We start from the raw sequence: 72,089 nt of genomic DNA, 5'->3' as shown, positions 1-72,089 counted from the left end.
TTGGGATCCGCACTGATGTGAAATAACATGCAATTGCTCTGTAAAACTGTAAAACTAAATCACATATGAATAACTTAAAACTTACAACCGGGGTAGTCAATGCAAATGTAAAAACTGTGGTGTACTCTTGCCTCCATAAAAAAAAACTACAGATAAAATACGTGAAAAAAAGGCAATAAGGAATATCAATTTCAAATTGCCATACTGTCTGGTGAAAAGTTTAGTCAAATACCTAAAGAAAGGCTTAAAGAGTTCACATAGCCTACAAAGTCATTTTGTTTATCAAAAGAGTCAGAGTGGTGAGAGGTAAAAGACCATTGACTTTTGGTTGCCCTTGAGGCCTGATACACATAAAATAATTTTCCTTAACATCACCAGTAAATCTGTTTTAATTTTGACCAGAACCACTTTAAAAGAACCGTTAAAGCGGATTAATCAAGCCGGTCCTGTTTAATGTCTCCCGTTAATTAGTTTGTCAGCAGTGTTTTAATATTGCCTAATGACTTCATATTTCACCAATGACATTCAAGGGGTGTTAAAAGAGGAGAAATGGTCCATTCAGGCCTCAGTTCTTTCACTTAAGGCGCCCTCAGTGAATAAGACAAGGTCAGGGAGGCCTAGCCTTTAGGGAGAGATAGATTATCAGGGGAAGGGGGAAGGAGAAATCCCATAGAGGAAGCTTTCTCCTCTCTAAAACAGCATGACGGGCACAATGTGATACAGTTAGAACAATACACTGCTCAAGGGATTCATGATACAGCTTAAGGCAGCAACACTGTATAGGATGGCAGAATAACTTCACAGTACACAAAAATACTAAGACCAGGGATTCATGCTTCCTTGCTTTGACAGTTTTCATTTACTCTCCCATAATCTGTTGTAGCAACAATTATAAAACAAAAATCAGGCTGATTATTATACTTTAAACACAATGGAAGTTGGGTCCTTTTGATCACAATCAGCACTTTCTAAAGGTTTTTGAGCAAGAGCAAAGAAATCAGCAATTGTAAAGTTGTGGCTCACAGTATTGAGGACACGGCGTTTCTTCTGTGATGAAAATCCTATGTTAAACAAAATGCTCAATGGAGGCTAATAGATCCCCAACAAGTCCATGCACTGCTTCTAAAATGCTTTGTTTGGCAAATCAATTTTCCCATAACCCGGTGAGGAGAAAAGTGATGCGGATTGATCGCACCCCCTCGACTTTGTTTCCAGAATATTGTTTGATGGCTGGATAGATTAATTGGTATGACATTTCAAAGCCCTCTCTTGGCTGTCAGCATCTAAGCCTCAGCGTAGCAATCGAACCACGGTCTAATTGTCTCCTATGTAATACCTCAATTCCTAAATTAGAATGCTCTATGAACTATTCCTTTTATAAAAGCTAATATAATCACTGTGCTCAATCAGAAATGGGTTAGCAGAAGAGTGATGCAGGGCTGATAAGGCAGGTTGCATAAAAGGACATCACCCGAACTGCTGCGCCAGCACTCTCTTCACTTTAGATGTGGAATATACAAATCAGATAAAGGCAGTCAACAGGCATCCATTGTGGTTCAAATGTGAATCAGTGCTAGGAGGCGTGTTTACATCACTAAAACTGGTGAGAATGTAAAGGAAAAAATTCCACTCAAGTCAGTACTTCATAACGGCTGGTTGTGTATACATGTGCTCCTGGACTCTGACTCTGACTTGACACCACAATGTCAAACCTTAGCAGTGCATCCAAACAGAATAGTAAATCAAATGTTTCAAATTAATCCTTTTTGGTACTGCATCTTTTTTTACAACTTTGGTGTCAAATTTTTACGTTGAGCCACACAATACCTCAATTAAAGTGCAAAAACGTTTATGAGGTTTGAGATTAGCTTTCTCTGCTATTTGAAAACATAAAGTAAAAAACACACGACTGACAATTTAGACATTTTGGTTTCTTTGAACTGAAGTAACAGAACGCTTATTTTCTTATTGCTGTTATTTTAATGGTGTTCTGACCATCATAACACCACATTTCTACCATTTTTTCTCTGAATAACCCATCTAGAAGTATAAATTTAAGAAGGCCACAAAAGACTGATTCTGGATTGATATAAAAATAATATCACCAGATCAATGGACCAGAGGGAAAAGCTAATTAATAAAATAAACTAATGATAATGTGTTTCTTTACTTTTTGTCAGTGCTTTCAAACACTGACCCAAAATGGTTACAAAAGTAGATTGTATTCAATTTTTATCCATTTAACAAATATTCAGAAGTGCTTATAACCTTATTTTGACTGTTTCAAATACAATGCAGGGATATTGGATTTTGAGCCTGTTAATCAAGTGGAGCACTTATTTAAATTCTTGAATTAAACCTGATTATTTTTGTTGCAAAAAAAACCCAACTGACATTTGGTTTTCTGTGGCTAAAAATTTTGATATGCCATTATTTTTCTCTGCATAAAGCAATACAACATTTTTTCCCCCAAATAAGTCAGAGTAATGGTGCAGCTTTCGCCCTCCATATTTCATCAACGTTTGTTTACCATTCAAAATGACTAATTGCCCTCTCTTGATTTCCACATTGTGGGCTGGTCTCCTCACAGAGAAAGCTGCTCAGAAGCCATCCTCCCTTCATTTGCTGCGCCTCCCTATCACCCCAACACACCCACTTGCCTTTGAAAACTGTAATTGAATGGGTTTGTATGTCGTCAAATTGATTAATCATATTAATTTGGACTTGTTAGTAGGATGGTTGAGAGCGATGACAATTAGATTAATGAAATTAGTTAATTCTTCTTCTCATGCCATACTCACATTTTTAAAAAATGAATAAAAAAAAGGGGCCTGTTATGACAAAATCAGCAATCAAGATTTCGCTGCTAATTGAATGTCTTCCTTTATTAATGATAGGTTTATAAAAAGACCTTGAGGACGGACTATTAATTGATTAATCAAAATTCTTCAAATTATGCAGAGTATACAAAGGAGTCGGAAAATTTGATTATGAAGAACACACTGCCCAAAATTTGTATTCACTTTATATAAATGACAAGTCTTGCGCTGGAAAAATATTATGATAATCTCAAGAAAATGCATATTTTTAATACTTAATTGCATTTCTATATATATTTAATTAATTTTGCATTTTGTATATTGCAATGCACAGCAAAAACGGCAGTGATGTCAATTAGTGAACCCTGCAGAAAACAAAGACATTAAAGGGACTGTTCATTGTGTTGCAATACTGAGACTCACCAAAGTTTCCAGTGAAGAAGTCCTGATTACAGATCAGTTCTGTGTCGAGTAGCATGTCCCAGCAGAACCTCAACCACACATTCATCATGCCTCTTACTGCAGTGAAACAACAAAGGCCCACATAAAAATATGTAAATACAGGTAAACGGAATGTGAGATCCTTCAAAACGATAGAGCTTTGAATTTCATTATGCAACAAGCTGTCTGTTTATTATTAACGATCCCCATGAAAAAGGAGTGATTGTTTGAAATGATAAAGATGAAGTGCTATAGTTTATGCCACCATGAATCTGATTGGAACGTCCCCACTATTAGAAAGGCCGATAAGAGCATTTATGACTATTTGCTTTGTGTCATAAAAGGAAGTGGGCTGTAAGATTAATATGAGCAGCTGCCTGGCTCCAGGTCCAGTAGATTGGTTTGCTCCCTATAGCTTACAGGTGTGGTAATAGGTTGGTTTATGCTCTCAAATGTGCTCTGTCACACAAGTAAGATAAGTAGAATAATGACTAGCACGTTCTGCATTCACAAAGTGTTATATTCGATATGCATGCTGTGTAAATGTGGGTGAATAATGCTTTTGTTTTCTCTATAAATTTACCTAGAGGACAAGATGCTATCTGGTAATGTGCCCTATAGAAACGTGCTAAAAACGGTGGGTTTCCACATTTAAAAAAACATATAAATCTTGTTCATACTGATGCTGCAGGAATGAATTACACCAAGACTTCACCTATTCAGTGGATGTATTGGGTCAGCATTTTTATGTAGCTGAGTTTATTCCTTCTGGGAATTGTTGCAAGTGAAACACACCCATAAAAAGGAAACAACATAGATTCTACTGTGAAAAGTCTATCTTGGGGATTCTTGCTGAATATATTAAAAAATGTTTGATACAGCTTCGGTATAGAAATAAATTAAAGATGACTGATTAATTCTTTAAATTTTTGTGATTCAGTCGAGGAAATTCTTGATTAAGTGGAAAAAGAACAAACTCCATAAATGTTTACAAATGTTAAACTTTAAAAAAGGGTCAAGATTTCTTACATACTGTATCTTATCTAGTATCTATCAACTGCCTTACGTCCCTTATTCTTTTATAAACCTTTTGGATTTTCTGTTCCAAGATGAAACCTGGTAAGTTTTTCAGTTTTTCTGTCATTAGTAAAATCTCCCCAGTCTTTTTGTGAAGCCTGAGTCTGTTTTTTAATTGACAGATGTATTGAAACAACTTCATCTCTTAGATGACGTCCATTCAAGTTTTTCTTAAGCAGTGCATTGATAATTGTGTTTAATGCCTAAGGTTATTTTTAATTTATGCTTTCTGCCTGAGGTTTAAAAGAACATTCCAGTTTCAAATTGGAATGAAAGCTCTAACCAAATCTAAATCTGGTTCAAAATAATATAGACCTGTATCAATTTGAATAATCTTCAAGGATGGAGTTGGAAAATAAATCTAGCTCATTCTGAAGCCATTGTATTCTTGAGTCTAATATGATGAAAGGAAAAAATGTCTTACAAAACACGTCTTACAGTGTTTTGAGTCTTTTTTTACACAAGGCATAAGAGACTAAATAAATAAATATTCTTTGGCTGTAGCTTTAATTAGATCTGGAGTTCCTCAAGGGTCCTTTCTGAACTCCGTTATTTCTTTATTTACATGTATGCAGATGCCCTTAGCAATAAAAGTAAAAAAATAAAAAAACAACTACAAAACTTTTGCTTTTGTTAAATTGGTGAATTAAAAGTATTTTAAACTGATTTTAAACAAATCTGATCTGAATCTGTGACTTTCTCCCCTTTTTGGCTTTCATAAAGAGTTTTGTGTGTCTTTTAACAGTTTTTACAAAGTTTTACAAAAACATGTTAGACAAGTTTCAGACTAAAAATACAGTGAAATAATTATTTAGATTAAGTGGTAATTTTAGCATAATCAACAGAAATATACACTTCTTTCTTTATATGGTGTATTTGTGCAATTATTGAACAGTTTTTGTTTGCAAAAATGGAGGCCCAAAGTCGTCATCTTCATTAACACTACAAAGAAAATGTTGAGTATTTGTCACAGTTTTGTGGCCCCATATTTATGTCCTCCTGAGTAGTCACTGATTTTAGACTTGATCAAATGCTACTGTTGAGGAACAGTACTGCTGCAGCTGCAGCTGGAGGCTGGCCGTGGTCAAGCCATCCTCATCTGCAGGATCCATCGTCTCTATTTACACAGTCCATCCTTTTTAAACTGCGTTATTGATCTTGACCTAGGTCACGCAGGTTTGGCATCAATGCGAGGGACAGGGATTGAGGTTTTGCAAATTGGAGAGAAAGGGCAGAGAAACTAAACCCAGAGGAAGAGGAAGCAGCTTAGAGTCATGTCTTTCGTACTCAGCATTTCTCTTAGATTCATCAGTTTTACATCAGCATGAAATCTCATATTTGAGATTTAAAACAAAAAACTCTTCTTCCTGGACTTTGAGATTTTATTCATTATTATTTTTCTTAGAATTAAAATGTTACCTTTTACATCTAACAAGTCAAACTTCCATGTTTTGCTTGAGTAACCTGTTGCTCTAGCTATTTCATTCTTCACATGCTGTGTTATTATAAGTACGTCAGCCAAACCAGTAAACCATCTAAGTGTTTCATAAACGAATACTTAAATACTGTAGGTGTCTAATGAAAAAAAAGTAAAAAAATTGATGCAAAGTTAGCACATGAAATCCAAACATTTTTAATACATCCTTCTTGAAGAAATGAGTAAGAGTTATACCACATGAGCCACTCACAAATCTTCTTGTTGCTCTGTGTTTCACACATTGTTGCCATGACCTCCCCTCACTCTCTTGTCTTTGAGCTGTAATTCAAACTTCCCACTGAAGCAGCAGCAGCATCTCTAGAGCTTCCGGAAAACAAAACATGTCCTTTCTGGCTTAAATGAGATTGAGGGGGGCTTTAAGATTGGGCTTAATTGTTGTCTTTTCCACTGTTTAATTATAAAAGCACCAAAGCGGTGCCATTGTGGCTCTCTAATTCCTCTGTGTTACGCTAATTATGTGGCGCTAATGGAGGTTTTTCTGTTGCAGCTTCGCACTCATTAACTTAGCGGTGACACTGCCCTTAATTGGGTAAGAGGCCATTGAGACAAACTTCTGAGATTAAAATTTTCACTTGTTTATGTAAAGACTAGTGGAAAAGAATATTAAAACCTTTTTTTCAGTTTTTTTTTCTTCACACAATCCATAGTATGCCTTTCTCAATGGTACATTTTCACAATAGTACTTTTGTCTATAAACGAGAAGTCTCACCAGCAACTTCAAGAAGCCAGGTACCTGAAGATCTGTGCGAGACCATAATAAGGACCCGGTGTCCAATTGGTGTCGTTCGAATAGCATGTTCTCTTGTGATTCCCATTTTAAAGACTAGCAAAAAGAATTTGTCCTATCTCCAGTGGTCCTTGGGTGAAAGACAGGCTACAGTCTGGATTAGTTGCCAGCCCATCACAGAGAACTCAAAATAGATCTAAAAACAGAACTAGATTTATTGGCTACAGACATGGACACAGACCGGATTGGAAAAGAACATCTGATACCAGCTTTGTAGTTAAGTTGCAAAGAAGTAGAGAGGTGCATCACTTGAATCAATGCTTAAAATATACAAAACCAATTAAAACGGAAATCTACTGTACTTTCTTGAATTTGTTTACATTTTATTTTGCAAAAACTCATTTTTTAAAGTCTGTGCTTCAGACGATGGGAGGAACAGAGCTCTGTGAGATATTCAGTGTTTGGGATTGCTTTAAACTTTACACCTACATGCCACAATTTTCTATTTTTTTGTCTGTGAAGAAAATTCAAAAGCACATATCCTTTTCATTCCACTTCACATTTAATTATTATTTTGTGTCAGTATGTTACGAAACAAATCCTAATAAAATCAAACTTCAGTTTGATATTGTGTGAAAAGCAAAACTTCAATGGGTACACAGATATTTCTTCAAGGCACTGTAAGTATATTTAAGTATTCTGGCAGCAGAAAAAACAAAGGCTCAAACAAACTAGACTTATGTTTTTACAGTTCCTGCATTGAATGTGTATTGTGAAGAAAATCAAAATAATTAATATTTTGGAAAATCCAGCAGCCTTTTTTCAGGTTTAACAATATTAACGTTAAATCAACCTCCACTTAGCATAAGCAAAGAGAGAAAACAGACCACCACTGTTTTCCAATCTCCAGTATTCCCGCTCCCATATACCCACACATGCCCTCAATTACCCTATGAGCACCGCATGTGCAACATCATTAATAAGATCCACTAATAATGGTGGCGAGCTCCATTGGCCGTGAGTGAGATTTGACTAATTACTGTAATTGTATTGGAGTCATGCTCATTAAATATGAAAATTGTGTTCTGTGAAATGAAAGCAGCTTCATGATCACTCTTGTACAGGCGAGAAATAAATTAGAGAACAGTTTCTCGCTGTGCAATTAACCACAGCTACCTGCTACGCCCACCAATCTGCTAACTCAGTGTTTGTGTGTGTGTGTGTCATGTTTTCGGATACATTTTCCGTGGATATTTGCCCTTACTTGTTGATTGTATTTGCTCACGCCGTATGCATAATCTGCTCACCCATAAAATGTGAAAATACTTTTTGTAGAGCACATAATTGCAGTTGAAATGATTTCCCCTAGCTTGCTTCTACTTCACAATCAGCACAACAAATTATTTACAATATAATTATTTTGTATCACATCGGAAAACATGGAAGTGCTTTCAATTCGGTTTGCTCAAGTATGCAATTAGTAAACCCACAATTTCTTCCTTTTGCATAATAAGATGAATAACTTTTGTTCATTTTTCTCTTTATCATCCCAGGGGATTTTTTGAGTAGCTGAAGGGACTGCAGAGTGCGGATGACAGTATCCAGGAGGAGATAAGTCCCGTTACATGACTGAGCTCCTATGGCCTTGGCTTGCTTCTGTTCACTAAAGAAAAAAAAAAAGAAAAAAATCTTGCAATGCAAATGTGGTGTTTAGCTTTGGCGCGCAATAACAAAACTGTGTCACAGTCGAGATGCTTCAGTGAAAAAGCCCTGATTTTGTCTGAGGAGATATAAAGGTGAGTAGAGGCAGGTAAACAAAGCATAATGTGGAGGTCAAATGCTAATGAGCGCTCCATTTGTGCTGTCTGCTCACTCCGAAGGCAGAGGAAGACTATCGGAGGTGCCCAGATGCAATAAATCATACAAATAAATAATATATTTTAAGTTTAAGGGAAGACTTTGTTGTGTTTATTGGTCTTCTGAAATGAATTCATGACTAAGTGCTGATTTCTCCTCATGTGGCCTTATTAAAATGTCCCATTTTCAACTCATTTACATATTTTGCATGTAAAAGTTGCAGACTTAACCTTTGAAATCTCAATCCTCTAGGATAGTTTTAAATAGCAAAGCAACACGCAAGTTTGACAATTATTATAATGAACTGAATAATTAGATAAATAAATGAATATGGAATCCGAAAACGAAATAAAAAAAAAAACACAAAGTGAAGTAAGAATGCAAGGACACAAGGAAAGAAAGATGAAATAAATTACAGATAGGAAGAAATGACAACGAACTAAAGTCAGAAAGTAAGGAATAACACATAAAACAAAAGAATGAAAGACAGAAAGTAGGAAGAAAATAAGGAAAAAAGGGAGGAAAGGCTGGGAGAAATGACAAAAATGAAGAAAGACAGAATGAAGACACAAAGAATGGAAGAAATTAAGAAGGAATCAATTAGAAAACAAGGAGGAAAAGAAGGCCAAAATGATGGGATGGAAGTAAGACACAATGAAAAAGACTAAGAACATGAAATGTAAATTCAAACATTTTCCCCATACATTTCTTTTTCTGTACATGTTCAACATGGGAAAAAAGTGAATTCATATTCCATACAATTGTATGCTATTACAGACTCCATATGAACCCTGCAAGGAGGAAAGTCCGCTTTCTTCTCAGTCCTATAACATCGTACCATAACTCACCATCTGCTCAATGGTCAATAGACCATTCAGAACCTTGTTAAGTACTGTAACTTGCTGTAGCAGAGATACAGGCTGTGTGATTTGAACAGATGCGATGCCTTTGGGGGATTTGCAGCTGTTCAAGGGTCTTAGATACCCACAGCTGCCCCCTCTATGTCTGAGACCCCAGCGACAGAAGAGAATGACTGATGAGGTGAGGAAAAATAGGGAAAAAAAAGGTTGAACATACTGCTATCTGATCATCTACGCTTCCCCTCAGTTATTATTGCCACCCATAGATGGTGCTCAACTCCTTTAAGAAAAAACAGCAGCCATTCGCAGAGACGTTCATCAGCAAGTGCCACAGGCTGCGCAGCAGTGGTGTTAGGGATGAGCTGTGGAAAAAGGAACGCTTACCTGTCCTTGAGCCGGACTAGAGCAGGAAAAAAAAAGAGTAGATTCAGCATGTATGCACCCTGCAGCCAGGAGCCATAAATCATGACCTTCTTCAATTTACACAGTGAACATATTGATGGTTTCCTATCTCCTTCAGTCACTTTCACCTGGTTACATCGTCTAAGACAACACCACTCCGAATAAACATGACTGACACTTTAAGGCCTATTCTCAGGGGACTCACACCTCGGCCGATGAATAATCCTCGTATGAGCCAAAGGATGAAATGTGAGTATACAGAAAGAGTGTCTGAAGCCGGTTGGCCCGGCACAAGGTTGCATTTAGGAGTGTGATAATAGATTTACTGTGTGTGGCATCAGGAATGGGTGATTAACAGACCAGAGCTTGCCAACGAGCCTGACAGTAAGCTGCATTTTAAAGAGAATGAAACAGGGTTTTATGAGATGGAAAGTCAGTAGGAGGACAGTGGGCCATGCCCTAATTCCCCTCTGTGTGACAGAAGAAAAGAGGAAAAAAAAACCCCGGATAATCTTGTCACACAAGTTAAAGAGACATTTTATCAAGAGCTTTTGATTTAGTATTTTTTTACTACTTTGTTCCTTGCAGTTTTGGGCTTTTTGTGCCAGATGTTTTTTTGAGGGGTAGGGATGATGAAATCATGCTATCTACTGCAGTATCCACTTTGGAAACTAATGATTTTAGTCCATTTTCAAGATCCTGTGACATCGAAAAGATGAAATCTTCCATTGGAGATTGCTCAGAAATAGTTTGGCTTGAAAAGGGGTCCTGATCTGTCATATTTCAAAAAAAGTCTTATTGTTGTAATTAAGGCAACGCGCATAAAACGACATCAGCAATTTTAGTGGAGTACTTTATTCTCTAATTTTATTTGCTAAGCAATCACCACAATTGGCATTATCAATATGGAGTCCCTTTCTACCACGATTGTCTTTAAAAGATAAAAAATTGCCAAAGTTTTTGTTTATGTCAATTTTCTGTTGAGTGTTTTTTTTTTTTTCAATCCGAACATCATGACTGATTTTGTTTAGGGGAATGCTTTGTGGCAGGCTGATTAAACACAGACTTACTCACCCAGCCCCCCCACTCACCCCTTATATTGGCTGGAGTTGAAAGGCCAGTAAATGAAATGACTTCCACAGGATTGCACCACAAAGGACGGGAGTGTGTCAGATGTGCATTCAGCCAGCGTTGTAGCCAACGGAAGGTCAATCGGGACACGGAGTAGACAGCCGCCCAACCGTCGGTCTGGGGCAGGAGGATGCCGTTACACCCTGAGGCACCATCTTGTCAACCGCGCAGGCGAACACAGATGCCTGTTTATTTATGTGAAAATAATTGGTCACCTTTCAGATTGTTTGAAATGACAACAAAGTGTGAAATCAACAAATTTGTTCACACTGGTGGGTATTTTCTTTAAAATCGACCGACTGCCTTATTAAGAGCCATTTTCTCATCTGAAAGCTACTTTCTTAGAGGTATGTGTCTTACGGTAATTTATTACACCTGCTGTGGTTAATTTAAAATGTTTATTGTAAAACTACACTCTTTTCACTTCAATATCATGGTTCCAACAGCACTAGATATTTAGAAGTCCTGTAAACACAGCAGAAAACACTCACCTATGACAGATTATGTTCACTTCTAACATGTTCGGGCACATGGATATTACAATTTGTAATTTATAGAAAAGAATAAATTAGGATCATCCCAGATTGCGCAGCAATTGAGCACATGATGACATTAATCAGCATTTCTGGGAAAGTTTCAAATACTTAAATCTCAGAAATTCAGTTGGTGTGGTCCTGAGTGTTGAAGTGAAAAACTATGGTAAGAACTCGGAGAGTGTCAACACCGCAGCAGTTTATGAGTCTGCAGTAATCAATTTAAAAAGGTCCCAAAAGAATTTCAAATTGCCCTTAAGATTATAGTAAACACTTTAAGGACAATTTAAATAATTCCCAACATGCCCAGGTCCAAGTATCCACACATGTACACTGAGAGAGAACTCAAAATGTAAAAAAAGGACAAAACAACTAACATATCACACACCTAAATTAGCTTTTTGCTACAGTTGATATGCTAGGTCGTGTAAGGACAATTTTCATTCAGTGGGAGCTGTGCAAAAAAGAAATCATTGCTCTATAAGAAAAAACAGACAGAAGACTAATAGAGATAGCGTAGACAAGGACCATGACTTCTGGAGTATCATTCTTTTAACAGATGAGTCTAAAGCTTTGCTATTTGGAAACCAGAACAGAGAAGATGAGCAGAGCTAGAAATGTCAGAGTTTGGGAAGGTTTTCCTCCAGCAGGACCTGGGTAGCTAACCCTCATATATCCACCATTAATGCTTGGATTAATCCGAGTGTGCTTGAGGGAAATGTGAGACCCTTTGCAAAAAAAAGACAAAACAACCCCCCCCCCAAAAAAAAACCAAACATGATAGCTGATAGTAATTATTTCTGTGCCATTTCTCTTGATTACGTATAACTTGATTTCTGGACCGATTTGAGTAGACTACTTTGTGATTACAGACATATCTCTGATCCATTTCTTTCCTTGTGTTATTTTCAGTGGCTTTGTTGCTTATAAAAAATGTAAGCAATTGACCAGTTTGATTAAAAAAAAAAAACATGTTCATCTTTAATAGATAAAAGAGTGTGCCTGGAGGATCCTCATTTTTAAAATGAAATTCTTCCTGCACAGGTGAATTGATGTTTTTCCTTATTCTTTAAATGAAAAGATCACATACCATGATTTCATAAATTGTGTTTTTTATTGTCACTGTACATTCAGTGCATTGTTAAATCTGGCTGTCCTACTCCCCCACAAAAGCATTTATTTACACATGGATACAGTAGGCATAAATACAACTAACAAAACACATGAAAATGCCACAGAGTCCTGTCCAGTGAATCCCAGCTGTGTTTGGCTTCTTTCCATTTTTTTTTTCATTTTCTTTTCTTCACAGAACAGTGCACATAGTTAGCCTGTCCCCCCTTCAAGCATGAAGAAAGTTTGTAATTACAATGAACCAAAGCTCCCTTTTAACTTGATTCATATATCACAAATGCAAACATATTGCTTTTGAAGAGGGAGAGAAACCTCTTGGGTAATCACTAGTCTGTGGTGCGCACACCTAGCAGGTTCCTCTTTACACTGTGGAACAGATCGGCCGGGGAGGTTCTTCCATGTTTTATGTAAATCTCGTCATCTCAGAGTGCATGGAGATGAGGTAAGTCCGCAAATGGAGCAACGAATAAGTAGCTTTCCTCCGAGGAATGTGCGCCTCCTCCCCCACCACCAATTGCGGTAACTTCATCTACATTTTTTTTAATACCCAGCCGGTGATGTCACTTTATTTCTGTGCCACTGACTCCCAGGAGAATCCCATGGCCCGCTTCCAAGCCCAGTGTAATTTTCAAAATATGAATTGAGGTATAGGGTCTAGACGACTTTAGTCGCTGTTCGTCCTGCTTTGCTGATAACCAAAACACACAGAGAAACCGAGAGACAAAAATACAGAAAAACAATCTCATCTTAAAACAAACACAATGAACTCGTTCATTATTCACTTGAAACAGACTTGTATAATACACTGGGCTGTAAATATGTTCCTAGTCCCCATGAGAATACATTAAAGTGGCAAACCTAACACGTGATCATAGTCACATCAATGCACAGCAGATACAGTATAATACAGTGAATTGCACGATGCAGGTATACAGTATGTTCAAGTTGTAAACAAAGCACAACTACAAGTCAGTCGGATGCTCCAAACATAAGGAACACAGGTGGCCGTACTGCCTTGCATAGCCCAGTGATCGCTGCTGCTCTGTTAGGAAACTATTACAGATACTCATGAAATCGCCTTTTGTAGAGACTTAGATGAAAAAGCCTCTCCACCATCAGCTAAAATAAAACGCCTCTCGTCCCCAGAGTAGAGCCAAAGCAGAAATTTAATTGCTCCATTTCTTTTGAGAATTTCAGCTTAGGACACAATTAGAATTAATTGGATATTGTAGAACCGTTTTAGATGTCTGAACATAAATTAGGCATTTTAAAATTTTTTTTTATTACATTAACTTGTGAGTGGGGAGAATTTAAAATGACCTTTTTTCTGTCAGTTAAGTCACAACAGGTTTAAAGGTTCTCCTTACAACAAAAACAACAGGAACTGGGGGTGTAATTTATGCTGCTAGCATTAAAAAGAAAAATAACTATATTCTCATGTCCTAATTACACTTCAGTCTTTCTCTTATGTTAAAAAAGATGTGTGCCTTCTTCTGCGACAGACTGGCGACCTGTCCTGGGTGAACCCCGCCTCTCGCCCGGAACGTTAGCTGGACATAGGCACCAGCAACCCTCGCAACCCCACTAGGAACAAGGGTGTTCGAAAATGGATGGATGGATGCGCCTTCTTCACTATCACGAACTTAGAGTAAATGAACACAACAGAACTGAACTATACCCATGATTATTATGTTGTGAATAACATATTTATGTAAAAACAGCTCATCATTTCATAAACGCAGTTGTGTGAGTGTTTCTGCTTTGGTTTGATACTAATCAGAGGTAATAAATCCCTTGTTTCACTTGGGGATGGATAAGCTGGTTAACAATTGGGGAGATGCACCATGGAAACTATTCTCATCAACGCACGGTTAAAATAATCTATGCATTATACTCTAGTTAATTAATATCATCTCTCTGGTAGAGCCTCAGAGTTTCTAGTTGCGTATGCTTCCATCGCTTTTGGGCGAAGCTAATGGCACTTGACTTTTTAAAGACACCACAGCCTTCGTGTGGAATTTATATTTTCTCACTAAATCCCTAAAAGCTGCTGAGTAACCTGTCCTCTTATTATTGACACATATTTATTAAATGTTCCTTCTTACCTGCTTAGATGAACAAAACTGTAAGAAATATGTCACCAACTGAGGCAATATTATGATATGCTTGGTAATGTCTTTAAATAATTTAGAGTCAACTCATGTCAGTTTGCCCCTTCACCAGTTCATATTCCCATTTTTAACAACTTTTTACCATTTCCTTTCACCCTACTTACACTCCCTACCTGTAATCTTATCATTTCGCTCCATGTATGTAACCAATGCATATAATTTCATTTCTCTTTGTAGTTAAGTAGTTGAATGTTACGTAGATGAATTTGGGACATAAAGAAAGTTGAAATAAAAATAGACATATCGTAAATCACAAAGAACAGTTAAATGTAATTTATTTATTTTATGTTGACTTAAAATTAATTTATTTTTTATTCATTTTAATCTCTTCCAATTCAATCTAACTTTATCTAATGATTAAAGTCTCATAACTATGATCCCCATCTTAATTTATTGGAGTCACTCCAAATTTGTTTATAGTTTATGCAAAATTACTTTGAATCCTTTATTTTCTACGTTTATCCAAAGCATCCACTATTCAGTAGGTAGAAGGTATTTTATTTTCATATCCAAACAAGTCATATATGAAAACACCAAAACTGTAAAACTGGTGAAGAAGCAAAATGAACAGTATCCTTTGGTAACTAGTTTGCATCTGGCAGATCCTGCGCTCTTAAAACCTATGATTAATTGTGGATTATACTCATGTTTCAATTTAAGTGTTGCTTCTGAATGTTTAGCACCGCCATTAAAAAAACAAATATGCTAAATGTCAGTGAGCTGTAATGACGCACACTACATCGTTACAGATGCAATAAGGTACCCTATCTTGTGTTATCCAAAATGATGAAAAATATTCAAACTTAGATGTGACTTAAAAAATTACAAGAAACTGTAAGTCTCTTCAAAGTTTAAGCTGAGCTTCAACATTTTACCCTGTGATCCACATTTGGAGAGAAAATAAGTCTCATATAGTAACAATAATCCAAAAATTACTTTGGTTGTTAAATATCCCTTCAACCAAAAAGTAGGATATCAAGTATTAGTACTGCTGATAATCTATTCTTATTTAGTTATGAATCTGCAAGAATTTCATGAGCAGTCTGATTTCCGTTGGGATTCAAGGAAGACATTATAAGCTAAATAAAACCCCCAACACCACTGGTTGGGTTAAAATTGAGAAAAAAACAACAACAAAAAAAACCAAACCCAAACAAAACAATCAGTAAAAACCCCAGAAAAGTCAAAAACTCTAGCCGCTGAATGTTTTACTTGGATGCTAATTCCAGGATTTACTAAACAAAATGTGACTTTCCTTGAATTCGCCATATTACCCAAGCTAAAAAACGATTCAGATTAATAGGAGTTCGAGTGAGAATGCACTTTAACCTCAATGAATCAAAAGTATTGAAGTAAAACAATTACTTGCACAGAAGACCAACTGTGATAAGTTTGCCATCTTGATGTTTGGTAGCTTCTCTGATAGCTTCTGCAAAATATTAGCCTCGTCAGATGACGGCTAAAGAGCTTCAAGGCAAAATCAATATCAGTGACACCAAGTTTCTGAGTTAAACAAATACAGATGGAACTAAAAATACAAAACTTCTATAAATAAATGGTGTCAATTACAATTAAAAGCCTTAAAAACTAGCATAGCATCAAACAAGCACCTAAAGTCCTCACAAAGTTGGTATTTATAGCATGACCCTCCTGTTGTATCGGTTGATAATTACATAATTTTAGGGAAAAAAAAACAACAACACTTTCATCAGTACAAGATATAGCTTATCATTGTTGAGTTGGTTTCACAGCATGTTTAGTTTCCAGTGTCAGCACAAAAAGAATGGGGAAGAAGTGCAGTTTCCTAAAAATCACTAAACAATAGCCAGCTTGTGTTAGTACTCATTTTGTCACATTAATCATAAGTGCAAACATTTCAGCTGCGAATGAAAAGTTCACTCGTTCTGTCACTAATTTTGTGGTGTTAACTAGTGATTATGAGAATACAGTGTGTATTGTGGAATTTGTAATCTATTTTTAATCTCTCATATCCACAAACTTGTGTGCACTGATCAATGCACTGATCTAAATTCGGAAAATCCTTCAAAATTTCTGAATTTTAACGCATTTTACAGGGAATTTTATATTCCCTGTAAATTAGAATGCTAATATTGGCATTTTGAAGAGTAATAAGCATGATCTGTCAACTCAGGGTGCAGTGCACTAACGTCAATTTAGTGAAGAATTTAGTGTTAAACTGTACATACGCCTGTTGCATGTTACAAATTTCCACAACAATACAAAGAGGATGAAATTCCAGTTTGAACATTTAAAACTTGTTGGTAAATGTTGGACTGTCTCTGAAGTGGATAGTAATTTGAACGAGTGAACAATTCAGACACACATTTAGTTAGAAATGATAGCTGACTGACCTCTGTCATTTGACCAACCAATCAGATTAAAATATCAAGACAATGAAGCAAGTATGAGGTAATTACGTGGAAATTACCATCTTTGATGATAACTTCAGAAAGGATCTTAAACAATTCTCCCTTCCACCCAGTGAGGCTTCCCAAAATTTACAATACTTGTAAATGAAGACCAGTTAGAGTCAATTGCTGGAACAAGTGAGATAAGAAAAGAGGAGAAACTGGAACACAAAATATGGCTACGTTGCTGTACAGTTCTTTATACTGTCACTTTTTTATTTTGAGGTTAAAACAAAATAAGAAACAAATTCACAGAAGACTCAAGTGATATAGAGCAATGGGTCTCTGGTTATAACAAGACCGCAGTTGCCTGATTTCTGTACACCTCTATATACATTATTGTCATCCCACTTGTGTCAAATTTATAGTCACCCTTTTTAAAACTATTCCAAGTCTCTTTTTTTTCCTTTTTCAATTTTTGCTATTATTTTAATAAGTAAAATGACTTCAGAGCCCAAGTGTCATCCTTTGGCTGTTAATTGGCACTCCACCTTTATTTCTCTTGGGCCGTTGCTCGTCTCTGACTGAATGATGCAGCTGTTCCAGGTGTCAAGCCTTGGCCTCCAACATCTCGAGGAATAGTTTGTGCATGGGAACTTTGCCCTGCATTTTAATGCTGTAGAAGTGCTGAACAGCCTTTGTGGCGGTTTGACGGAGCAGAGGCAGGGTCATCAGCAGCTTGCCTGCACGTCGGGGGTCCTCTGGGTGCTGGGATCCCTCGTAGTCCTGCAGAGCCTCATGCAGAGAGTCTTGGAGCCTTTGGACAGCTTCGATGCTCTCTATGTGCATGGAGTCTGGAGCAAGAGGAGGGGCATGGAGAGAAAAGATGAAGAAAGAGGTATATGTGATGTGGAGAAGAGACTAAACTTCATTAGAACATTTAGAGCAGCAGAATATTTGGGGGGTTTAATTTGTTGAAATATGCAACATTAAAGTTTTATTACAGTTCTGTAACCAGAAAAACCTTAAACGTAATTTTATAATATAGTACTCAGGTTTTGTCATATTTTAAAGCTGTTGTGTACACAAACACACCAACTTTAACCTTTCACACATATTAAATTACTTGATCACACTGTGCTGGACTCAGATTTTGCAATGACTTCAAATCTGGTCAAAATAACATCTTCTCTATAAATTGCATCATATAATCTTCCAGATATAAATTATTTTAAGACCTTACTATGCTGCTTAGATTAAAAGCTATTTGAATGTCTAAAAATATTTCAAAGTCTCCTTCAAATTATTGTTTGATTATCCTTTAACTGAAGAGACAGGATTCAGCTTAGGCAGTTAATTTGCATTTGATATTCTTTTGGTTTCAAATCCAAAGTGCGGAATAATCAAATCATACAACAAACCAGGGCAACTCCCCGCCAAAAACAGTAATCTCTTTGCAGCCTTGGGAGAGAGAGTTAGGTGCCAGTAGGAGGCAGAAACACTTGTTGTTTCAGGGGAAGTAAACGGCCTCTTCCTACCCAAAGTTATTCACTTTTCCTATAGTGCTAACTCTTGTGCTCTCTCGTATTCTGGTTCTGTCAAAGGAAATCCCAACATTCTTTGGGATTCTCCATTCTCCTCAGAAAAATACTTCTAGGTGTAAAAGCAAAGTTACTTTTAAAAATCCTCTTTATACACAGAGATAACAGTAGACTTTTGCAATACAATTTAGGCTTTTAATTAACTTAGACAATAATTTGAGAGTGTATTTCCTATTCCAATTTCTTTCCTCTTTACTCTGTAACAGTCTTTAAAATTACTTAGTGTCTGTCGAACCTTGTTTCCTTTTGTGTTTCTTTTTACTTAACCAATCATTAGGAAATAAACCTTGTGTGAATATTAATAATATGTAGCTCTAAGCTGAATAAAATTTCAATAAATATACAAAACCTATTCCTTTCTTCTTCAAAATATATGACAAATCTGCTCCCTAATTAGGAAAGAGATTGAGACTGATCAGATTTTGATACATTAATATAAATTAGCGTAGCCCCTCATTGCTACAAAGCTATTTAAAAATTCATTCAGTAACAATAAAGTATATTTTTGTGTGTGCAATGCGACACAAATATGCAGCTGCACTTACCTGTTTTGCAGCTGGTTTTACATTCCACAGCTTGTAAATGCAGACATGCAATTTTGGAGAGAGCTTTTCTCTTGTTAGTAGTTAATGATGCTCCTTAAATAAATGCCTGTGCGTGGCCGAGGCTCAGGGGAGAGAGACGTGCACCGCAGGTCGGAATAAATATACAGTGGTAAAGGAGAAAGATTCATTTCTTTTTGGTAGCACGGAGTACGGTGTACATCCCCCCATTTTGCTAATGAATTCAGATGGCTGCATTACAAGGATATCGTTCATCTGAATGATGGTGGCAGATGGCCTTCATTTCCATAAGAAAGAGCAGTTGGCCCCCTTATATATAGGCTCTAAGATAAAACCAGTTGAGACTTTTTTTAAAATTCTTCTCTATGTATAACTTTAGACGATGGAATAAAAAAAAAGCATAGTCGTCCTTAAAAAGGACGAGGTGACGCAGGGTTTTAGTAGACAAGCGTAGTATGTCGCTCTAGTCTGCTTGCCTATCCATAAACAGAAAAAGTACTTTTCCTCAGTGTTATATCATCCCAAAAGCATGTCTGCTAGATGAAGAGTGAGGGAATTGGATCAGCTATGTGTCATGAATTTAGGGAGTGAAGTTAAGACCGTGTATAAACATGTAAATGAGGAAGAAAAAAGGGAAAGTACAAGGCTAATTATGTTCCTAACTGACTGATTAAGTCTCTTTTACCAGTCGCCTTCTGTGTAAATTGCATTTCTATCTTGGGAAATTAACTAGGCTATGTGGACCGCACATGTGTTCCAGCAGTCTTTGTTTGAAACCTTCATGTTAACACTGATCTGATCCTGATTTGGCAGCATGGTAAGATGTGTGTGTGTGAAGCTACTGAAAATGTGTTCAAATGTGTTTATATGTGGAGTTATTTAAGGCGGTACAGGCCGGCATGCAAAACTAACTTTGAAGAAACAATTTCCGTGTAATCTGTCAGCAGCCTGGCATCAATCTCGTCGATACTTTGCTAATTACAAAATCAATGGCCATGAATTTCCACAGCTGTCACACCCTCCGGACCAGTGAAGCCGAAGCTCCGCGGGACTTTGTTCAAACGAGCCAAAGTTGCCCTATTGCCCTCGCTGAGCCTCCCGCTCAACCCCAGGCCTTTCCTCTCCCACACTTCTCCCTTACATTTCCAATCCCTGCCTTTCCACCCCCTCTTTTGCTCCTGTGGAGTGTTTGCAATCAGATGAGCAAAGCTCTGGGCTCAGCATCTTTTTTCATTTTTCAGTCAGGCAGGAGAAAAGACTCCTAACAGTCATTGATTAGTGGGGGACAGGCCCAGCCTCATGAAAAGCAAACTGTCGATACGGGCGCAGCATCTTCACATTGGAACAAACGAGGCCCGTCGCTCCCCGACGCTCATTCCACTTCACTTAACACATTTTATTGACAGCCCCTGTTTTTCTAATGAAATGCTAAATATATCTCCCTCGGCAGAGCCGCGCTGGCAGCCACTGCGATGGAGATGGAGGGAATGAGAGCACAGCGACAGTCACGCACACATGTATCTGCGCACAAATTAACATGAAGCTCCACATGCACACTTGCGATAAATGAAAAAAAAACTCTGACCTTTACTCTTATCATGGAGCCGTTATCCTGAAACTGATGGCTTCACAAGATATACATCAGCACTTGACATTTTTTCTGCTGCTGAAATTCTTTGTTTACTTAAATGCTAACTTTTTTAATTTATTTTAGATCTGGTGTGTGGATTTGGGACCTCTAATGTAAAGATGAACAAAGAATTGTATGAACTCAAATAGTTTAAGTTCCAGAGTTTCTACAATTTTATTTTATTTGAATTTAATTCTTTTCCAGGCTTAGATTTTGTGGCCAATTCTTGTCATGGACAAACCCTTGTAAAATGAATAATACCCATTGAACGTTTCAACAATTTTTAAATGTTGTAGTCACAAATTTGAATGTATATGTCTTAATGCTAAAATAAGCTTATGTGGCAAAAAATCTTCTTTGAAGTCATTTCATTTTCAGCTTAGAGCAAAGTCTAGCACCCCTGACATGAAGAGATTCAGCAAGAGAAACAAAAGATTTAGCAAACTATTATGAAACAGTTTAAAATACAGATGAAAAAAAAACATACCAAAAAAAAAAAATACAAATAACTCCATAAAAGTTGTTTTTAAAATTAAAAAAAAACTTTTTTAGGTCTACTTTTCAACCAGTGGCAAACAATTAGCATTGGTACCAATAGATGAGCAGAGTGCAACTTTTTTGTTTGATTGTTTACTATTTTATTTTGTCTGTCTTATAAAATGCACTTATATGTTTTTTCTTTGGTTGTTTTGCAGTGTTGTGTGATTTCATACTCCTTAAAAAACCTAATCACATTTCTCTATAATTAATTTTGCAAAAATAATTCCCTTTAGGGCTAGAAAGATTGAATCTTACCAGAGTTGGCGAGCGCGATAGCTTTGAGCGTGACAAACTCCTCCTTCTCCATGCGCAGTTTCTTGTAGCGTCGCACCAGCGGCAGGATGGCGACGTGAAGATCCAGCAGGCCTGAGATCCTCGCCTGCTCCTCATCTACCACATAGTCCTCTGCATATACAATCTCGTCCTCGCAGGGCAGCGAACGAAACACAATGCTCAGCACCAGGATCTCCATCCAGGCGCTCTGCAGAAGACTCATTTGATCTGCCAGGGACAGTGTAGAAAAACCTATTGGAAAAAAAAAAAGATTTGTAACACTGTTAGGTTTTCTTTCCAGGATTGTTAACTTCAGGTTTCAGCCAAACTTGAGACCTCTGTATGTTTTATGGACTATGCGCAATCACTGTACAATCCCCAGAGGAGAACGACTTGAAACAGGCCGATTGCTATATGTGTTGGCTTAAGGCTGGAATATAAATCTGTCAAATGTAAAGGCCTTTGAAACATGAGCCAGAGCTATTCAGCCATCATCAGCCAGACCTTTAGTGCATAAGGACAGGAGAGCCGATAAGTCAGAGCAAACTCTCTTGCAAAGAACTGTAAAGCAGAGAGAGCGTTATAGTTTCCAATAATGGCCAAATCATTGGTCCAAAAGGGAAGGAGTTTTGTGGTTTGTGTCACCACCGTTACATACAGGGGGATCTTAATCACCAAAAAGTACATTTGCTTCAATAATTCCAGTCAAAAAGTGACAATTATAAAAGTAATTATTCTTGTGTACACTGAATCAAAACCTTAAATGATGTTTCTCAGAAAGTTTGAATAACATAAAACAAGTAATAATAATAAAAAAAGTTATTACAAAAATGTTCAGCCAGTAGCTTTGCTGAGGTGATAAAGTCTTCCTTGAAAAACAGATTTTATATCAAGGGAATTCCTGGTAAAATAATGGTTAAAAAATACTAGTAAAGGAAATGTTAAAAAGAGTGTGACAATGAAAATATTCAGGGATATTAATAATTATTATGGAGGAAATGTAAATATGCCAACATGGAATAGAAAAGTTTTCCCACTACATTTATTGGTGTTAGTTGCCATAACAACACAATACGTGAGATGCACTAAATTGCAGAAACACAAAATGCATTCAAGTGAATTTGTTTAACTTGAATTAACTGTCTTAGAAACAAATTTAGTCATTAACTACATAATTCCTACAGTTTATAACAATCAAAATATTATTAGGGCCGTTTGTCCTCGCAGTAAATCCTAATAACACAATCCTTTGTTCACTAAGTGTTTGACCTTCTGAACTCAAAGCGACGAGGTCGACCCGTCAACTCTCTGCTCCAGCTTTCACGCTCACCTCGTCACAAGGGCGGGCAGACAGACAGACAGACAGACGGACAGACAGCTGAAAAGGCTCCCGGAGTCACAATGCCATTCACCATACTTGATAGAAAATAGGGAAGTGATTACAGGCCATTGAAGCAACAACGCTGCTTACCTAAATCTGAACTGGTATGGATCAGAGTCCGTCAGGTTGACTAAAAAGAGGCCCTCCCAACGGCTCTTATCAAGCAAATAGAGGGACGATGGAAAGAGACAGAATGAGGTGGAGAGAAAAGAGTGCTGGGGGTGCCATTGATTAGTAGATTGTAATCAGTCCACCAAATGCGAAAGGGCCATCGATCCAAGCCTCAGATCTGACAAACAGACAGCTGATGGAGGACATCCGGTACATGTTTTAACGGGGGGAAGGGAGAACTACAGTGCCTTGCAAAAGTATCTGGACTGTTTAACTACTTTACATTTTGCCATGTTACAACCACAAACTTTGAGGTATTTCATTATAATTTCTTGTGCTAAATATAGAATTGTGTAAACATGAAAAGGAAGGAAAATTGTACATTAATTTCACATTTTTTCCTAAAAGAAAAGGTTCACCTTGATCCCTGAAGATATAGCTTTGTGGAACTACATTTTGCTGCAGTTACAGCTTCAAGTTATCTGGGGGAGACGGATTCTTCTTTGTTAACTTGACGCAGAACATCTCTGGATATCAAGTTTCCAAACCCAGGCCTTTGACTAGGCCACTCAAACACATTATACATTATTTATCTAAAACATTCCACTGTATCTGTGGACGGACGTCTGGCTTTTGCCCTGACCCTTCGCCTCAGCCTCAAGCTTTATCCAGCTTTTAACATTCCTGGACTGCCCTGTATTTACCTCCATCTATCTTTTCTTTAAATCTGAGCAGCTTCTTCGAGCCTGCTGAGGAAAAACATCCCCCCAGACGGATGCTGCCACCACCATGCTTTTTGATGGACATGTAGTGCTTTCAGGGTGAGGTAAAGTGCTTTACATGTAGGCCAAAAAACTTTAGATTTGCACTTAACTGATCAGAGCATCCTCTTCCACGCATCTGCTGTGTCCTCTACATGGTTTCACAGAAAGCCGACTATACTACTGTAATTAGTACTCTCTTTTCATGTTTTGTTAGTTTAGGTGCTCGGGCATCTCTTGGTAGGATTGTAGATGAAACTTACATGTCTCAGTTAATGGATTTTATTCAACAATCTCAGAGTAAAATGGAGCTGAACAAAGATCCATGTGAAAACAAAAGAGAATTTATGTTTTTCTTTTACAAGTAAAGATTTTTTTGTATAAATATGTATGTATTAATTTAGAGTCGATGATTTGCTTTGAAAAATTAATGCCACCAATTTCTAGTTTATTTAAGTGAGGTAGGGTAAAACTTAACATATAAAAAATGTTAAAAAAAAGCAACTTATATTACTTTGAGAAAGTAATGACTTAAAAATACATATGTGAATCTTTCAGTGTCTAGCGATTCGATTTGATTCTGATTTTTAGGGTCACAATATAATATTATCGTATTCAGAAACAATTTTAGAGTCAAAATCAATTTTTGATTCAGAAGCAATTTTTTCTATTTATACTGCTTAAAGATCCTATTTAAGTTATGTGACTGAAAAAAGGAAAAGACAGTGTCAACAAATTTAAAAGAATTCTATAAGGCTCTGTATTAGATTGCATCAGTTTATATTTAAACATCAAATTTTGTAACTTATATTACCAGTTTTAGGATAGCTTAGTTGCCTAGCTTTTTCTTAATTAAAAAAAAACATATCAAAGAATAATTCACAATATAAATTTACAAAAAATTAAGCAGAGTAAAATCAATTTTTGAGTATTTTGAATCGATCCAGTTTCCAGGACTAGGATTTTTTTTTCTGCACCTCTACTTAAAAGTGGTCAACAATCTCTGCCATCTTCCAAGTCCTTCTGAAGAGAGCTGACTCTCTTTTCAGCAATCTTTTCATTTTCTCCATCATTTCTCTCCATTCATTGTATCCAGTCAATTTACCAAAGCCACGGAAAGACTTCCTGACTCCATCTGGGTCACCCTGGAGCTTCAGGTGTGGGCAGAGTTAAGTGTTGCTGTGGTGGGTGAATCCCCTGATGAAATATCAATATTCCAAGCTACTGATTTACTGCCGTTTGACTAAACATGACACAATATTGAGCAAACAGGGAAATGTCAATGTTCCTGCATGTGTCTGCACTCTCGCTGTGTGATGGCAGAGGCAAGATGGAAGTTTTTTTTTTAAATATTTGACAACGCAGTTGAGGGAGGGGAAAGGCTTGGTTTTATACATTTTTGGGTTAATTGTTGTCAGTTTCTTTATAAAAAAAAACCCCTCTGCATTGACAAAAATATGCTCAGTGTAGACTCAGAAAAAAGACAGTGAATTTATTAGGGAAAAGAAAAATGTAAAGGCCATGTTTACGCTGGAGTTACCAGATACTTCCTAAAGATTATGCATTCTGGGGCTCTAAATGCACCTCAAAATGAAATATTTCTCAACCACAGAGAGAACGATGGTTTGGCCTGCTTCAGGCTGGGATTGGGAGACCTAGACAGGCTGCGCTGCAGACACTTTCTGCTGCGCAATGCTCCAGAAAAAACTAAGGCGGTATCCTGGTTCAGTCAGCAAACATTTCTCAGGATCCACAAAATTTCGTACAACCATGCAAGACATTTATTTAATATCTTGAAATAGTCGAAAATATTGCTTTCATGTCCACCAAAAATATTTTGATATGTTCTCACTGAATAGGTCTGATTCTCAAACTTATGAGTTTTGTTTTTTAAGTGTTAGGGAACAATACTGACGGACACATTCAGAACTGTGATCACAAACGCAATGACTTCTGAGAATCTGAGCACACATTTTGTTAAAATGAACTTATACATTTGAAGAAGTGTGTTTTCCTTGTGCAACAAAAGCTGCAGCCTACAGAAAAAATACTTGGCATCAAAGCCGAGTAGCAGATTTACAGTTCAAAACGAAAAGGAAACTTCAAAAAGCCCACAGATCTCTCCCTGAGTAATGAGAGCAGACCTGACTCAGCTCTTATCCCTCTCTTTGTGGGAAATGTGTTAGTCGAGCAAAAAATAGTTTCAGGATTTCCAGACTTTTTTAAAGTCAGAATTTCAGACTCTCTTCGACTCTAATTTATCTACTTCACCTTTAATCTAATTTTCAAGTATTAACATAAAATTTTATGGTTATGGTGTTTAACTTCACAGTGATTGGTTTTAATTTTGGAACCAGAATAAATCTGAGACTGAAAAGACGGATGGATAGGTCACTGATTACAACTATTCTAAAAAGCAAAAAACAATCGTTACTTGTTATTATACTATATACGTTGACTGGTTATTTTGTTTTCACAGTTTTACGGATTATCAGTTTGCAAATTGCATACTTTTGATTAACAGTTAACTCAAATGGTGACAGCAGGAATTTGGCCTCAAACCTGAAGTTTTGTTCAACATATTCACTCCAACATAAATCTCCATAAAACCACACTATTGTGAAATCTACCGGCTGTAAAGTGCTACAAATAGCATACTACTTTCTAAACTACGACAAGAGTTCTCAACGTGCCAGAAGCAAGTGTTTGTAGAAAAGAAAAGGGCTCTGATGAGGTGGCAGCACAGTCCAAGTACAGATCAGATAAGAAATTGAAACCCTATTCAGCACAGTGAAGAGAGTGAGTGGTTGGCAGCGAAGCTTGAAGCTGTCATTGAGAGCTGGGTCTAAAACAGACAGCAGTTCACTCTCTATTCATTTAGCATCATTACAGGCCTCCTAAGAGCCCTAATGGGCCTAATAAAAAGACAGAGGTAATAATGAGACTAGAGGGCTCTATATGAGCGAAGAAGAGCGGGAGGAGGGGGAAGATTCAGGGGAACAGGAGAACAAGGAAGTCTGGCTGTGTGCATGTGTGTGTGAAGGCTGACATAGGGGGAAAGTGTTTGGAGGAAAACCAACCAGAGAAAAAAACAAGAAGACTAGAAAAGTGATGGTTTGCATTGAGTGAGGTCTTATGACATCAGGCTTTAGCATACATATATAATTGTTTTGCACATGTACACAGCAAATCTGGCAAATTAGCAGACCCCTCCAGATTCCGTAACATCTCTATTATCATTAACCTGGGTGCTTGTCTAGAGGCTACTGAGGAACCAGTTACAACACCAGCGAGTTAAAAAATCAAAACCTTTACACCTAAAATCATTTTAATATAATCTGTAAACTAAGTTGTTAGCTGCAAAATATGCATAAAAAATCAGAGCTGTGTGTTTCTTCCTCAGTTCTCTGCATCTGAATGTTGAAGGACTTCCACATTAATGGAGCAATCTGCACTAATGACTCTTATTACCTCATCGTTAGGGCCATTTGCTCAGTGAGCTATGAGTGTAATGGTAGGCGTGGACTGTTAAACTATAGGGACCCCTTTTTGTCTTAATTATTACTTGGTGACACTCTGACCTGGTGGCCCTGGGTAAAGTGTCCCCAGAGGGCCACGTGCCCCTTTAATATCTCTGTCACTTCTGGATTTAGATGGTCGCAGCATAAAAGATCAATAACTCTACACAGGTAATGTAACACAGAACAACTCTTAAAAGCTTTATACCAAACCCATGAATAAACCTGGAAATTTATTTTTAGATTTGGTGGTGGTCATTATTCTCAGAAAACAGCAAATTGTCTGAGAGAAGGGGGGAGAATATGTATCAAAGGTCCCAAGTGGTATCCAAATATCCTCCATATATGTGGGCACACGCTCTGACTCTGTGCCATGTGCCACCAATAAATCTGAAATTTTAAACTAATACCAGCAAAGTCAACAATATGTTGTTGTTGATCTGTTAAGAGAGGGCGTAAGAGAAACAAAGTTTTCGCCAGGGTTGCTTCATATTCTCTTTCTCTTTCTTTCCTACTTTTCACAGTCTGCTTGTGCCACATCTGCATAGAAAACAATATTTTGAAGGTGCCATTGTTCTTTTCTGGCAATCTGTAAATGCAAAACAGAGGTGCCTCAATGCAGCCTGAATGTGTGTTTATGCCGAAGTAGCGAGCATTACGAAATGAGCTATGTGGCAAAACTATGAGTGACAACTAGGTACAATCCAAAGTTCCCAGCAAAACAAAGACTGAACAGCAGAATTATTCATACCAATTGAACTTTTCTCACATTTTGTCATGCTACAACCAACAAAATGCATTTATGGCTTACAAATACACACCTGAAAAGTGTGGCGTGCTTTTATATCTAGTCTGGAATTGAAAATAAGTACAATCACTTTCCTTCACTCATCTAATTAATATTACAACCACAAAAATTATTGTGATAGAGAATTATCGTATTAACGAGTGGACCATGGATGCGCTTTTTTGGAAACCCAAATCACCTGGGTTTGCTTTTGTCAGCATCAGTCAAAATGAAGAATGGAGTATCTGATGGAAAGTAGCTTCTGTTGTGGTCTAATTGTATGTTTTAAATTTACTTTGCTTCCTTGCAAAAATTAGATTCAAGATTCCAAAAAGTACATTGAATTAAAATTTAAGCAAGTAAAGGTTGCATTTTATTTTTGGTGTTTTGGCAAATTTTAGGTCTTACTTTATTATTTTCTTATTTTAAATTTCCAATACAAAGAGTAACTTTTTTTAACAGAACAAGTTTTTTTTATATTTTTTTGGATTGCAATGAAAACTTTTAAAACAATGCTCCAAATAAACTCATGAACTTGTGTGAGAACAACCAGAAGTTTGTAATTATTTTAGTCCAAGTCTTTTCTGTCAGGTGAGCATGGGCCAACGATGTAAAATGTTGCTTGAAATGCGATGAAGACTTCGCACCCAAGCACCAGCATCACATAATTATTAGTAGCAGAAGTGAAAGCTTGTGCCACCACTTAGCTAAAATTTTATGTTCTTGCTTAAAGAGTCAAACAAAAATCTAATAACAAAACGGCGATTAGGGGAAACCCTGAACAGGAAGAGCAGCTGGTCAACATTTTATTTATTTCATCACCCACAAAAGGCATGTCTGTATCACCTTTACACAAATAAAGAGTTTTGTCTTTTTTATGTTAAAAGGGCAGTGTTATGTAAAATGTATTTTTGTTTAGCTTTGTTATCATGCTATAATGTTATTCCCTCATGAAAAATACACCTGGAGTGCCGCCTTGATTCTTTCCTACCTACTACCTACATCACCATCTACAATAACTTTTCAATTAAGTGAGTTACAGCAACATTTAAGTTCCCTTTGAGATCAATAAAGTATTTTTGAATTAAAATTCAACTGGAATTTTGAATTTGAATAGTTCTGAAAAGCATTGTAACATTCACACAGAATCAATGGGGAAGTGTCTTGGTATTTTGCAACAAGATCAGTTATGTGTACAAATGCATTTTTATTGTTATTTCAATTTCCCTTTTTTGTGGTTCCAAGTTATCACATTAGATACTTTTATTTATTAGGAGTCATTTGCTTGGGGTTTTTGAGATGTAAGCCTGTAATATCATAATAATTGTTTAGTATCGGAAATTGATACACATCTTTACAATTTAAACAAAAAAAAAGAAAAGTATCACTTGTTTTTATAAAATGATGACTGAATTAAAAGCAAAGCTTAATTATTCATTTATAACCTGCTCTTAAAAAACTCTTGTTCGAATTGTCGGTTTTAAATAAAAACCGGGTAAAAGCAGAAAATCTCAAATTTGCATAACATGTCTTATTTAAGAACTAGTCAGCAAGCAGAAAGAGGGCCCATCCGTTTTTCCTCCAAATAAATCAATTCCTCCACAGGCTCTGTGTGGTGTCCTTAAGTAAGTAAGAGGATTGCTTTCTTTAAGTGTGGGATTGAAATGGAATACATTGACATGGGGCGGATTCCAGCCCCCAGACTTCCCCGCCCCACCCAGTCAAATCAAAGGTTTCAGCTGCTCTTTATTGATTAGATTTTAGAATATGGGACTGGCTTCTCCCTGAGGTGCAGATGAGTAGCAGATGTTAATTATCCTGTGTCTGTGCGTGTCTGTGAGTGGGTAGGTGGTGGGGGCTAAACTACCTTAGTGATCTCACACCCAAAGGTTGCAACAGAAACCTACACTACTCCTCTACTTTCATCCTGTAGATTTGAATATAGATTTTTTTCAATTGGTTTGCAGCAAATCTATACCACGTCTTGCGGTACGTTCTATGTGAAATCAGGAAGAATATAATTCAAACAACACTGCTGCTCACCTGGGATATGTTTGGCCCAGCCGATGATGACCACAAGCTCGCGGTCAGCCAGGTCGCACAGGGTGGTCAAGGCCTTGATGTCGCCATCAGGCATGGTCGGGTCCGGCATGGCGTAGATCTTCTCTGGCTCCACCACCAAGAGATGCGAAACAATCTTTGTCACTGAGAGAGAAAAACAGGGACATGTTCATTTGAACTAATTCGGGCTGGATTATAAATTGAAACAAAAATTAGATTGATGTAGATTTATGTTGCACCTTTTGAAAAGTAAGAATAATTACTTGATAATCTTAATACTTACAGGGCTTTTTGGCTGGGGGAGGGAGGGTGAGGCCGAGGTAGGATCCATTCTCAGCATCCAACCTCCGTTTATACTTCTGTCTCCCGCCTCTCACTCGGTCCAGACGTACGCCTGCATAACAGAAAATAAAAATCACATTTCAGTAAGCCAAAGCCAAGCAAAACAAGGTAAAAATTTAGAGTGTTACACCTGTTGGTATGATAAAGTGCTATTTTTTACTGATTTATGCCTGCTCCAGTTTACCTTGATTACAAAATGTCAAACTATGAACTATAAATAGAATATAATAGAAATAGCCTTTATTGATCTGTAGACGGGCAAAATCAGTTGTGACAATAGCATCAGAAATATAAGATCACACGAAAATGTCCGAAAGTGTTAAAAACCTCAAATGATAACATTTTGTTGAAAGCCCACAAATGAGTTTTAAATTTCTGCAGTTAAGTTCCTTTGGTTTAAAGTTTTCATAATGGTAGAACGTGTAGAGTAACTCAAGTTTTCTTATAGCATGAAGAGATAACCAGCACTATCTCCACTCCACACACACTGCACGCTACCACTTAGCTGACTGAAAGAAGGCTTCTACATATTACCCAGTTTACAAACCAGACAAATTCAGCTGAAGATTTTCACTTGCAAAACATTTTTTCAAGTGAACTTTGTAAACAAAGACAAGTGGGCGACTACAATTGCTTCCATTGCACAGAAATGATGGGGACATGAAAGAGCACAGACCTGGAAAGGAAACAAACACAGAAGTCCTGCAAATGTGTCAATTTAAAGCGGACAAAAGTGGGAGATTTGAATACCTCATAAGCCAGTAAGTGCTTTAGTAATATTTTTATAACTACATAAGTGACTAAGAAATAATAACTGCTTTAATCTATGTTTCAAAATAACAAAAAAAAATAAACATTATCAAGATGGTATTAATTAATATGTTAATTTAACAGCAAAAAGTACATTTGAACTAAAGGTAATTCATTTATTGAAAACATTCAGATTTTTTTAGTATTTGACTTACCAATCACCTTCAGAGATGATCAAGAAAAGGTTCTCCAATATGGACCACTGTCTGCTTTAAACACTTGTATACAATTTCTTATATTACTATATAATGTCTAAAATACTAAAGACCAGATTGATTGAAAAGCCAGTTCTTTTGAGGTCTGAAGACTTGTCCTTTGGCAGTTTCAGCATACACTTGTGACACGTCAAGGATTATCTCCAAAGCCGTCACAAAGGACAAAAGGCTCAATGCACCTTTCGTGCTGAATTTACAATCTCGCATTAAAACTTGTTTGAGCACTGAGGGAGAGCAAACAGATTTTACATGGTCAAGCAGAATTGAGTCGTGTGAGATTTCCCAGCGTCGCACATAAATTCCTTTGATTCCCCTGGAAACAAAAGAATCCGATTAGGATGGTCTTTCAATTTCCTGACACCGACTATCCACTAACCTAATTACCCGGTGTGCCCGAAGGGAGCTCATTCTTCCCAGCAAACACAGTGAGATCATTTTATGCCTGGCAGATTGAAGCTAAATCGAGAGCCCCTCTCCTAACACAGCTTTCCATTTGTACGCCTTAAAGTAATCAATAAGGCTTGCAAATAGACTTCTTGTTCTTTGAACACATGTGGATATGGTTTTAATTAGTCAGTTAGGCAGCCAGGAGCATGGTTTGCAGTAGATGGAGCTTTAGCTGCTGTTTTTAACATTTGCTTTCAGTTAGGGATGATTAACGACACACAATATTTAACATTATTTCCACCGTTCTTCATCCCTTTTTGGGGATAGATGGAGAATATAGATATTTCAAATCAAATTCCTTATTAACTCCACATATTTGCATGTGTAAGAAATGTTTATCTCTCCCATCCATCCATGAACTGTCAAGCTTCTCCTTCTGAGGTCATGGAGGGGCTGGTACCTATTTTATTTGGGGAGGTTATATGTACATCAGGTCATAGACAGTCATAAATGCATACAGACATCTTCTTCAATCAAGACATAAATGTAAAACCTCAATAATTTTTATACACATACACTTTTTTTTATTTTAGCTGTGCTCCCATACAATTTTTACTAGCCTGATCACCCCATTAAAATTTTCTGGGGGCGCCATTAATGTACATGTCCCTTTTAACTAAATAAACTTTTACAGACTAGGATCAGTGTGATATTTAGCAGGTATAAACTATAAATGTATGACAGAGAGGTAGGCTGCTGCTTAGATGGAGTTGGTCAACCACTTTAAATACACACATGTGCACCCCCCCCCCCCCCCCCCCCCCCCCACACACACACTGGTTTCCCCACTGCGAGCTGCAACAAACGACAAGTGACCAAGCAGCCAGAGTTTGAATTCCAGGATCCACAGGGTCTGTTTGAACTGGAGCGTCCAACTGGCCCATAATTAATAGATGCTGACAAGAATTAAGAGCTCTGCTGAAAACTGCAGAGATGTGAGGCTACAGGACACAGAGAAAGAAATGCAAAATAAAAAAAAGGTATGGACAATACAGAAGAGTGTGGGGGGAGAGAATGAAACAGAGCAGGTTGCTATTTTTAGCTGAACATATCAACTTTCTGCAAGATCTTTATTTTTTTCATTCTCTCACTTTCCCCCTGTCTGGCTCTACCTCTCAGCATCAGGTGTACATCTCCACCCTGATAAGGCTGCCTGTGTCTGATCCGCCTTGTATTGGGTTATCCCCTCCTACAATGTGATAAGGAGCAGTATTGGGAATCTAACTACAAGACAGCCAGAAGGAGAAGGCTGGAGGGGGATTATAGTCAGAACCCCATTCTACACTTCACAACCTACTTCAATACCAGCTTTATTGCTGCAGGACAATAAGTGTCCAGATTTTTAAAAATAATATAAACATGTGTGTGTGGCCTCTGAATGATTAGACCGTGAAACAGCAACAACAGTGGACATTATGTCCTGATTATGATTGTTTTTACATGTGTGCAGAAAGATGATGAGGTGTTTTTATATCTCAGCAGTCATTACAGTAACCTGACCCCAGTTTCCCTTTCCCATTCACGATCTTTATTGACTCACAGAAACTGCAAGGAAGTCACATTTTAAGCATTTGTGGAGTTTTGGATGTATTAAACAGCTTCTCTGTCTTCACTTAATTCTTGATTTTAGTTTTACTAAACATTTTTGTTTGTTTGTAGGTTATGAAAAGTTGCAAAATTACAACCTTAAATTGCTATCATTATTGAATTTGTCCTTTCAGGGTGGCAGAGACAGTCATTGGGTGAGAGGTTGGGTACATCCCAGACAGTTCACCAGTCCATCAGAGGGCAACACACACATGCATGAAAAACAATCATGCACACACACACACACCTAAGGGAAATTTATAATAATCAATTAGACTAAAAGTCATATTTTTGGACTGTGGGAGCATCCAAAGAGAAACCTATATGGCGAAAGAACCCATGTTAGATAATATTTTCATAACAATTACAATGACAAGAGAAAGTTGTTCTATTTTTCCCCAAGGTTATTAAACTGTAAAATCTCAAGCCTGCACTGGTCACCTATGCACCTACTTCTAAAATTTATTCAGAAAAATTCTCCAACATTACATTAAAATTGAAAACCAATATATTTAAACCAACGCCAACATTAATTTTGTTTTTATGCAAACCGGACTCTGCGGAGAGCAGATCCCGTCACACACATGTACAAGTGGCCCATTTAGCAAAGAGTGTGCATGTCCACGCTGCTAAACCAACATGATGGGGTGTGTGTGAATGAGTGTGTGGGTCTCACGCGACTATTTTCAGCTCCTCACCTGTCAGGAGCGCTTCTTTCTGGAGAATGTGTCAGAAATGGCTGACTGGCTAGCGCTGCCAAAGGGAGATTAGAAGCTCCCTATTTTAGCTGGGGAAAAAATCAGACGGATGCACCGCAACACCCCCGCCCTCTCCTCCTCCTGAACACACACTCGCCCCCAGCTAAGCACACAGGCCTTGCCCTTTCAGCACAACTGCTGAAGGGTGGGTATGCTAGCCTGGGAAGAGTTACAGTACAAGCATTGGATGGATTGTGTTTGATTGCTGGGTGGGCTGAAGAACTGCGGTGGAATTTAAGGGGACGGTTGGTGCCCCCACCTGCTCCAGTCCCTTACAGGCCAGAGTTGTTCTCCCACAATTGTGAACACTGGCGTCATGTTCAATACTTCCACCAGAACCATAAATCCGCCTGTAATTGACAAAATGTGAGAAGCTGGGTTGATTCGGGACCCTTGGTGTGTTGAGTTTGAGGTGACGACACAGACTGTTGTGTGGGCAACAAAGGAGCAGAAAGCAAGACGAGGTGCCGGCAGGAAGCGTGTAACTCAGGGTCTAGTTCCGTGTCGCCTGTCAGGGGTGATATACATTTGACATGTGTGTAAATGAATGCATGTTTGGAGTGTGAGAGGGTTGTAAAGAGGTCAGCGCTTCACTAAATCCCCCCCCTCTCTCTTCAGAAGAACACGTGTTAGCATCCGTGTCTGATCTATCACCTGCCAGACAGTGAAGACAGGCCAGCGGAGAGTCTCTGGGTGGCCGCTGACTCTCAGCTGGGTTATACCAGAGACCCTGACGGCCTAAAAGCAAAAACGGGGCTCAAAACATGTGAAAATCAGACTAGCAGAGGGTCAAAAGGGTTGTTCAGACCCAAAACCTTGAATAATGAAAGGAAATACTAAGCCTGTAAAGACAGACTTTGGGTATATCTTTATTTTGATGATGTAACCTTAGTGTATAGATTGGTTTCCGATCTAAGTCCATTGATTGGGAAGGGACCTGACAGTCTGTGATATTGGATATGGCTTCACTAATCTTTTGTGTATGTGGCTGGAGGAAAATAAGGCTGTAACATTACTCCGGTAGCCACGTTCGGTCAGGAAAAGACGGCTGATCCCTATCTGTGGTCGGAGCGAGAGCGAGACAGCGGTGTGGGTTGCCAAAATAGTCTGGCAGCTTGTGTTCATCCACCGCATTACAACAGTGTCAGAAAATCTCTACAAAAACACCCAACTATGACTAAAACATCCGGCTCTAATTTCAAAAGAGCAGCGGCTTAAGTGTCGTTTATTCACGCTGTTAAAGATTTTCATTCACACCAGAAATTCAGCAGGGCTGCAGCCTTGTTTTCTTCTGTTTCAACATGTTAATGCGTTAACATTATCGGATGGTGGCTAAAGACACAACTAGATGTTGGCAGAGCATGAAAAAAAATTACAAAAATTTATTTCTACAATCTGTAGAAATAATAATGAAAGTAAAATCACACAAATTCAAAACAGCAATTTAATACTAGTAAGCTATGACTTCACCTTTACGCTACACAGTAACACTAAAGAGTATTAGCGCTTCTATTAGCAGCATGCGGCAACTCCTGGTGCTGGGTACTGACACCATACCTTCTGCAAGCTGTAATTACGTTAAGGTTTTTCCATTGAACTTGTGACCTTTTTATCAGCCGCAGCTCCTAAAAAGGCACCTGCAGCTACCACTCAGCCAGCAGGGATTTCATGACACAGACCAATACAAAGTCTCTAATTAAAAGTTTAAGGAAAATAATACATGGTGAAAATTGTGGCATGTTTAACATATTCAGCATGCTTTGGTAACTCTGGAGGAGCTGCTCATGAATAACAGGACGACTCTACAAATCCAGCCTTCATAGAAGACACAGGTGAAAGAAAGAAACAAAATATTCTACTTAAAGTCTACCAAAACAAATGAAGCAAACTTATGAAAGGAGACAAAAATTTTATGTTTTGTTCTACATTCCAAAAATAATGTGTAGAAAAACTAATATTGCACATACATCTGATCACACAGTCCTCACACAATTGTGTGGCAGTACGATCATATGTTTCAGGGACATGGAAGCTTTTCTGAGTTTATTACTGGAACTAAATACTAGGCGATCCTGGAAGAAAACCCATTGAAACTGAGGAGGAAGCAGGACTGGAACTTTAAACATGCAGCCAGAGCTTTAATGTTATTCTAAAACATATTCATGTATTAGACTGGCTCAATTTAAAATCTTGACCTAAATCCAATGAGAAATCTGATTCAACAGATGTTCACAGATGCTCTCTGTCAAACCTAGCTGAACTTCAGCTATTTTTACAAAAACAAATGAGCAAAAGTTTTAGTTTTTAGGTGTAAAAAGCAACAAAAGACCTTTATGCTTAACTTCGGGAATGAATGAATATACATTATTAATCCCAAAGGGATTAAAAAATTCCAGGGGGTTCTACAAAATATTAACTTAGTTGGTTAAATAAAAATGCATGCCACACTTTTCAGATTTTTACTTGTAAGAAATATTTGAAACAGTCTATAATTTTCTTTTCACTTCCAAATAATAATAAAAAAAGTTTAGATACTTTTGCAAGACACTGTATGTCCTTTTATACTGGACTGATTTATGACTGAACAATATTTACCAACTCACTTATTATTAACCAGCAAACAGTGTTACGATTTAGTCCACTGGTTTGTGGCAGGTGTCAAAATGAAGAGGGCTGTGTTTTTTGTGTGTTTTTTTTCCAATCTGCTACTAATGCTGAAGCACCCAAGCAGCTGGTGCTTTATGATGAAGGTTGGCAGGGGGCAAATTATCAAGAAATATTGGACACTTTTAAAACAACTGACCACATTGCGGCCCAAAGGGACCTTCATGTTTGTTGCCGCTGCACTGTAACTACTAAGGAGACAACCAAGAAGTGGCAATTAGTTGAAGTTTGCAAGAAATCATAATGTCGTCATAATTGTATTTTCATAATTTTAAGTTGCTTGTTTTTAGCAGTGTGTTTGAATATTGCTTACATTCATACATATTTTTACACACATTTATCTTAGCAGTACCAAAAAGACATACGGCATGGCCAATAACTTAAACCCTTAATGTGTTTTTCAACTCCCCACATATTTACTTATAAAAACCAAACTTCTCTTTCTTAAAGACTATCAGAGTCCAACATCCAAAAGCTCTCTCAAGTCTGCAAGGAGTCAAAACCATAGTAAAATTAAAGTCTATTTTTCGTCTAAATAAACACATGAAAATCTGAAAAGTGTGGCATCTGCCAGCTCTACAAGTCTAGTAGAATCACCTCCTTCGTGAGTCGCAGGGTGAATAGAGCATGCCTGTGTTTAAAATAATCTCATAATAAACGCAGCTGCTCTGAAGACATCATGAAGACCAGCATTCATCTGAAAAGCTGCCAGGAACTCCATGCTAACTCTGGAAGAGAAGCAAAGTTCATCAACCCAGGTGGGAGAATCTGTTGACAGGACTCAAATGCTTGTTCACTCTACAAATCTAGGAGAGGGTTGATGCTTACCATCCAGTACAACAATGAACCTAAAAATACAAAGCTACAATGAATGGTTAAGATTAAAGCATATAAATATAATGTCTAAAAATTTGCTGTTAAAAGAAATCACTCCAACTCGGATATAATGAGCTGAGCAAATGTCTACAAATGTGCAAGGCTGTAGTTATAATTGCACAAAATATTGACCTATGAGGGTTAATTGCTACTTTATTTTAGTTGCTTCAATAAAATCCCTTTAAAATACAATGAAGTTTGTGAAAACCTGTTACTTGTTATGAACACATTTTGCAAAATGCCGCTCTCAGAGCAACACTGTGGCGCTCAGGGTTTTTTCTCAGACTTTAATATAGTATGTTCAAGTATAAAAAAATATGGCCTGATGATGAAAACCTCAGAGATAAAACTCAAGTAAAAATGCAGTTTAAAGCTGCAGAACAATGAATGTTACAGATACAACAGCGAAGACGCCTTCATGGAAATTAATCAGGAGTTAGACATGCGTACAGTCTAGCATTATATTGGCAGCTACTGGCCTCCAACATAAGACATGCCTTCTGTGCCCAGAATGTAGCAAAACTGAGAGAGTGAAGGTATAATTTTAGGAAATATGTAGTTGTTAGTGAGGCTTTAAATCCAATTCTTAAAATGCAATTTTTTTATTTTTATGAATCGTGTATCATTTAATTAATCGTGATAATAATTAAACTGAATTGAAAAGTTAGGCTTTTTTTTAACATTGTTGTATAAATCTGTTTACTTGTATTATATTTAAAAGGATGTATTAGTTTATGTAAAAAGGTAAAAAAGAGAGCACAAACAATATTATGTATTCCTACTTGACATATAAAATATCCTATTTTCATGCTGGAATTTTAACATATGGCAGTCTATTCTGAAATGTAAAAGGAAGCCAACGTTAAACCTTTTATATTTAAATTCCACCATATAAAAACATATATTTTTTAGCGTTAATGCATAAATACTTATGTAGCTGAGTTTTTTTTTTTAGGTTAACACAGAAATAAAGAAATAAAAAAAAGAAAGAAGAGAAAATCTATCGGCTAGATTTTCCTCCAGTACTCCCAGAGGTCCCTCACCGGAGGAAAAACAACACGTGCAGGAAGTGAGGCGGCATGTTCGGAAAGCATTTAGCGGATCAATACGGCAGAAGCAGGAGAGGGGAAGCAAAGCAGACTCAGACGGAGCGGGAGAGGGAGAGACACCCAGAGCCCAGGGGAGAGGAGAACTCCCCGGGGGAACGCTCTGTGCGCTTTTCAAGAGTACTGTTACACATTTCACTCAGGCTCAGTAAGAACATCCAACTCAGCAACATTTCCAAACTGTCTGTGTTAAGCACACAGATGCTGTGGTGTGGGGAGAGGTAAGTAAGTAAGTGGTGGGGGATCTCCACACTGGCTTCTACAGGCCGAAAAATTTGTGCATAAAAGAGTTGTCTTTCATCTGTTCCGTTTGGTCCGTGCGCCTAAGCTGAATTTATTTATGATCTTAAGAAGAATGAAATAATACATGTTCAGTTCTTCTGATGAAACTTTAAATAGGGACAAAAAAGTTTTAGTTTTTGCTTGATTCCCAAAGTGCCTTGAAAAAGCATTCAAAACTATTTTTTCACTATTAGTCACTATTTGTCAATCAAGTACTCCAATGTGTATTATTTCATATTATTTATTTTAAAATGAAAGAAGCATGCCATCTTGCAGAATTACTGTAGAAAGAGCTTGACAGAATTATTTTTTCAACTATTTTCTGCAAAATAGTTCCTGACAATCAAACTGGATGGAGAGAACATGTCACAAATTATTCATGGATTTTTGATCTGGCCTTTGACTTGGGTCATTTTAACTCATGACAATGCAGCAATCAAAGCAACCCAATTGCAGTCCTGCTGAAAGTTCCCTAGTCTTCCCCAGCCTTTCAGAGGTTTTCTTCCAGGATTGCTCTGCATTTACCTCTGTCCGTCTCCACATGTGTTGCGCTCTTTGGTCTTTGTTTGTTTACTAATGTTCTCTAACAAACCTCTGAGGCCTTCATTGAACAGCTGAGAGTAAATTTCATACAAATTGGATTAAAAATTAGAATGCTTTAAAGGTAATTGTTTGTCCTCAAGTTGATTTAGAATCATTTGAATAAGGGGGACTGACAACTTTTACAAATCATGCTTTTCATGTTTTTATTTATGAAAAAAAAATAGGCATCGTTTTCTTTCCACTTCACAATTATCCACTTTTTTGTGGATAATTACTAGAATTTTTTCAAATAAAATTCTAGCAAAATAAATCAATTGTTATTATATGACAAATTTTTGAAATACTAAGGGATTATGATGCCTTTGCAAAAAAGTAAATAATATTATCATGATGTTGCTGAAAGGAATGTTTGTACCGGTAAAAAGCAGATGTTGAAATAGTGTTCCTGAGTATTCAATGATTAAATTAGGCAAACAAAATCGCACCAGTGAAGAGAATATGGTTAAAAAGTGAGTAATCAGACTCACCTTCCTTCAACATGCCAACTTTAAGACATTTCATGAAACGGCAGGCCTGGCAGGACTTTCGTCTCCTCTTGGTAATCTCACACTCATTGGTTGCAGGACAGCTGTACTCGATGTTTCCTGTTGAAGAAAAGATAGATCAGATCACATATACCTTAGAAATTCAAAAAACAATGTGCTTTAAAACAAAGTACAGAATATACATCTAATGTCATGAAAGAAAACAACAAACCCAAACGGACCCCATGTGGCATCTTTGTAGAAGAAGAGGGTTTCGGAGGCATTTGCTTACAAACCAGTTCCACTTCAGCATGATTCAAAAACACAATTAGCTTCTATAATGCAGGAGTTCTTTTCTAAAATATTTTCCCTTTATATAGAGAATGAATGGACCAAGCAGCTGGACTATCTAAGGCTCCTGTATCATATAGCAAGCCTAGTCTATTATTCAAGTCTGTCTTGATGGGTCTTGGCTCACTATGAATATATCTTCTATGCAATTTAATCAGTCTGATTCAAAACAGTCATTATTGAATTTGCTGCAGTCAATTTTTCTTTTTTTTTTCTGAATTAATATGCACCTAAAAGCTGATATAACTCCCCAGCTTCCTATGACTCCAGAGTCCATGACTGGAAGGCCAGAAATGTATCAATGCTACCTAAATACAGCAAACCAGGTGTTGTGGGTTGCAGATCTGCCAGAACCACATACAACCACCTCTACAGCCCCCCGCTCTAAAAAACACATTCAACCCCCCGTCGGTCAAGGAGAAGGTGCCAACATTTGTCAGAATCCTTGGCATAGATGGTGCCGGCGGGGTCACGAGCACAGCTAGGGGTCCAGGGAACCATGCCAGGATGTTGGCAGGGACTGCTGCTGGATTTAGGCTAGGTGAAGTCTAATAAATAGAGAGGCTTTAGCAAAATGGGGAAAATCTTCTTCACTCCAGCACTCATGTGAACAAACACATGCTGCTTAGTGTCTCTATAGTGGCATCTAGTCTCTGTATCTCTTTGAAAACTGATTTGGAAACATATTTCTAGCGTTGCTTTAATTAGACGCAAAAGTTGAAAGTGGATTTTTCCAGCATTGTATTAGTCATGAACCACAAAACAGCAGGATTCAGATCAGTCAACCAACAATGTAAACTGCCTAGATAATAGAATTTCCCAGGATAGTGTGAGACACCATTAAAACAACTTAAATATGCCACAGAATAAATGGCCAGTTTATCGCAAATACACAATTAACATTCCCTAAAACAACTTTAAAAACATCCCAGACACTTATCTATAGAGGTAAAATAGTTAGAAGGTTTTGCAGTGGAAGGGTAAAGATGTTGGTGCCATCGTAAGATAACAGCAGAGACACAATCTTTTCAGGACAGAAACCAGGAGCTGCACAAGCCTACTGACAATCACCGTTAGTTCTAGATTAATGCAAGGTAATAAAGGATTGACAAGTTCTAATGAAGTTTTGTTAAAATTCATTTAAAACTTGATAATCATCACTCACTTCACTATACCATCACTCAAAATGTGATCTTTGACAACCGATTCTTCTGATCTATGGATGCATTTCACCAGATAATGAATATTTGTATTTAGAACAAGTTAATGGTAGTAGAAGCATACTAAAAGCAGATTTCAAGCAAGAGCTTTTTAATACATGTTTTCTCCATTCTGTTGGGCAATGTGTTTTACAAGGAAATTTATTTAATCACAAATGGAACAAAAAAGTCTTCAGCACAAATAATCCCAGACTTTTGTTTAAAAATGACTGCTACTCATTGAGATAGCTAAAAAAAAAGGCACTTTCTCCAAAATTACTTAGACTGCTTTCTGCTGCAGGTAAGATACTGGATAGTAATACTGTATGTGCCCCACAAAACCCCATTAAAAAAAAAAAAATCTGATTTCTGATACTTAAATTTTGCGTGTAAACTAATTTCTTTTATGACAAAGACATTTTCTCATATGTTAATGTGCTTTTTAAAAAAACATTAAATTAAAATGTAGTCTTCCTTTTATTATCATTATCATTTAAAACACATAATTTCTGAAAATGAGAGCATGTCTATCAGCAAGTTTTACTTCAATGAATTAAGCTAAGATAAAGCAAAAAGAGAAAACACTCCTTTGTTAATTTTTCCTCATAGTATTGAAATAACCTTGTTTGTGCATGTATGGGTGTGTTTGTGTGTGGGGAAGGTGGGTTGTTGGACTTAAATTGCCTATGTCTAAAAGCTCACTGTCGGCATACCCTCTTAGTAAATCAGGTCTTGTGTCCACCTCTATTTCTCAAAGGACATTTCAACTACTCTAATATCCTTCCTTAACCTCTCTTATTTTCCCCCTAAATGTTGATATATTATTATGCCATGCTATTATCCACGCGCCCATCTCCACTCAAGCTGGACCTCTCCTTGTTCTCCTCCTTTACTGGGGCTGGGACCCCCCTCCCTGATTACCATTCCATTAAAGTGGCTTCTCCTTTCTGTGAATGGCCACGTCCCCACCGTCCCTTGTCCCTTTGCGTTTATTTAGAGGACTCCTCGATGCAGACCCTCCACTGTCTCCCATCTCTGTTACTGCCACTGCAACACGTGCTTGAGCTTCTAATTGACCCCCGTCTCCTTTTCCCCTTGCTTATGGGCTATGGGGGGGGGGGAAGGTCCGAGGACAAAGAAGAGACGTGCACCTCTGTTCTCCTTTCTTGACTTTTCTTCCAATGAAATGCCTGGCTCTTAATTACAGTCACCCAACACTGATTGTTATTGACTGAAACTCCCGTGGCTCAGGACGAATGACGGACAGATTAAGCTCGGTACTAGCCTGTCCTCCACGAAGGAGAGCAAGCGGAAGGAAAAAGGAGAGAAAGGACAGTAGAAAGATGGTCCTTACTATACTGACGGTTAGGCTTGTTCCACCTAAATCATACACATAGTGGTTCTTTTAATACTTAAAATGATTGGAACTGAACGTTGAATTAAACAATGTAAAAGGTGGGGATTCCTTAATCTACATCTACAATTTCTCGAGTTTCGGTGCTAGCTTTAGTCTCTTAACCTAAACTAAGGTTTAAGAAACATGTGCACAGTTGAAAATGCATGTATTTTGAGCTGAATGTCATATATGTATATATATATTTCTGGAAAAAATTAAGAGACGACTGCACTGAGCCCCATTGAAAACCTCATGTTTATTCCACCAAATATTGATTTCTGAACTCTTCCTGATTTAATAAATATTAACTTGCTTTTTTTTGTTGCATTATTTTAATTCGGAAAGAACTGAATCTCTTTCATAATTTTGACCATTTTTCATCTTCTGCAAATAAATACAACATTTTTGCTTGGAATTTCAGAGACATGTTGTCAGTAGTTCATAGAATAAAAGACCAAAGTTCATTTCACTCAAACATATAGCTATAAAAAGTAAAATCAGAGAAAATGAGAAACAGGTTTCTTCCTGTTAAAGGGAAGTTTTCCTTTCCACTTTCCCAACATGCAACAGGATTACTGCTGCAACAAACTATCCACTGTCGCTACGTTGCCACTGCGAAAGATTGAAAACTTTTTACCAACTTCACGTCATTGTTTTATAACTAATGTAAGATGATTTTTTTTTTATTACACCTTCATTTTGAAATGAGAACATTTCATTTAAAGAGGGGGAAGTATGTAAGATGATTTATTTTTTTCTTTTCAATTAATGAGGTCACATGGAGCTACTTAGTAAAATTGATCTATAGCTAAGGAATTGTGCTGTGCCTTTAAGAGGAGCTGTTTCCTTTTTCTTCGTTGTTTTTTTTTTAGGACGGCCCGAGACGGGTAGTGCTTCTCAATTCCGGTCCTCAGACCCCCCTGCCCTGCATGTTTTAGGTGTTTCCCTGCTGCCACACACCTGGATTCAATCTATGAGTGATTAACAGGCTTCTGCTGTACTTGATGGCTGCAGAACAGGTAATGCAATCATTTGGATCAGCTGTTCTGACATAGGGGTACAGCTAAAACATGCAGAGCAGGGGGGGCCTGAGGACTGGAATTGAGAAGCACTGAAAACGTGTGAACAGCTACGCTATTCTCTATCAGTGTTCTGCTCTTTCTCCACTCACGACTTCCTATTTTATGGTAACACAGATTTACCCCGCATAGTGTTATACTAAGGTCGATCGGGAATGTATGTAATTAAATACAATTGACTACATCTCTATATAAATTGGATTGCATTTGAAAAATACCTGGAGACAACATCGGTTGAGCATTTCTTTCCCATTTTCAAGGTTTGTCTAGTTGCTTATGCTTTCCTTGGCCTGTTTATGTGTTACTGCCTAGTGAGGGCTCAACAGCAGAAAAATATTTTTCACTCTAAAGCTGCAACTCACAGGAGTCTGTAAAATCACAAAGAGACTTTGTAAAATACCTTGTATCGTCCTTTTAAAAAAGGCTTTGCAGGCCTCACAAGAGGCGACGCCGTAGTGGTACCCTGAGGCAATGTCGCCACACACCAGGCAAAGCCTCTTGGGAATGGCATTGAGCATGTACTCGCACTTAATTGGCGAGTCGTCCGCCATGCTGCCGGAGCACTCCTCGTAACGGCGTAAGCACGCACTGCCGCCACCGAGCATTCCCGGGTTGAACATTGGAGGTGAGTCCAAGATGTGGGAGCGTCCGCCACTGCCGTTAATGTAGCCGCTACTGGCGTCTGAGTTGCCGCTGGGACTGTGATGGCTGCCGGTGTCCACGAGTGAGGAAGACGGACTGGAGGGCTCAGTTTTGACGTAAGAACCACAGCTGGAGGGTAGATGTCGGTCGTCAGTGGGCATTCTGGTCAGCAACCTGGAGAAACACATGGAGGGCGACACTTGTAAGGGTACAGAAAAAAAAAACATACTTGCAGTTGGATTTATCAGGTAATTTTCTGAATCGCTTCAAAAATTTAATAGTCTTAGATTAAAACAACAGCGATGTGCATCACTAAACTGCAGTAGAAAGAGAAAAAAAATCCCTCCCTGGCTTTCAACCATCATCAGTCCATCATTCTGCGAGAAATTCATCAGCTGGTTCATCTGAGTTTGATAGATTACGTTACACAACCATTAATGTGCAGGAATGCCAAGCAGAACACCGACAGAGCCCATTCCTCTCAGGCAAAATAGTAACTAACGACCATGTCAACAGATGCTCCATACATCTTGAAAACAATGCCTACAACTGGCCGTCTGCCAGAAGCAAATGAATGAATGAACGAATGAATGAAAGCTTAGAAGGCTGTTAATGGACAGAGAGAGGTGTTGCACTCAGCATTTGGGGGATTGTGGGTAATAGATGACCAAATCGATAGTCCTGGTTATTTTGCCAGCGGATGGTGCCAGATTACTGCTGCCTCTGTTGGAAGCACTGGCCTGAGAAAACATTGTTTTTCATCTTATTCAGGGTTTCTGAAAGTCTTAATTTAAAATGTTAAATGATATATTTAAGCCTTAAAAGCCTTTAAATGTCAAGATGTTTCAAACTATGTTCTAAATTACATAGCTACGTCCTAAATTTATTTGATTGCTCATTTATGGCTTTTTACTTTTCTTAATTTTATTCCAGGCATATATAATCTGTTATTCTACTCAAGGATTTTGTCTGTTATTGTTTTGACAAAACAAGGCTCAGGACATAAAACAACTCTTTGGGGAGAGCTATATTGTCCTTTCTACCATTTTCTCTGTGAAAGAAAATGCATTATTGTAGTTTATTTCGAAACTTAAAACTCAAACATTTGAGCTATTTTATCCATTACCAGCTTTTTCTCCACAGGAAAATATAGAATAAACAAGGCTTGGCTTAAAAACAATGATTTCAACACTTGAATAAGACCTGACATCTATAACATATTGAGTTAACCACTCCAGAGCCAAAATGACCAACTTAAGATGAAAAAGTTAAATTTTCTGTGTGCTTTAACCTATGTAGTAAGGTAAAGGTGCGTGTTCACTGCAGGAACCTTTACGAGGAGACCCTTTACCCACATCATTTCCTCTGCGGGAACCAGAGGCATTATGGTCACCAGAGCTGACCATAGTACCTGCATGTACCCCCAAAACTCCCCTAGCAGGAAGGAAGACTTACCCTGATTTATAGATGACGTTTTGTGGTGGAACGATGCTAAACTTTTCATACGAGTGAAATGTTCTCAACATTTTGTTTCCATTCTCTCCCAGTTTACACTCCACAACAATGCGTGTTTTTTGAACCATACAATAAAAATGATTGATATTAATTCGCAAACACACATGTAAAGTCGAGATCTGAGCTTAATTGCCATAGCGTTACATTCAAATGCATTTATAAATAAATTCGACCTATTGGAAAGATTAATTAAATCAATTTAATGAAGTGCAGACTTCATCTTTCTCTGAGAGGGTACACACTCTGGTCAAAGCCCTGTAAAATTAGTCATGCTAGAATATTTTACAGCATTTACGTTTAGTCCAAGACTAAAACACTAACAGCACATGATCATGAGTTATGAACTGATTGAAAGCAGAAGCTGACATGCTGCAGTTTCTGCAGTTCTGCTTATTATGGCTAAAGTTCCTTTGGGACATGTAACACAGGTTTTGAGCCATAAAAATCAATGGATTGTTTTAAACTGCTATTGGCTGAAACAAAACCAAATCTGTGAACTAACCCACTTTGCTGTAACTGGATATTTTTAACATGCGTCTCCTGTCATTGGTTATTCATTATAGTTATTCTGAATTTGAGAGTATGTATGGTGTGGACTGATGTAGTTCTATTTTGTTGTAATTTGCATAAAACAACAGATGCATTGTTTTATGATGTGACATTGTTTTATGAATGTGCTATTCTTGATTGAACATACTTAACTGATTAACCTTGGAATTAAAAGCAATTTGAATTCTGTTTGAGAATATAACCGCATTGAAACATTCACACAATTTGTAGCGATCACATGTGGATCACAGCTTCAGGTCACCTCAAAGGTGAATAAACAGGACCTAAATTTCTGCATCAGCAAAATTTATTTATAGTTCATTACAGTTAATTTTTTTAATAAGGTAAGAAGAAACTATAGAAGATTTGAATGTGACTATGGCAGAATAGTTCAACTGCTAAAATAATTTTATGTACTGGAATTTCTTTGTCTTTGCTGCACAAACTCTGGAGTCAGTGCAGTTTATTTAAGCTGCTGTAGTTATACTTATTAGCAAAATTTTGAGTGTTCTTATATTTTTACACAATAACATTTGGCATTTAAACTGTAACTGACCTGCAGCAATCTAAAGTTAATGCTATTTTGACCTTAATCACATTATGGACTCAGTTATTTAAAAAAAAAACTCAAAGAGATGAAAATGAATCGTGTAAAAATAATAAACATAAATACTTAAAGTTTACATAAATAAAGAAAAAAATTTGTTCTTTATTTGAAGTGACAAAGAATATTCGGTAATAAATTCAGGCCTGAGCTGGAGCTTGACTCTGTCCAAGTTTTTATTGCCACATTAAAAATGTCAGCTGCACAGTATACCAAATCACAGTGATCACTTCAATAAAGTTGAGTCCCAGAATTGTGATGGCAAAATGTTTCCTGGATGCAATACCTAACAGATTGTTATAGGGTTTTGAATTATATTGTATATTTGGACATTTGAGTAAACTTTCCCTGTCCTTGATCTTAACACCTGACAAAGATTTTAGTGACAAGACTGATGAAAACCTGGCTCAGACTTCAAGAATATGTCAAACAGAGGCAGGAGCCCCACCAATGCAAATAGGTTTTAGGGGACCCCCAAATTGTATTTTATGATTGCAAATTTTCCAAACATTAGATTTTAGAAATTTCCCCCCCAAAAAACAAAAAAAAATAGACCTACCTCCAACCAAACCCCAGTATGTCAGATGTAACCATGCAATTCAAGTTTGACAAAGTTAGCAACATTTTGGGTCCTTCTTTAAAGAGTAATGCACTTTTAGAAATGTTGTTGTTTCTTAAAAGCTGCTTAGAAAGGACAGTTGCATAAATAATTTTGGTCATTTTAATGTGGACAAGCCTTAAAAATCTTGAAGCCAGTGTCTGACCGCCTTCTGCAATTTGCATGAAAGAAACTTTAGTAGAGGGACCAAACAGACTCTAGGCCATGCTCCCACATCCTGCTTAATCATGGACTGAACGCCACCAATATCATTATTGCAACATTCAGCAGTTGCATATTTTCCTGCATCCTTACAAAAACTCATTTGGCTAAGGCAAGGTATATTCTTTTGATTTCTTTTTTTTATTTTTCCTAAGTGCTCTTGAGGGTTGCCCTCTGTTTTAGATCTGGTGCTAATGGTAAGGGATGTCCTTTTCCTCTTTGCATTAAGTCACTAAGTCTTCAGGCTCTGACAGCATAGAACTTCTCTTAAGTGCTAACGCACAGAGGATGGAAAGAGGGATGAAGGTAGCCTCCCTCCCCTCAAGCCCGGATCGGATCTATCGATTCCTCCGCTTCCTTCCTGTTTAAGATGAGGCATGAGAAAATAAACCCCCCCTCTTACGGATCTCAGACGTTCCTTATGCATTTTTAATTAGTCAGGACTGTTAACATAGTGCGAGATGGAGCGATACAACATTACGTCTTCAACATGAGGCCATTGTGGTTTATAAAAGATTCACAGCACTCGTGTTAAATCTTGTTGAAAATCAGCATGTGCTTACAGTCAGTTTGGAGGGCAGATTTTTTTCCCGTCAGAGGGAGGTGCAGAAAGCGGCGTGGTAACAGTTAATATATCATCACAGCTAGATATGGGGGGAATCCCTATGGAATAGTACATTGTGGCGTTGGTAAAAAGTAGTTCATTCCACACTTAGCACACAGCAACGCTGGGGAGATGTTTTTTGTTACGTTTAATGGAAATTTCTAATGGGTCCTTTCAGATCTGTCCAAATGAAATAATGGCACGAACCACCGATTCGCACAGACAGAAATAGGTACGTAGTTTCATAATTTGGTTTTCTTCCTCTTATTATAAAGAGACATGGAGTTCTTAAAAGTGTAGCCTGACCCTCCTCGATGTATCCCTTGGCAAAACACGCACACACGATCTCAAACGCATTGCACCTAATATCTAATAGGTTGGTGTGTGCTCCGCTGCACAGAAAAATGGTACAAACAGAGCAGACAAGCAGGACTCATCAGACAGATGTGAAGGTCACCTGCCTTCTCTGTTCTGCTGCTGTGAGACGGTCCCACTGTGGACGCAGCAGACACGGGTTTCCGTCTGTCCATCACACGGCAAGAATGAGACTTCACTACTTACGGAAAACCACTGAGCCGTCCAGACAGCTTAAAGTTAGCAACACGAGTCAGCTGTGATTTCTTTTCTAGCCCAAAAATGCCTCAGCGGAGCACTTTACAAAAACTCTAATGTTTGCGTATGTCAATTATAAACCAATCTAATTCTGCAACTTTCGATAATAAATTGACATCCAGAACCAAAACATACATGTTCGAAAGAATCATCAGCATGTGTTTATTGAAGGTATCCTAATCTTACATTTCCTCACCAAGGAAACACGTGAGTGTCAAATTTGGGGTTAAGCTTGTTGCAAGCAATGCAGCGTAAATCTCTGTGCAGAACATACAGCCAAACATGGAAGCACACAGAAGCAAGGAGCCATGCATGAAATTAGTTCATTAATCTTTCCATGATAGGCCGTCCTTGTTTGGGGCAAACTCTATCAGCTTTAAACTGAGTAGCTGTTGGATAAATTGTATTTTTAGTAATTATCAAATATTCGTTGTATCATGTAGCCTTGTAGTAACATTTAGATAAAGTTTAAATATATGCTTTTTCTCTTTTTCCTCTATTCTAAGTAATGTCTCTGTGTGTTGAATAATTATGATTCCTTCCTGTGACTTCCTTGAAGATGCCATCAGCAAAGCCTGGGAGATAGCGGAGACAACAGAGTTTATTGCCCAGCAATAAACTCTGCTTTCCTGTGTGATATACAACTTGTTTTACTCAACGTCGGCCTGTGTCTGGTACCCGACTGAAGCAAGAAGGATTTAGATTGTAGATAACATATGTCTAAATAGTAAAGGTCATTAGCGCTGCAGCCATGTGATAAATTGTTTTGTCCCTCCCTTTTAGAAGCTGCAAGCGCCCAGTGTAAGAGGGTCCCCTAAAAAAGCAATAAAATAGAGGGAGCGGGAGATGTGTTTCCAGAGTAGTTTGGAGATTTGTAACTGGAAACATCTCTCTGTCTGCTCTCCTCGCGAGTATACAAGAATCTAACTCTCTTTGTCTTTCTTGTGTTTGTTTAAATTGTCTCTAATAGGTATTTAGACCTGACATTATTTTGGTCCTTCGATTGCCGGTCGCCAATACACCGGAGGGATTCCGGCGGGTCTGGTCGACTCCAGTGCAAGACCGTGCGCACGGCAAGTTTCCTAGTGGAAGCTTATGAGGTCCTGTTCAAGGGCTGGCTCTCGACCTGCCTGCTGGGATCTGACGGTTGACGGTGCTCCAGCGAAAGACAACGGGGGTGAGTGGATTCTTGTTTAAAAGTGTGGCGAATGACTGAGGGTCATTGCGCGAATTAGAAAACCCTGTAAATTCTAGACTCTAACAGGTAAAAATAGGACACTGAATCCGTGAAGGGCGTCCGAAGTCCTTACGTAAAAATTTCGTGGAAAAGGCGCACGGAGCCTAGTATAAACCTGCTGTAAAATTTCGTGGATTAGGAAATGTCAAATTAAAATAATAAAAATTTAATCAACAATAAAATTCTTTCAATCAGGCACTAAAATTGTAATTGGAACGGATGGCGGAGTCCGGTGAAGCAGGCGCTTAAATTCCGCAACAAAACGTGTGCTTGTGTGTGTGCTTGGAGATATAAATACCACTTGGTGTTTTATCTCATATAAAGCAGTAGGGTTGTAACCAGCAAACCTGTCTTGGATGCAGAGGTAAGAACCTCCCACTCGAAAGAGTTGAAGCGGGGGTTACCACTACAGGTATTTTTAATTGCTGGCCTACTGGAAAGATCTCCAGTTATTAGGATTCCCTAGGAGTCGAAAAACTGGACCAAATTTTATAAAAACGCAGATTTTTTATAAAAAAAAAAAAAAAAAATGGGGAAGAGTATCAGTAAAACTAAGCCGACAGCCAGTTTAAAATCAAATGACTGGAAATATGTTGAAGATCGGGATCCGCATAAAATAAAACATTTAGATAAATGGATAACAAACTATAACTTTGACGGCCGTCTAAACTCACAAAAACTAACAGTACTGCAAGATAAAATAAAACAAAAAGCAAATTCAAACCAAAAGAAAATGCGTAAAGAAGGCTATGAGGATGTAAAATTTTGGTTAGAATTAGCACAAAACAGAGAAGCGGGGGAAAAGAGATCAAAAAACCTGCTGTTTTATAGACGGGAGGATGATGAGACGGGGCCTAGAGGTGTGAAAAGGCAGGCAGCGGAGCAGCACGCAGCAGGAGGGGGAGGGGAAGTAGCTGAAGTTAACAGATATCAAAATAACAAAACAGAAGGGGAGAAACAAATAGTACAAAATACAAAACTATACCCCGACTTGCCTTCACCACCACAATATGAAGAGAAAGGTAGTGAGGGACCTATCACTAGATCACAAAAAGTAAACTTTAAATGGTCTAAGAATTGGGGGGAAGCTTTAGTGCAGGGAGCTACAGCTCCCACTGAGCCTAATCGCCCTCCTCCTTGTTGCCCTTCAGAAGAGCCAAATAATCAGCCACACACAACTGGCCTTTATCCTATGATTCAAGTAGCAAATCCGAATGCAGGAGAAGATGGAGCAGCGCCCACGATTCTAGTATATAGAACGTGGACCCTGGAGGATATAAAAAAGGCGCTAGAAGGGATCACACCTCTTAAAGAGGATGTGAACCGCTTTGTTGAAGACATGAATAACATACGTGAATCTTATCATTTAAATGGAAATGAGGTTCAACAGGCTTGGATGACTGCTCTAGGCAGTGACTGGCATCATGTTCGAGGAGACTGGACCCCATTGTTAGCAGGGAACCCTCCTCAAGTTCTTGCACACAATAGTAATGAATTAACAAACAGAGTTAATGCTTTAGCAGCAAGGACAGTTCAAAGATATCAACGCAGAGCAAACTACACTGAGATAAGTAGAGTCAAACAGAAGGAGGAAGAATCGTTTGATGAATATAGCCTGAGAATGACAAAAGTATTTAAAACACACAGTGGGTTAGTGGAAAATAATGATGAAAATGGTCCATATAAGCAACAGCTAAAAAATGCATTACATGCAGGGTCAAAAGATGCGATTAGAGCGTGGGTAGCTAAACATTACATAGGATTGGGCACTGGTACTTTAGACGAATACATTAACCATGCTATACACGCAGAAAAGGTCTCAAAAGAAAAGAAAAAGGTTTCAGGAGCCTTTTTCCAAGATGAGGAGCAAATATTTTATCAAGAAAGGAGAGGCAGAGGAAGCTTCAGGGGTAGAAGTCAAAACCCCAGAGGACAGAGAGGGAGAATGGGAAGAGCAAACTACAGACAAAATAATTACAGACAAAATAATTTCAAACAAAATGATTTAGGATGTTGGTGTTGTGGGAAGGAAGGACACATAGCCAGACATTGCCCAGAAAAATACATAGATCAGTCAGCATGACTAGAATCAGAAAGTTTAGAGAGTGAAGAAGTCCAATTAAATCTACAGGATTTATTATCTATGGATAGTGTAAGACCAGAAATAACTCTTTTCATAAATGGTAAACCTGTAGTTTTCCTTTGTGACACTGGTGCATGTAGAACAACGTGCAGAGAAAACATTACTGGGGTAAAGATTAGTGGGGAAACTGTCGTCGTGAGGTCAGCTGGGGGAAAATTAACGCAAGTCAATGAATCAGAGCCAGTCTGGCTTAGAGATCCACAGGGACAAGCTTGCCAGTTGTCCATTTTGTTGCTCCCAGAATGCCCAGTAAACTTATTAGGCAGAGATGGCCTTATACAGCTAGGTTTAGCTTTGATTCCAACCACTGATGGGCACATAGCAGTTAAAAGGCAGTCAGAAATGAAAAAGGGAGATTTCTTTGTTGTTAAGGGCAATGGAAATCCACACTATTGTTATACACTAGAAGTGCCCTGTAGACCCCCACATAACTTTGCTCAGGCACTCCTGACAGAGGGAGATAAAGCCATCTCTGCCCTACAGGATCAAATGCCTCCTGACAATTTACACATAACTCTTTGGTTCAGGAATACGGCTGGGCCTGACAAGATTTATGAAGACAGGCTCAACAAGGTCACTCCAGCTAAAATTACAGTGACCTATCTGTATACAGATACAAAACACACAGCCGTTGCAGCTGTTGCTCTTCCTGATGATTTAAAATCTTTAGACAGAACGCAGACCTCCCCGCATGTCTCTCTGTTTAAACAAAGAAATGAGCAGTGGAATCAATTAGGTAATCTTGTTGAGGAAGGAGAAGCAGCTACCGATTGGGTAACTACTTCCTCAAACATAGAAACTAGTGCTTCCACTGGGTTAACTAGAAAAGCATTGTTCTGGACAACATGGGTGCAAAAGGGACAACATTTGTACTCCAAACAAAACTGACAAATGTTTCTTACAGAAGAAGAGGAAGTCCTTTTAAAAGACGTTCCTGATAAATTATGGTCAAAGGGGCCCACAGATGTGGGTCTTGTCAAGGAAGCTTTGCCAGTACAAATTAGACCCAAAACAGAGTTTAGACCAAAAGTTAAGCAATATCCTTTAAAAGCAGATGCACAGGAGGGTATAAAGCCAGTAATTAAAGATCTTATTGAGGCAGGAGTCATAGTGCAGTGTGAAAATTCTCCATGTAACACTCCTATTTTTCCTGTTAAAAAACAACCACCTTCTGTTGGATGGCGCATGGTTCAAGATTTACAAGCAGTAAACAATGCCGTCATTCAAAGGGCGCCGTGTGTACCTGATCCATATACATTGTTAAACTCTCTTAGATCAGATGCAAAAATATTTACTGTTGTAGATATCAGTAATGCCTTCTTCTCAATACCAGTTGATAAGGAGAGTCAATTTTGGTTTGCATTTACTTTTGAAGGGAACAGGTACACATATACCAGGTTGCCCCAGGGCTACTGTGAGAGCCCTACAATTTATTCTCAAGTGATGAGTGCCAGTATGTCAACATTTCAACCTCCAGGAGGGAGCCAAGTCTTGTTGTATGTAGATGATGTTTTATTAGCATCTCCAAACATGGAAATCTGTAAACAAGACACTTTAGCACTTCTAAAACATCTAGCTGAGGAAGGTCATAAGGTCAATAAAAATAAACTCCAACTGTGTAAAGAACAAGTAAAATATTTGGGTCATAATTTAAGTGCAGGAGGGCGGACCATAATGGAGGATAGAAAAATAACGATTCTCCAAGCACCTAAACCACAAACAAAAAAACAGATGATGTCTTTTCTAGGATTAACTAACTATTGTCGAAACTGGGTGCCTAACTATGCAGAAATTGTGGCCCCTTTAAGCAAATTAATGTATGAAAAAGATCTGAAAATGTCTTCCTCTTTGGAATGGACAGAGGCAGCAGAGACAGCACTAAGTGAAATAAAGCAGGCCCTAGTGTCAAGTGCTGCGCTCGCCTTACCAGACTATAAAAAACATTTTTTCCAGATGGTGGATTGCAAAGGTCAGTATATGACCTCGGTGCTAGTTCAGCAACATGGTGATAAAATGAGACCAATAGCATATTTTTCTTCCAAACTTGATAGTGTGGCGTGCGCCCAGCCTCCCTGTGTGAGAGCAGTGATTGCTGCTTCTATGGCAGTAGAAGTTAGTGCTCCTATAGTACTGTTTCATCCGTTAACATTAAGAGTACCACATGCAGTTTCAGCACTATTATTACAAACAAATATGATTTTTTTATCGCCTGCGAGGCATCTCTCTTGTATGAGTACATTATTATCACAACCTAATCTAACTATTGAAAGATGCACAATTTTAAATCCTGCAACTTTGTTACCTCTTCCAGATGATGGTACAAAGCATGATTGTCAGGAAATGGCAGAACAAAATGCAAAGAGTAGAAATGATTTAAAAGATCTACCATTAGATCACGGTGAAATACTTTTTGTTGATGGTTCCTCAAAGAAAAATGTACAAGGGATAACTCAAACTGGTTATGCAGTAGTGACTGAAAAACTAGTGTTAAAAGCTGAAAAACTTCCCTCGCATTATTCAGCTCAGGCTGCAGAATTGATAGCGCTAACTACCGCTTGTAAACTAATGAAAGATAAGGAAGTGACGGTTTACACCGATAGTCAATATGCGTTTGCAACAGTACACACGTTTGCACAATACTGGAAAAATAGGGGTATGATAACTTCTACAGGAAAACCAGTAACTCATGCAGACTTATTAAAAGATTTGCTACAAGCTGTGCAGCTACCAAAACAACTAGCAATCTGTAAATGTGCTGCACACACCACAGGGAAAGATAAAGTGTCTCTAGGGAACGCCTTTGCTGATGAGATGGCAAAAAAAGCAGCGGAGGGGCAAATAAAGGTCTTACATATGGAAGAAAAATCAAACATATGACAAAAGATCCTAAAAGACATGCAACATTTAAGTCCTGACAAAGAAAAAGATCTTTGGATTAAAAATGGAGCAAAAATAGAAGATCAAATCTATAAGTGACCTGCAAATAAGCCTATCTTGCCAAAAAACTTGTATAGGTGGGCTGCAATATTGAGCCATGGCGTTTCGCATGTCTCAACTGGAGGGATGATAGGGCAGGTGCATCAATATTACAAAACTTATGGATTTATTTCTTTTTCAAAAACTTTTTGTAGAGCTTGTTTAATTTGTGCGAAACACAACTCTCAGGGAAATTTAAGACCGCGCAGAGGACGATTTCCTAATCCGCAATATCCATTTCAAACAATACATATGGATTTCATAGAATTAAATAAAAGTGAAGGGAAAAAGTACTGTTTAGTAATAATTGATGCTTTCTCTAAATGGATTGAACTCTTTCCCACGAAAAATCCAGATGCTTTAACAGTAGCAAAAGCACTTTGTAAAGATATCATTCCTAGATATGGGATTCCTGAAAAAATATATAGTGATAATGGAACTCATTTTGTAAACCAAATTATAAAAAAAATAGGAACCATGTTTCACATGGATTTAAAAAATCACTGTGCTTATCACCCTCAGAGTGCCGGATTGATCGAAAGGATGAATTCGACAATTAAAACTAGACTAAAAAAGTGCATTGAAGAAACTGGTAGGCCCTGGACGCAGTGTTTAGATTTGGTAAAATTATACATTAACATTACAAGCACATCAGGGCTTACACCGTTTGAAACTCTATTTGGAAGACCGTATAGACTGCCACAGTTTAAAAATCAATGGGAAATAGACGATGAAGCTAATTTAGCTGATTATATGAGAGCCATGTTAGAAAAACAAAAAGAAAAACAAACTGAAGATCACTCTTCTGTGTCTCAGCAGGAAAATCTCTTAGTGGAACCAGGAGATTGGGTGCTCATAAAAAGCATTAAGAAGAAGCACTGGTACTCTCCGAAGTGGGAAGGGCCGTACCAAGTTTTGTTGACAACGCCTACAGCTGTGAAAATAGCAGAGAGATCAACTTGGGTACATTTAGTACATTGCAAAAAGGTCATTTCATTTTAAAAAGTAGCTAAAAGAAGACAAGCTTGAGACGCTCACTGACCTGCAGCGGAAAAGCCCAGGTAAACAGGGGGCTAAACTGAATAGAGGTTTGGTCGTTTGAAACTGGTGAAGATTGTCCACAACCCTGCAGTGTTTTTAGGAGCTGAACAAGTTTGCAATCTTAGCAAAATGACAAATAAATGTATTGTTTTTGTTTTTATTGTTTTTGGTTTTTTGTTGTGTTTTCGTGTGGAGAAACTTTATGCAAGAAAGAACTCTTGTAGCACTACTCATGGAATGAGAGTAGGGATTCAAGTGTGTATTCCACCTCGTTCTAATACTATTGTTTCAGTCTCCTGGGCAGGTTTAACATCAGCAAAAAAGAACAAAGGGATAAATTACAGGGACAATACTTGGTATATGACAAATGATATCTCTAATACCGGTTGGAAAACTTTAGTAGCTGACGAGGGTAATAGATGGACAAAGACTTGGGGTACTACAACTTATGCACAATATCACAAAAAACTACTGACTATTTCACGCACAGATGAAGGAGTACAGATAGTTATAAACACGATTAAACATCCTTTAATTCCTCCTAGTTTTCAAGAAAAAGCAGATACAACATGTTGGGGATTTTATTTATGGGCTCACACATCAGGGGCTGATCCAAAATTTTTAATAATCTTTTGTGAAGAATCTAAGGAAGAAGGGGGAAGTGATACTTCTCCATGGACAATAGGGGTAAAAGTGAAAGAGGTAAAAACTGTTGATGACTGGTTCAGGGTTGCCACAGGTGTGTCAGGTAATAATAATAACTGGTTGTTAATGGTAGAACAAGCTGCAAAAATGACTAAAAAAGATTGTGTAGTCTGTATGGAACCACGGCCTCTACTTCGTGTGACTCCAGCGATAATCACAAAACAATGTTTGTTAGAAGTAATGACTAAAACAAATCTAAAAGGCACCTGTGTGATTTATGATGCAATATTTCCCCTCGCTGCAGCAGATGAAAAGAAACCTTTATTTTCTAAGAAAATAGCTCCAGCTAACTTCACATGTGTAAATATAACGGGAACTGGGAAAAGAATAGGGAATCTTACTAAAACTATGTGTACTACTGTAATTACTGTAAACGATGACTTTAACCCTATTTCTCGTGCAGATGTCTGGTGGTGGTGCGGTGATGACAGACTCTTTGATAGATTACCTCGAAAAGTAACAGGTTTTTGTGCATTAATTTCTCTGTTATTACCTGTATCTGTATATCCTACATCTGTTGAAGATTTAATGCTCTCTTTGTCTAGTGTTTTATTTCAGAAGAGGCAACACTTACAGAAACGTGAAGTGACATGGAAAAATACAGATATTGATCCGACATACATCGATGCCATCGGAGTCCCTCGTGGAGTGCCTGATGAATATAAATTAGTTGATCAGGTCGGGGCTGGTTTTGAATCTACAATTTGTTGGTGGTGCACGATTAACAAAAACGTAGACAGAATAAATTACATCCATTACAATGTGCAAAGACTGGGAAATTGGACACAGGCTGGTTTCGAGGCAGTGCATGAACAGCTGGCTGCTACTTCACTGATGGCTTTCCAGAACCGTATAGCTCTTGACATGTTGCTGGCTGAGAAAGGAGGGGTGTGCATGATTTTTGGAGAAAAATGTTGCACATTTTTACCAAACAATACAGCAGCTGATGGAAGCTTAACGAAGGCCATTACAGGGCTTCGAACCCTTAACGGCAAAATGAAGGAACACTCTGGAGTGGATACTTCCATGTGGGATGCATGGATGGATGCCTTTGGGAAGTATAGAAACCTTGTGTCCTCTGTCTTAGTATCAATTGCAGTTTTTGCTGCTATTTTGACTTTGTGTGGATGTTGTTTTGTTCCGTGCCTGCGTTCTTTGTTTAACCGTCTCATTACCACAGCGATTTCACCCATGGAGGACCAGATGGCACAGATGTATCCTTTATTAGAGAAAAAATCTGATGTTGACAAAGAATACTCTGATGATGACTCTTCTGACAGGTATCCAGATCCTGACTTTTGGACTGGGTATAACCCCTGAGTGTAAAAATGTTTGCTTTCCAAAAAATGAACTCCCAGCTGAAAATCATTTGAAGTGGCTGCTCTTGGAGGGATAAGAGATGTGGAACAAATTTTTGATAAATAGGGGGAAACTGTTGGATAAATTGTATTTTTAGTAATTATCAAATATTCGTTGTATCATGTAGCCTTGTAGTAACATTTAGATAAAGTTTAAATATATGCTTTTTCTCTTTTTCCTCTATTCTAAGTAATGTCTCTGTGTGTTGAATAATTATGATTCCTTCCTGTGACTTCCTTGAAGATGCCATCAGCAAAGCCTGGGAGATAGCGGAGACAACAGAGTTTATTGCCCAGCAATAAACTCTGCTTTCCTGTGTGATATACAACTTGTTTTACTCAACGTCGGCCTGTGTCTGGTACCCGACTGAAGCAAGAAGGATTTAGATTGTAGATAACATATGTCTAAATAGTAAAGGTCATTAGCGCTGCAGCCATGTGATAAATTGTTTTGTCCCTCCCTTTTAGAAGCTGCAAGCGCCCAGTGTAAGAGGGTCCCCTAAAAAAGCAATAAAATAGAGGGAGCGGGAGATGTGTTTCCAGAGTAGTTTGGAGATTTGTAACTGGAAACATCTCTCTGTCTGCTCTCCTCGCGAGTATACAAGAATCTAACTCTCTTTGTCTTTCTTGTGTTTGTTTAAATTGTCTCTAATAGGTATTTAGACCTGACAGTAGCCCAAACCACAAAACACATAGATTACGCCGTTAGTCCATGGTATCAGTGTGTCCGGGAAATGAATGGTCAAGCGTGGCGAAAGGCGGGAAGGGTGGCTGTGCATGTCGTCTGGAGAGTTAAGCAGGGACAACAACACACAGGGGTGATGCGGGTATTCGCATCATAAATCAAGGTCATCAAAAAAATATAGGCACTCACACATAAAAGTAAAAAGGTCATGAATGGGAGAAAAAATATTTTCTTGTCTTTACCACACAGTCTAAGTCTCCTTTAACAGAGGAAAAATATATAATAGAATTAAACACAATTTTATTTATAATACAAATTACATAGATATGAGCTTGAACTATTACAGAATAAAGCATTTAGCTGAAATGAAAGGATTAAATTTATAGTTATTGATAGAAAGCACAAAATTATATCCATAAGAAGTCCAGATCAGTCAGAAAAATGGAATGAGAATTAGTATTTAGCTCGAAGTATTCACACCCCTTGCATTTACAAATATGTTCATCTAATCTAGAAGTTTCTCTCTGAAGGAAATGAGATCTGTAAATATAATAAAACAACGTAAAAGAAATATTAAAAAATCTGTCTAGTTTTATCTACATCTTACTATATAGTGACATGTCAAAAGATAGTTGAACATTTTTTGACGAGCCATCAAACCTTTTATATAATTGCTGACCTGCTTATTGCATGTTTTGACCGGACATACTTCTTTGTATATTGCTTAATTTTTAGCTTCCTCCACAAATTCAAGACTGAACTCTGGCTGGGCCACACCAAAAAGTTTACATTATTTTCAGTAAATAAAGCAAAAACTTTCAACCTAAATCTCCCAGAGGTAGGAATTTTTTAGGGGTTTAACAGTACACCTAATAATTAAAAAACCAAATGTACTGCTAAAAAGAAATGTTTTAAGTCCTTTTGAGAGATTTGAGTGAGAGGACTGTAAGGTGGGGTGTGTTTCCATATTTGAACTTGAGAGTGAGAGCCTGTATCAAATCAGAGACGGTAAGCCAGTGAAGGAAGTGACGAAATGGTCTGATATTTTTGTGTTTTCACTCTCATCAGGATTCTCGCTGCAGAGTTTTGGATGTATTGGAGTTTCACAATGAGTGTGGTACAGTAGTCAGGAAGCAAAGCTGTGGATGGATGTGGTTTCCTAAGCTTAGATTATACACACTACATTTAATTGTATTTAAATTTAAGATTACTACAAAAAGAAAGTGTAACTTTGTAAGATTTCTGAAAATTTTAGCATATTTTTCAGAATTTTACATTTTTGTTTAATACATGAGATCTTCGGGTTTATGGTTTTCACACTTTGAGCTGTTAAGAAGTTATTTTAAGTTTTTTTCATCTTAAACCCTGTACTATTTATTTACAGTGACTGTGTTAAAAGCTGTACTGAATGAGCGCCTTATGTTATTTAAGCTCTGCTCCTCAGTGTATACTTTATGATTGCAGAGGGAAAATATTTGCTTGCTACGTTTATATTTGATGCAAGTCTTTTTTTCCAGCACAACTTTACGCCAAGAAAAGTTTTCCTTTCGGGAAAATGAAGGTGCTGAGTCTCTCATTCTGACATTTTTGGGAAGCTAAAATTGTTTCATGGAAAACAAACTAGCATAAAAGAAAATATGTTTTTGCACTTTTTAACAAAACAAAAGGCAAATATTTATTTATAAGGAAAATACATCCCTGGATCTTTGTAGTGTATATATAAGGTGCAACATTGTATTTACACCTGGAAGTGCATGGAGAATTGGTACATTTGAAGGTGTTATTTATAACTTTTCTGTTCACTAATTAAGTACTTACACTTCTATTTGTTGGAAATATGTCCACCAAGTCTTCATATATCAGAAGAAAAACTACAAATTTATTTAAAGCACATTTATTTGTACCAATTTTACAAGAACTACTTTTCTTACTTTTTCACCCTGATTTTTTTTCTAATTAACTATAAAATTCTTACTCTCTTCTTTACCAGCCTGCAATGGAAACCTCATATAAGCTATAATAAAACTTATTTGAGACATTTACTTTGAATATCACCCTAAAACTGAATATTAAATAGGAGTGTTAAAGATCTGTAAAGGAATGGCATAATGTTTGCATCAGTTTAGCATAAATTGATACATATATGTATCCTGTGGTTGTTCTTCCATTAAAAGCCCCCCTGGGCAAACCTTTTTTTTCCTGCCGCTCTACAAACAATCAAACACAGCACACAGTCTGACAGCAAGAAAAGTATAAAACAGCAAACGTGTTTTATTAGAAACATTAGGGACTGAAATCAGAGAACAATCATATTTTGCTGCTAATGGAGAATTTCAGTCTTCTTTTCCTAAGGGCTAATATAAATTACAGAGAGGGAAGAGTTTTAAATTCAACAGAAAATAAGAGAATTACAAAATGACTCCTAAATTATGCATCAATCTAATCTAATCGTCATGTGAATTTTGTTGCAGTCTAAAGAAGTGTTATAAATGCATGTTTGATGCATTTACGGTGTAAAAATAGTGGACGTTTTTAGTTTTCATGCAGGCAATGAGTAGAAATTGTATTTTCACGATTTGACCTGGAGATTGAAGGAAGAGTGATCTTGAACTAATTAATTACAAATACTATTGAAATATAAATTTGAAATAGTTAATTTGATCCAGATAAATACTTAAAAAACACCAATATACCCCTTTAATTTACTTCAAAAATTCTTAAAACATTAGTGACCTGCGGAGTGTATTTCCATACATTTCTTATACTGTATACGACCTGGGAATGGGCTATTCTTATTGTCTGGACTTGTAACTAAACTGTGGAATATTTGTTTGAGGCACAGTTGACACTTTTTATCCCTTTGTTTCACGCCCCCAGGCCTATACTGCCCTGGGTAGAAACCTGTCACAACATGTAGCTGCACAGACTGACTTGCTAGAATAATTTAAAAAAAAGGATCTTTGAGTTTCGGTCTAATTCTCTCACTTTCAAAGTTAGTATTTTCCTTCTAAGTTCCTAAGTCCCAGCGGTAGGTTTATACCGCATTATTGTACTTTGTTTAATTTTCTGCGTCCCCAACGCAAACACTCACATGCACGAACACGTAGTACACAGAACTTCCAGCATATGGCCTCCTCAATGTCACAGCCACGAGGAGAGATTGCATAGATTTCCCACATGGATGATGTCTCCTTACCTGGAGTATCAACCCCCCATCTACATACACATCCAACCACCTCGAGGAAATTGCTCTCTCTGCAAAGTCAAACACACCCCTAACTGCCTTTTAAAAAGAGACAGAAGACGGAGGTTGCAGGGGTGACAGTGGTGGTGGAGGGAGGGGGGGGAATAAACGACCAGAGACTTAAGCCGTCATTGGGAATCAGAGGAGGACTCATGTGGGACAGTTACGATATTGATTTCATAAATAAACAGAGATGGCCATCGATCCTAATGTTATTTTGCATTTCAATTACTGCCCAGAAACATAACCTTCAAACGTCTGCTTCTCCACAGTAATAACATCCACTGATAATCACAGCCGAGTCTTGTTCGGCACAAATTGGCTTTTCTCTCACCCCTCCTTCTCCTCCAGCTTTCCTTTTTTCCTCCTCCTTCTTTTTCTTCTTCCTCCTCTTCTCAAATGTGTAAATGACACAACTTTGCATTTGCCTAATGGTATTAGCGCATGGGCTGAATTTCAAGCGTGACTCGAGCTCATACAGTAAGCGCTCCGGTCAATTGACACAATGCAAATGAAGGTGGTGAAGAGGAATAAAGTTCACAATGTGAGACCTCGCAAATCTACAATGAGGCCCATTAAATTAAACATCTCGCCTGAGTTACGCTTCATGATTAGTCAAACTGCTTCATCTCTTCTCTGTGTTTGTGTGCTAATTTCATTTGATCAATAAAACAAACTCCTTCTAAGAAATCCTCTCTGAGCATATTGTTCAGGTTTGCACTGAGGAGTCACTGCAAAAAAAAATGCATAAAAAAAGGAGGTGGCGGCATCCATCTACATCCTCATGAATTCAAAGTCCTTGACAAGCTGCCTAAAGGATATATCTATATCAAGGGGGGTCATGACATGTAATGAAGTTATTTCGCCTCTCATACCATCACTGTGAACCAATAGAGCTTGGCTGTAGCACCGTGTTGAGCCATTAATAAACAAGCTGGCTGTGAAGAAAATACAGCACCAAGATTAAAAGTTTTTTTTAAAATTTTTTTTATTTAAATTCTGGCCATTTCTTTTTTGAATTCATGAAAATTAAACTTCGACTGATGGCAGCAGGAAGCGTTCGGATCATTTTTGTCCACACACGATAAGCGCAGTATAGTCACCGTGTCCTCCATTCTTATTAGTTGTACTTTGAAATTAACTTTCATTTCCTTTTTTTCATGGTATACCTACATTTTCAGTAGTTGTCATAAGCTTTATTAAAAATGCGGAGATATAATTTGGCTTTGGTAATTTTTTTTTTCCAATTCTTTCAAAGTTACTATTTTCTATGCTAAAGAGAGATTTCACGATGTTTCTTCATTAGGGCTCAAAACTGCACTGTAAAGCATTTCATTATAGAGAAGCACTTAAAACCATAACCATTCTCTGAAGAGATTAATCACATTCAAAGACACTACATCATATAGTTTCCTCTTTACAGTTACTTTTAATTGAAGAAAAAAGTAACAGAAAAATCACTTCTTGTGTAACTGTCTTTATTTTTACCTAATTTTAAGTCCAAGCATATTCATACAGGTAAATGTAAATGTTTTAATTTTACTGACGTATGTTCTGTCTTAAAGTAATATTCTGAGTAGCTCAGTCAAAGTCCTGACTTGATTCTGAGAAAAAAAAAAATCTGTGGAGCGAACTAAAGATTAGGGTGATGGTCAAGAGGCCTCTGACCACAGAAATTTGAAGATAAATCACCAAAGTCTCAGTAGAAACTTGCAAAAAACGGTGGCCAGTGTTTATTAGAATAGTTTGATTGCCAATAAATCTTGTCAGAAGTGCCTGTATAATTTCCTATCAGAAACAGACTTCTTGGTTGAATGAAAATGATTTTACTCTTTAAACTGCCAACAGTATGAATATCTTTGGGCTTAACTTTTCAGGTAACATTAAAGCAAAGCCGCTAAGTTGTTACACAGCTTCCTGCATCAAGAGGTTAAAATGCAGAGTTGTTGTTTGGATTGTTCTAACGTTGCTGCCAGGGATTTTTTAATTATTTCATTATGATTTTATATATATTTAATTATTGCAGAGAAAAAGTACTTATGAAACAGTAAAAACTGCTCTAATATCCATAATTATTTTCTATTATTGAACATTTGCCATGAATTGTAACAATAAGACTAATTTCTCCATCTCCTTCATATTTGCAACCCAGTGAATTCACCGTTTTCCCTCATAGCAACATGCGACAATAGGAAATATTTGGCTGCAGTTTTTCTAATGTATTATTCCTAAAACGTGTCAGAAAAGCAAAAAGCCACATGTCCTGCTAATTGGGCAATTAGAATGTAATAAAGTTGACTGAAATCCACTGTCCTAGCTTTCTTATATTGCATTAAATGTTTACATGAATTGAAATGTTTTCTATTCATTCTACTTTCAGCGGAGGAACGAACAACATTATAAGTGCTCGTCTTAACAGACACTGTCAGGTGTCTCCACAGCCAAATTTAGATCAGGTTGGAGCGCGATGCTTTGGTCTATTATGCATTTGCATGCACATATTCATGTGTGTAATTGTGATTGTGTAAAAATGTTTGAACGCTTAAACATTCCAATTTGTGAAGGGAAACTGAGGTGAGACAGGTGGACCAAAAATAAATAATGTGAGCAAAGAGAGTGGTAAAATCTGAAAGGACTGCTCTTCAGTTGAAATTAAGCTTACAAATGTTTGTTCGCTTCAAACAATTGAAAGTTAAAAGTTTCACATAAAATAAGCGGAAGTGCTCAGTACTAAAGGAACGTATTGATTTTTGATTGAAACAAGGGTCAAGGGACGTTTCAGTTTCCTTCTCTTCAGTTATTCCCATGAAGCTCTGATGCACTTTTTATTTGCTGTTCCACTGCTTCTGAAGAATATTTTATTTTTATCAATTAAAACAAACCCCAACAAGTTAATGTAAGTTCAGTTAAGGAGCAGTGGAGGAACATGCTTGTTTAATTAATAGATACTACAGTAAGTATGAGAACTGGACCGCCATCAGAGCTCTCACCTCCGGCTACCAGGCAGGTCGTCTTACCAAAAGTTCTCGGCTGGGATTAATGGCACTCTTCAGAGCCAAACCGATCCCAGCACAGCTCTGTGTGTGTGTTGCCGGTCGTGTAGATTTTTTGTTTGCAAACAGTCGAGCAGCTACACCACATTCACGTCCCGGTGGTGAAAAATCTGGGACAACGTAAATGTCATGCCAAACATTTAATTTACTGCTTCAGAAAAGCATAAGAAGAATACATGTTGTGGAAGAGAGTAATATCACGCACAAACACACACCCGCACACGCCTGCACACCCCAAACAATAGAACAATGTCAGAACATATTATGAAGTATGTATGGTGTTTTTTCTCATTTACGTATATTTTTTTTACTTGGAACACATGCACAGCAATACATGTGAACTTACATTTTGTTAAAATGATTCAAATAAATCACAAAACAAAACTAAAAATCTACAAAAAAGTTGAGCACATTGTAAGTGCAAAAGTTTCTCTTCCCTTTATTGGGTAAACTATATCTTATATGACTTTGCTGACTGAATTAAGTCCAACAGCACACCAGAAAATATATGTTTTGCTAATGCTGTCAATAGTTTATTGTTTTTAATACTAAAACATTTTTATGTCCTAGAATGAAAAATCACAGGTGTGTTTAGATATACACTGATCATACTTTACTGCAAAGTAAATCAGCAAAAGCATCAAATATTCCACTTTTTAAAAATGAATCCAAAGAAATTGCTCTGAAACAAGCAGCCCTTTGTGAATAAAATAGCACTTGGGTCATTTTTATTTGTCATGCTCCAGCTTGGTATGATTAAAGCAATGGAAACAACTGCCAGTCAAATTTAGAGCCAAAAAATATCCATTTTATTTATTTATTTTTTCTGAAAAAGCTTGTTTCTGGGTGTAAAGGGAAAACAGTATTCAATTCTTGAAACAGTTTCATGCTGTCTGATCTGGTCAGTTTTAAAGTGAAGGCAGAAGTGAGCAACAATTTTAATCTTACATTATTTCTCTTTTTTTATGAAGGTTATTTAATCCAGGATGTTCTATCAATCCTAAACAACACCAAACCGTCAATCCTGTTTTTTTTAATCGGTGCAGCAAAAAAAAAAGAAAAAGCCCTCAAAAACTTTTCTAGTTTTTCCAAACTTAGTTTTTACTGTCTGTCATCCAAGCTAATGTGCAGCCACATGTTCTACCAGACTACATGTTTACAATGTAAAATAGTATTCAATAAATGCTCTGAAATGTTGCATCCTGAAGCCGAGCTGGACCGTTCTGGTGCAGCCGTGCATCCCGGACTCCCTGCAGACTTTGCTGCTGCAGCTGAGATTTCTGACATCAGATGTCCCATACAGAGACGTACTCCTCTGTCGGAATGCCTACTTTAGGCGCCAAGTTTCTTTTCTTTTCTTTCTGTCTTGTAAGTGACAGTTTCGATGTTTACTTTGTTGAAAAGTACTGACACAAAGAACAAAGGACAGAAAGATGAGTAAAGAGGAACACTCACTGGTTGTGGTAGCAGAGGGGGTCTGGGATGCACAGTTCAGAAACATCCATCAGTCCACATTAAGCATTCCAGGTGTTGGAGTAAAAAAAAACAACAAAAAAACAATGAATGAAGAACAACAGGACGAACAGCTGGAGAAAAGCTGGAAGAGGAGATCAGCTCCTCATATTGTCACAAATTAGGGTCTCGCCTCGCTCCTTCCTCCAACTCTCTCAAAGTAGCAAATAAAAAGGAAATAAATCTTCTTCCTTGGGTCACAAAACTCCAGTCTGAACAAGTGCTGAACATTCAAGATTTCTGAAGAGGAGGAAAAAAGTGAAGAAGAACAGGAAAAAGCAAATGCAAAGAAAAGAGAGGGAACAGGGAATCAAGGAGGAGAGATGGATGGAGAGACAGAGAGAATAAAAAGATGAAGAGACAGATGGATGGAGAGCAGCAGCAGCAGAGAGAGAAGAAAGCGTGCTCTCTGGCTGAGTAAAGTGAGTGAAGCGACTGGGTCTCCATTGAAGACGATAGGGCTCTTTAAGATGAGGAAGGAGTGGTTGGGGTGCGCAGAGCTGAGGGTTATTGGTCGGTTTGGGGAAGGATGTCCTGGAAGCAGCCAATGGGAGTGAACGATTACAGGACTGAGATGGGCTAGTGGGCAACCAGTCTGTGTCCATTCACAAGGGAGCAAAACACGGGCAGACCCCCTTAAAATAGATAGATAGATAGATAGATAGATAGATAGATAGATAGATAGATAGATAGATAGATAGATAGATAGATAGATAGATAGATAGATAGATTTCAGTGTTTACACATTGCAGGGATAAGCATGTTCACTGAGGCTGACTTACAGGTCTGTTTACTCGGCTTTCGAGGGCTCAGAGTCAGCTTATAGAGTTAAACTGTTCCCTTTAGTCTTTTATCCTCTCCACCACAGGTCTGGCTTTTCCACCGCCTGCCCTCGTTTGAAGCAGCAACAGCTGCTTCCCACGGCACTTCTGCGATCTGTGCAGGGCTGAAAGATCCACCAATCCTGCAAGAGGCAGGATTCCCAAATAAATAGTGATAACAGCCTCTGAAGCTGACAGCACAGAAGTTTGAGTGGATGTTTACGGCGGCTGTGCGGTGCGGTGGCCATCAGAGGGAAGCCAAAGCTCCGCGGCCCAATCCTCCCAACCCACTTCATCAACCCACATTTTCCTGATCGATGCAAAACCCATCACACGCTCTTATTGATTACGGTGTGCCTGTGTCACCAGAAGCCTGAGGACAGACTCTGTTTCCCTTCAGTCTTTTAAATAAAAAAAAAAGGGAATTATGAATTTGAATGTTTTCTTTTCATGTCACTCCATATCAGAGTCACTGGACCAAAGGGCGATTGCTTTAATGACAGAACTGCGCAGTCTGAAATAAAACATGATCAATATTTTGGCATTCAGTGTACTTTCCTGCAGTAGAAAACGCAAAATATCCCTGCTGATCTGATTAAGACATCCAGACGTAATCAATACAAGAGATGTGTTTATGTTTTTAATGAGGCAGAGGGAACAGAACTAATGTTCAGCGGACATGTATGGCTTCAGATCAGGACTGGACAAAGGAGCAGATCTTGTTTAAATGAATTTGTATGCCGTTTCCTAGATTAAACGATATGCACACTTATCTCCAGCCTGAAAAGCTGAACTGCTCTTTACTGAACTACTCTGAACTACAATTTATTGATGGGAATTGACTTAGAAGATTTAGAAATTCACTGACCAAAAAAGAAGTGAATAAAAAGTTAAATAAAAATAAATAAATAAAAGAAATGCATTGGCCTGAACAAATAAAAATAAAAAAGATACTTGCTTACAGTATGAAAATAAGTAACAACTACTATAGTAAAAAATTTACTAGCTTTCTTTTAGCACATTTGTGTATGTTTTTCTTATTTTTATATTCTCCCCTCTCCTTCCGCCTCACTACATTGATTTCCGGATGTTTGGGAGATGTTTGATATTTTACAGTAAATTCACTGAGCCTAAAATGCACCTATCATATGAAGAAACAGTCAAATTTGCATGTAAGCATTTTTTGTTGCACTGGACAGCAACCTGTATGTGCATGTGGAGTTTGTAATTTGCTCTCATTTCTCTGTTTTTCATTGTCAGCTAAGTATTCCCTTGATCTCCGGTGTCTCCCAGTGTCTAGAATAGTCTTAATTTAGCAGAAAACAGCTGAACAAAGGAATTTAATAAATGGAAAGTACAATGGGAACCTTTGAAAAATTAAACTAGGTCAGGTAGCGATGCGATTTTACAGCCTGTTGAATCAAAAGCTTGGTGTAAAGTGCAACAATCAATAAGTAGTAAATACATAAAATGTTGGAGTGAGGAATATGATCTCCTGCTGCGTTGCTTTTATGTAATTGAGTTTCCCAAACAAAAAAAGCTGCTTTTTTTCTTCCTTGTGACTGCAGAAATTTCTAAAACAGATGCACCCTCTTTGTTTTCATATATATTATTTAGAAAGTTGATTTAAACTAATACAAATCTATAGCTCAACAGTAAATTAAAACAAATATCAGGGTCATAAAATAATTTCTTACATCTTTATTACGTGGTTGCAACACATGATCAAGATAAACAAATAGAAAAATATGCCACTTGGAGCACAAACCAGACAATATATATTACAGAGAATGAGCTGCCAAAAAGTGATTTTAAAAGTCCAGCTCTACCTCTGCAACCCATTAAAACAACAAACTCTTGTCGAGCCTTTATCAAGGTAACACAAGTTGCACAGAAACATGATTCACACACTTTGCTCTCACTGCCACACACTTGTTTGGCTCGTCTGCCGGAGGAGTGTGGAGAGGGATAATTGCTATAGCCACAGGGCTCCATTAATCAGCTGGGTGCATTTGTTGGGGTTTTGTTACATTCCACCTCACCCCTCTGTCTCTCTCTCTCTGCCGGGCTATTCCGTACAGCGAAGCCACCAGAAACTGGAGCAGCCTGTGTGGAGGACCGCTGCAAGCTCACGCTGGGTTAATAAATGCTATTAGCCTCTATCTCTTGCCTCTTAATTTCTCATTTCACCAAGGAGCGTTAAAACGCAGCTACAAGAGCTGTAGAGTTAATCAGAGGACGGTGGCAAGGCTGCAATGTCTTGATTGAGAGAGCTGGACTCACATAAAGAGGCAGAGGAATTGGTGCTCGAACCTCTGGTCATATTTGTGGACATGGTTTTTGTGTAACACTGCATCACTGGGGTCAAATATCATTCCATATTTCATCAATAAGTACAGCTAAATATATTGTGTTGGATCTTTTACATTTTTAAAACCTGGACTCAGATTTTCAGACATTTATTTTAGTCTCATAAAAGAAGATCTTAAGTACTTTTGATAATATGATTTAAAATATGTTGTGTTGTACCACAATTGTCTTGTCTCCACATTGTCCACTTTCGGTTCTGTTAAATGTAATCATCAAATGCTGCACATACCGTATACATTTATTATTTTGAAGGCATTTCTCTAACCTTATGCCCCTGAAAGCTTTGATCCTGACATAAACAGCAAGCCATCTTTGTTGTGCTTAATCACGTCCAAAATAAACAAAATCAATTGCAGCTCACGGCTCAAGCTTTCAATAGACACTGGTTGAATCTTTTCCCAGCTCATGGAAGGTCTGGACGGAGTTACCTTTACGGCGAAAGCCAGGTTGTGTCATTCCCATCCAGGAACAGGATCAATACATTCATCTCGAGTTCACTCTAATATGGCAGCTAGTAAAATAAAATAAATAAAATAAAATAAAATAAAATAAATAAATGATGGGTGTTTTGGTGTCATTTGTTTACAGCTTTATGATGCTCCTGCATACGTAGCACAGTTGCTGCTGCTTCAAGCACTGCAGAGAAAACAGGCTGTCCACAGTGAAAGGTGCAACTTTCTCCAGATGTGTTTAGCATCAGGCACAACTCAGACAAATATTACGTAGATATTGATGAGGGGGCGGTGTAGTGCTCATGAAACATTAATAAAGAATAATTTGTCGTAGTTCTATGGATGCTGAAAGTAAGAAAAACATACTAATGTGATATTTTTAAGGTTTTTAAAGATTAAATTTTTGAATAAAAGCGTTCAAAACTATTACTACCATTTGGCTTGCTTGTGTAACTCACAATTGGTTGCACTTTGAGCCTAATTTGCTTATGTTGCTTATTTTGTTCCATCTTTAGTTTCATTTATTTCTGTCCCCTGATGTCTAATGTTACTTTTCCCTCAGTGCATGTTTTCAACCCTCTACACCTGTTTTCCATCTGCTCATTTACTCACCTGTATTGCATCATGTAATCAGTATAGACAAATATAAATGCTTGTCAGGTTCAGTCACAATACATCAGAGTCTCCTCTGTTCCAGCTCTTAATGTGGAATGAACTCTCAAAAA

The 72,089-nt window shown here is 37.8% G+C and overlaps 1 protein-coding gene across 1 annotated transcript; it reads right to left on the bottom strand.

Annotated features, from left to right (window-relative positions):
- Positions 1-12,456: 12,456 nt before the first annotated feature.
- On the bottom strand, positions 12,457-68,138 carry LOC102223547 (steroid hormone receptor ERR2-like). The gene is made up of 7 exons (XM_005800208.3): positions 67,665-68,138; positions 44,822-45,237; positions 40,400-40,516; positions 30,526-30,636; positions 30,225-30,386; positions 21,606-21,875; positions 12,457-17,870 (listed from the first exon to the last, which is right to left on the bottom strand). The coding sequence occupies exons 1-7, from the start codon at positions 67,712-67,714 to the stop codon at positions 17,626-17,628; spliced, it is 1,371 nt and encodes a 456-aa protein (XP_005800265.1). The 5' UTR covers positions 67,715-68,138; the 3' UTR covers positions 12,457-17,625.
- Positions 68,139-72,089: the final 3,951 nt, after the last annotated feature.

Source organism: Xiphophorus maculatus, chromosome 15 (genome assembly GCF_002775205.1).
Source record: "Xiphophorus maculatus strain JP 163 A chromosome 15, X_maculatus-5.0-male, whole genome shotgun sequence".
Taxonomy (NCBI): domain Eukaryota; kingdom Metazoa; phylum Chordata; class Actinopteri; order Cyprinodontiformes; family Poeciliidae; genus Xiphophorus; species Xiphophorus maculatus.
This window is presented reverse-complemented; position numbering and strand designations above follow the sequence as displayed.

Excerpts from the sequence above, each read along its gene's own strand:
- LOC102223547 (XM_005800208.3), bottom strand. The coding sequence starts at position 67,714 with ATGGATGTTTCTGAACTGTGCATCCCAGACCCCCTCTGCTACCACAAC. Across the intron at positions 45,238-67,664 it reads CCCCTCTGCTACCACAACCA|GTTGCTGACCAGAATGCCCA; the intron begins GTGAGTGTTCCT and ends GTGTTTCTCCAG. Across the intron at positions 30,387-30,525 it reads TCCCCCAGCCAAAAAGCCCT|TGACAAAGATTGTTTCGCAT; the intron begins GTAAGTATTAAG and ends TTTCTCTCTCAG.